Consider the following 72,089-nt stretch of genomic DNA (forward strand, 5'->3'; position numbering starts at 1 on the left):
GTAGGAAGGCTGAGAGTGAGACAGTAGGAGACACAGGAGAGAAGGTTCTTTATTGAGACAGTAGGAAGGCTGAGAGTGAGACAGAGTAGGGGAGACAGAGGAGAGAAGGTTCTTTCTTGAGACAGTAGGAAGGCTGAGAGTGAGACAGAGTAGGGGAGACACAGGAGAGAAGGTTCTTTATTGAGACAGTAGGAAGGCTGAGAGGGAGACAGAGTAGAGGAGACACATGAGAGAAGGTTCTTTATTGAGACAGTAGGAAGCCTGAGAGGGAGACAGAGTAGGGGAGACACAGGAGACAATGTTCTTTATTGAAACGGTAGGAAGGCTGAGAGGGAGACAGAGTAGGGGAGACACAGGAGAGAAGGTTCTTTATTGAAACAGTAGGAAGGCTGAGATGGAGACAGAGTAGGGGAGACACAGGGGAGAAGGTTCTTTATTGAGACAGTAGGAAGACTGAGAGGGAGACAGAGTAGGGGAGACACAGGGGAGAAGGTTCTTTATTGAGACAGTAGGAAGGCTGAGAGGGAGACAGAGTAGGGGAGACACAGGAGAGAAGGTTCTTTATTGAGACAGTAGGAAGGCTAAGAGGGAGACAGAGTAGGGGAGACACAGGAGAGAAGGTTCTTTATTGAGACAGTAGGAAGGCTGAGAGGGAGACAGAGTAGGGGAGACACAGGAGACAATGTTCTTTATTGAAACAGTAGGAAGGCTGAGAGGGAGACAGAGTAGGGGAGACACAGGAGAGAAGGTTCTTTATTGAGACAGTAGGAAGGCTGAGAGGGAGACAGAGTAGGGGAGACACAGGAGAGAATGTTCTTTATTGAGACGGTAGGAAGGCTGAGAGGGGGACAGAGTAGGAGAGACACAGGAGAGAAGGTTCTTAATTGAGACAGTAGGAAGGCTGAGAGGGAGACAGACGGTTCTCCTCACCATTGGTCTGCGATCACAGGACGCATTCAAATGTTTTTTCTTCCCCTGCCCCACACATCTCCATGAGAAGGGAAGGATTTTGATGTGTAACCTCTGTGAAGTGATCTTTTAATACACACGGCTGGTTTTTACATTTCAGTCCTTTAGATTAGAATAGACTGGTGGTTACAAACCATTGACAAACCAAGAAACTAACCCATGTTTCTCTCCTCCATACTTCTGCCCTCAGGTTGCCTGTAACAGACGCCTAGGAAGAACACTGGGGAGTCCGTAAGAGGTTTTGACCAACACAGTACATGACGATGACAACTTGCCTTATTCCATTGACTCTCGTCCGATTAAATCAAGTTTAAATGGATTAAATCAACTCCTGTCTCGTTGGAAAAAACTAAACCTAAACATCTTCATTGAATCGAGTGAAGATGCAACAGGACGAAGAGATGGCGAGAGGCGATCCATCCACACAGTTGCCCCCAGAACCTCTAATGGTGATAGTATCCCCACCGCCACCTTTCCTACCTGTCCCTGGCGAACCAGTCATGCCGTGGGATAGATGGCGAAAGTCTTTCGAGCGGTACGTGGAGGAGGCCCTCAGCGAAACCAACCTGGCCGAGTGTAGCAAGTGTGCGCTCTTACGGAGCTGTCTCGGCCAGGAAGGACGGCGCGTGTACGAGACACTGATCCAAAGTGAAACGACCTACGCGTCGGCTATTTCCGCCCTCGCCATTCACTTCAGCGCCGTTCACAACCCCCAGATGTACCGCTTTAAGCTCCGACAGAGATCTCAGAGGCCCGGCGAGTCTGTGGAGCAGTTCGTCTCCGCGTTGGAGGAGCTGGTGAAACCCTGCAACTTCGGCGACTTACAAGATGAACTCGTTCTCGATCAGCTCATCGAGAAAACCAACTGCAAGCAACTCAGAGAGAGGCTTTTGTTGGAACAGAACACGTTGACTTTGGCCAACGCTATGGTTATCGCCAAACAGGTGGAAGTAGACGCTTTAGGTAAATCCACGACGTCCTCCGCTCCGAATGGGACTCTGGAGCCGGGGGAGGCCACTTACGCGGACGACGACGACCGTCCCGTTCAGAGAGCCGTCGGAGGGGGGAGGACTAGATGCTCCGAGAGACTAAAGGAACTGAAGCCCCGCGGAACTAAAGCGGCGTCAAACATGTATGTACATAACAAAGATAATGATTACTGTAGTAACGATGATGAACAACAGCATGTTGAGGACGAAGATCGGACTGATGATAGCAGTGATGATGATGAGGAGGATGATGATGATGGTGTTGATGATGACACAGAGGAGGAGGACTTTGATTACGACGACGCCAAGGATAAAGATTACGAGGTTGGAGACGAGACGGATGAAGACCGCAATGACAACGGCGCTACTGATAAAGAGTTGGAAGTTAACGGCGATAAAGACGTTACCGGCTCAAAGACTAATTTCTGTCCCGTCTGTATCGACAGGAGCTTCACACACGCCAGCCAGTTAGCCAGACACATGCGGGCGCACACCAAAGATAAACCATTCAGGTGCCCGGTCTGTTCTATGGCCTTTTCCCAGTCCTACCACATGTACAGGCATTTGAGGAACCAGCACGACGAATACAATGACACCAATGACAAAGATTACGCGGTTGGAGATGAGGATTGTGATGACGATAACGACTCCGATGATGCTAAGAATAAGGTCAATGACATTGGTGGCGATGAGAAGAGCGACGAGGATGAGGCCAGTGCCGGCGGTGATGAAGATGTTACCCACTCCAAGACTAAAAAGCGGGGTCATTTCTGTCCCGTCTGTATCAACAGGAGCTTCAGGGGAGCCAACAAGCTGGCCAGACACATGAGGACGCACACAAAAGAGAAACCGTTCACCTGCACAATCTGCGCCAAGACCTTCAGCCAGTCCTACCACAAGAACAGACACCTAAAGATTCAGCACGGCATGAGCCAGTACGTCTGTTCTAAGTGTGGACAGTCTTTGGGGAGCTGGGGAGAGCTGAAAGCCCACAAGCGGACACACGTCAAGGAGGAGTTCTCGTGCCCCCATTGTGACGAGAAGTTCCCCGGGAAGAGTGAGCTATTGCACCACATCAAGACGCAGCGTGCGGCGGGGCAGTCCGACGAGCCCAACGCTCACCGCCTCGTCTGCGCAGAGTGCGGCAAGACGTTCGATAAGATGTTCTGTTTCAAAAGGCACATGGTGACCCACGACAAGTCGCTGGCGAGGAAACGCCACCAGTGTCCCGACTGTGACAAGAGCTACGTCTTCCCGAAGGAGCTCAACAAGCACCTGGAGAGCCACCGGAAGGAGAAGGACGGCGGCGCCTGCCTGAAGTGCGACCGGACCTTCGCTTGTCCGGAGGAGCTGGAGAAACACGCCACGCTTCACGACACCACCTATCTCTGCACCATCTGCGGGAGGAAGTTTAAGGTGGAGTATGCCTTGAAGAAGCACGAGCTGTTGCACAGGGAGAGGAGGTTCTACTGTTCACTGTGCGACAAGCAGTTCCCCAAACTGTCCCACTTCACCCGACACCAGAGGGTCCACGCCCGGCTGGAGACCACCAAGTGTCCACACTGCGAGAGAATCTTTCTAAAGCTGAGACCTTTCAAAAACCACCTACGGGCTCATATCAAAGAACGACCACACCAGTGCTCTTACTGCGTGGAAAGCTTCACCCAGAAGGAAGATCTAGAGCTGCATAGTCAGAAACACAGGGCGTTTAAAAAGGAGAACCCCTACTCGTGCACCCGGTGCGACTACGCCTTCTCCTCGCTGGAGGAGCTGACGGTGCACATGACTCTGCACCAGGGGGAGCAGGCGATGAGCTGCCCCGACTGTGGCATGACGTTCCTGAACAAGAGCAAGCTGGAGAAGCACCTGACCATCCACACGGGGGAGAGGCCGCACCTCTGCACCACCTGCGGCCACGGGTTCCCCAGCATGGCCAGCCTCAAGATGCACATGTGGAGTCACACCGGGGAGAAGCCCTTCAAGTGCTCCCACTGCAGCAAGAGCTACACGTCGTCCAGCGGCCTGCGGCTGCACAGCCGCCAGCACATGGCGGTGCGGCCCAGCTTCTCGTGCGACGACTGCGGGAGGACGTACGGCCGCCTGACGGAGCTGCGGATGCACCAGCGCTACCACACGGGGGACAAGCCGTACGCCTGCAGCGTCTGCAGCAAGCGATTCGTCAAGAGGGACAAGCTGTCGGTGCACATGAGGATCCACACGGGGGAGAGACCCTACAGCTGCTCCCGGTGCGAGCAGACCTTCACACAGGCTGGAGACAGGAATAGACACATGAGTAAATACCACTTGTAAAAATAAATATATATATATATATTGTTTCTAGTACCGTAGACTTGACAGCACATAAGGGAGAGCAGCCCATAAACTACCCTGATACCCTATATACACACGTATATAATATGGATATTTCTGAAAACGACAAAAAATAAAAAGAATCCTGTCCACACAGGTGGTTTATAAAATGTATCCGACCACACAAGAACACAAACACTCTCGTAAGCGTGCCAGGCAGGTAGGTAGCGAGAGTTTATGAGTTTGAATAAGTTCACCAGTGAAGTCGTCAGAAGACACTGAATCATCGCGTTGTGTTAATTACAGCTCAATGACATGATGTAGTGTTTCCCATTAATTACCTAGACTGTGGCGGCCCGCCATAGTTGTATAATGAACCAATTTTTTTTTTAAATATAAAGTTTGCCAATAGGGATGTATCAGTAGTATTGGCAGTGGTAGTAGTCGTAATAGTAATCCAGTATATATTTTTTTATTTTCTAAAAAATAAACCAGTTCAACACAGGTAACCACTTTTGCTTCATTTCTTTGATGGCTCAAATGTCTGCTCTAGTCCAGTGGTTCCCAAACCTCCTCGAGACACCCCAGCCGTTCCATGTATTTGTTAAATTCCACCACCAGCACACCTGATTCAACTAATAAAGGGCTAGTTAAGTTGAATCAGGTGTGCTGGTGGTGGAATTTAACAAATACATTGAATGGCTGGGGTGCTTCGAGGAGAGGATTGGGAAGCACTAGTCTAGTCGATTTTGTGTTTTGAGCACAAAGTTCATCATAGATCTAGCCTCTTTAGATTGATGCATTTAACTTTAAAATGTAAAAAAAAACAATCCGGGGGGGGGGGGGGGGCGCGAGGTTCACCCACCACAGTCTCACAAAATCCAGTGGGAAACACTATTAAATCCCTATTGCCTCCTTATATCCTTATCTCTTGTTTTTTCATCTACATCATTCAATTGAGCTGTAATTAACAACACAAGGATTCAGTGTCCTCCGATGACATAACTGGTGGACATATTCAAATTCATTAACTCTTAACTAACTAACTAAATGAATGTGCAAAACAGTTTAGAGCCTTGGGATGTGTGTGAGATTATGTGCTGTTGTTTTTTTCTGTGAATTGCCTCTTTAATGAAGAAATAGTCTTCAGTTTCCTAGTTCTGGTGCAGGTGGTGTGGTGCCCATGTTGCTGTAGATATACATGTGTTCGCTACATCTTTTTTCTTTTTTTCCTTCTATCTATACATTCTGCATAGCCATCTAGTGGTCATACTTTGCATTTATCCCCTGTGAGTTCATTTGCCGTATTCACTTCATCGCTGGTTAGGGATGGGTACCGAATCGGGTACTTTTTTATATATATTTTTTAATTAGGTTTTTGGTGCCCCCGGGTACTTTTTTATATATATATTTTTAATTAGGTTTTTGGTGCCCCCGAATCAGGTACTTTTAAGGGTACCCGACCGAATCATGTCGGTACTACCGAGTACCGATTCACGTGAGATCCGCCGGTGCCACATTTCGGTACAAGTACAAGTCCGGTGTGACGACATCAACGTTTCGTTTACCGCGAAACGAAACCTATGAAGTGTGCCACACGTTCACGTCAACGTTCACACGCACAATACACGCTTACCTAGGATTTTACTTGATTCAACAACAAAGCAGTCGGGGGAATGGCAAGCTGAAAACGGTCGCAAGTACACTTTACAAAGCTAGATGCAGACAATGCTCGCTGCAATATTATTATTATATATTAACAAATTGTTCTAAATAAATAATAATGATAATAAATTATTTGAAGTTTGGATTTTTATTTTTATTTTTTTACAACTGAGGTAGGTAGATAAAATGTTTAGAGACTAAAGTACAGAAAAAAGGTACCGTTGGGTACTTGGGTACCGGTATCGGTTCAAATGTGAAAGGTACCCAACCCTAGTGTTGGTTTAGTTTGAATGCAATCAGGGGTAGAGAATGCGTAGGTGCTCGCTCACTTCAATGTTAAACCTTTGCTGTAAAAAATGTAGCCAAATAACCAAAATAACAGGCAGAATACGGAAATTGGAATTACAAAGTCAAACTGACTTTTTTCTCACCGCTGTCGTTTTTTGTGTTTTGAAACTCAAAGAAAGTTAATTAGTCATCAGCTCATTGAAATGTGTTAAAGGTGCTGTAAATGGTATTCTTTTGTTAAAATAAGTGTTAAATAGCTCTATAACCATCACTGATATATAGAGTGTTTGGTCAGTAACATGGGTCTCCCAGTCCTTCTGCTCTGCAGTAAACGGAACTTCCCACGTTATCCAATCAGGAGAGAGATCCCTATATATATATATTTTTTTTTTATTTATTTCAAGAAATCTTGCCATGCCTGTCAATTAGCTTACTGCACTGGTAGATTATTTTACTTGTTTCAAGGACATATTTGCTTAAAACTAGTTTTTATTTCTTATTTTTGTCAAGACCATTTTTGCAGTATGGAGTTCTCTCTCTTTATTGGATAAAGTGGGAAGGGATACCAGAAACTGTATTTTGTCTTTACTGCACAGTGGAGGGACTGGGAGACCCATGTTACTGACCAAACACTTCATATCAGTGATGGCTGTCGGAGTGTAGAGTCAGTGTTTCCCATTAATTACCTAGACTGGTCCCGCCACAATTTTATATTGAACCAAAAAAAGATTAATAAAAAAATCTTTTTTTATTTAAATTTTTTTTATATCTTTTTGTATCAGTAGTATTGTCAGTGGTAGTAGTCGTAATAGTAATCCAGTATGTTTTTTTATTTTCTAAAAAATAAACCAGTTCAACACAGCTAACCACTTTTGCTTCATTTCTTTGATGGCTCAAATGTATGCTCTAGTCGTTTTTGTGTTTTGAGCACAAAGTTCATCATAGATCTAGCCTCTTTATTTTGCTCTCAAAGTGCACCAGATTGATGCATTTAACTTTAAAACTGAAACAAATTTAAAGTTGCGGGGGGGGCATGCCCCCGGACCCCCCTAGAGGGGCCGAGGTTCACCCACCACAGTCTCACAAAATCCTGTGGGAAACACTGGTAGACACTTATTTTAACAAAATACCACTTACAGCTCCTTAAAAGCTATCTACGAAAATAAAGATGGCGGCGAAGTGAATAAGGCTAAATGGCTTCGTGTTTAGGTGTTTGCATTGTATGTATGTACTAAAGGGGAAACGGCCGGGGGAGGCAGCTGGTGCTGTATCTCCGTTCTGTTTCAACATGCACATATATTGTCTGTATTTTTAACCTGTATAATGATGTTAATTCATTGAAAGGAAGATCAGTGCCATGGGCGGGACTAACGTTGTCAAGTGGCGTGATTTTTTTTCGTAGCCGCCGTTTGCGAAGACGCTCTCTGAATGGCTAGCCCGCGTACAGCGAAGACCCTCTCTGATTGGTTTAGCTCCGAAGGGCTCTGGGATAGAAATGTCCGCCTTGTACATATATATTCTCTGCTTCGAAGTGGTTATGCTTTGGCCCTCTTTCGAAGTGGGTTATGCTTAGAGTTTGGAATCGGGGCTGGTGGTCCATCGCCCTGCTCTAAAGATAAACTATAAGCATAACCCACTTCGAAAGAGGGCCTAAGCATAACCACTTCGAAGCGGAGAATATATATGTACAAGGCGGAAGAGCCCTTCGGAGCTAAACCAATCAGAGAGGGTCTTCGCTGTACGCAGGCTAGCCAATCAGAGAGCTTATTCGCAAACTACGGCTATGAAAAAAAATCACGCTGTCAAGTGTGGGGAGCGGGGAAAACATGGCGGCTTGCTCGTGAATGTCTTTTTCCACCTAAACGGTTAACTAAAATATTTTTTTAGGCAAGAAATAGGATATGAAATTGCTGGATCTTAATTCATATTTGGTCTGCAGCGCTTAGTTTGACAGCTTGATCTGAATTGAGTGAGCCAGAGTGCTGCGTGGGGAGGATACAGTGGTCTCTAGTGATTGGTTAGTGCTGTGTGGGGATTATACGTTGGTCTCTAGTGATTGGTTAGAGAAGATCGAATCCCCCTCCCCCACGGAAATCAAGTGGAAGCAATGTTGGACTGAATTCTGTCTGATATATCAGGCAAGGACTAGCTAGCCGATATCCTTTACAACTACTGACTGATGGGCCAATCAGGGTAAACCCGAGTTGATTATGCAATCTGTTGTTATGGACACCTGAATCTCCCTATGGGGAAAAGAAATAAAGGTTTTCATTCAATCAATCTCTTCAGGGAAGCAAATTGGATATCTGAAATGGTTTGGTTGTTAATATCCAGGGGGATAGAGATAAAGGGGCTTTTATTTTCACAGTTCTAACATGTGAAACGTTTGAAAATGTCCTGAGATTGAAAAACACGGTTTTCATTGTACTGAATGTTTAAGAAGTGCCTTTTTTCAGAGCTTTTGTATTACCTACCAAAGAGCACCTTCATCACACTTATTTGAACTTCAGCACTCCAGACCTATTCTGTAAATATGCTAAATTAAACCTACCTGTATAGAACGCACGTAAAACAAACCTGTGTAGGTGCCTGGCACATGCTCAATACATACAAAACAATCGCCAATGCGCAAGTTGAGGTCATGATGTCAAGCATTCCTCAAAAGCTGTGTTTCACCTGTCCATACGTATGCACGGAAAACCGATTTTGATTCCTGTGACCTGATATTTGTGTAGACGGACGGGAGGCCAAAACGCAGAGGAAACTCTACATTTTCAAAAATATCCATATGCGTGTGAACGGGGGCCTGAATGTGGCGGGACATTCCTAACAAGAGAAAGCTGGAAAAGCACATGAGCAAGGAAGGAAGGAAGGAAGTCTCCTCGCCTTCATTCCTTCATTCCACCCTGAACGCCCCTGTGCTCTCAGCCATACCGGTGAGACACCAAATAAGTGCTCTCTTTGCAGCAAAGCTTTTACAGCAACAGCTAGTGTGACACAGACACTACTCGTGGCCCCGGCTGTGGAAGGACTTCTGGTCGCCTGACGGCGCGGAGGACGCATCACTGCACTGTGTGCGGCAGACACTTTGTGCACACAAAGACACGCGCATCATAGCTGCTCCCGGTGTGGACAGACCTTCACACGGCTGGGAGACGGAAATAGACACGCGAGTAAATGCCACAAATGATCTTGTTTGCTGGTATGATTTATTTTTGGTCCGGCCTACAGGAGGGAAGGTGCCTGACTTGACTGGTGTGACTGAAGTAGCGTTTTGCATGGGGACTAATGTAGACTCAATCTCGGCAAGAACACTGTGCATAATGTACATTCCATATGTACATATGTGTGTGTGTATGTGTATATGGGGGTAACCCTTTCACCAACACACTACAGGACATTAACCCTTTCACCAACAGACAACAGAACATGAACCCTTTCACCAACACACTACAGGACATTAACCCTTTCACCAACACTACAGAACAGTAACCCTCTCACCAACACACTACAGAACAGTAACCCTTTCACCAACACACTACAAATGGTTAACCCTTTCATTACCACACTAAAACCCTTTCACCAACACACTACAAATGGTTACCCCTTTCACTACCACACTACAGACGGTTAACTCTTTCATTACCACGCTACAGAAGGTTAACTTTCATTACCACGCTACAGAAGGTTAACGCTTTCACTACCACACTACAGAAGGTTAACCCTTTCACTACAATGCTACAGAAGGTTAACACTGGCACATGGGTCACTGACTCTGTGTGAATGAAGGACCATGTAGACTCAATCACACCAAGAAAGCACTGTGGGTTTGGGGTTTCCAGCTATACTATGGAACCTAATCTTGATATTTGTATGAAATACTGGTGGCAGAATTATTTTCCCTTGGATTATTAAAACCTTAATGCTTTAATTGAATTTGGTATTTTTGTTATTGACAAAAATGTTTTGAACAATGTTTCAACGTTATTTTACATTATTAGACATAGGGAATATAGTTCTTAAAGGGATATTTCACTTAAGTAGAACATGTCAAGTTTCAGCAGTCTTGCCCCTATGTAAGTGCATCTACAAGTAAGCTAGCGACCACTGCCGTCCCTGTCGTCTGACGATATTTAGACTCTGCCCCCAAAATGAATGGAAGTGAATGATAAGCCTGTGGTCGCTAGCTTACTTTATAGATTACTTTAGATATTTGAAGTTCTACATTCATATTTCTCAGCTGATGCTCATTGCAAGTTGTAGTAGCCCAAGGATTGCTTGTGTACCCAGTTACATACGTTCACAGCTTACTCTATGTCCTGTAATAATGGGGCCATTATCATTCCATTATAACAGGTGTAAAATGCAGCATTATGACTATTCGTGTTTTACTGTACTCTCATTTGAGAAGGGAATCGGTTCTAGCAGTTCTTTCAGGCTTCACTTCTTAAAAGATATGCCATGCATTTAAACTTCTAGCTGTGCCCCAGGACACTTCAGTCAGTATTTGTCATCACTCCCCTAAAGCTAGAAATCAGAGAGAGAACTTTAATCAGCTATGTCACTGGGATGTTAAAGCTGGGGGCTGCTCCATAGAGAATGAATGGGACTCGGACTTTATGAGGTTTATATAATTCGACCATTCTGAAAATGTCTGAACCAGAATTAAAACCTCCGCTGGGTCTAAGAGTGAACTCGTGTGACTCTGATGTTCAACCAATTTCAGACCAGCTAAGAGGGTTTTAACTGATCAGCAACCTTGGGTCAGCCCTATGTCCCCCCATTTCTAAGACACTTTCCTCCCTCAGGCCTACATCCCCACAGCACAGGTAGGGCCGTTCCCTAATACACAACGTGTTGTTGTCCCCCCTTAACCCTTTCACTACCACACTACGGAAGGTTAACCTTTCACTACCACACACCGTCTGTAGTGTGGTAGTGAGATGGTTAACCTGTAGTGTGGTTGTGAGAGTGTTAACCCTTTGCCGTGTGGCAGTGAAAGGGTTAACCTTCTGTAGTGTGGTAGTGAAAGTGTTAACCCATGCCCCCCCCCCCCCCCTCACGCCAGCAACACCAATTCATCTTGTCATGGAAAGGAATTATCCCAAGACTAAACATGACATAAGAGGAACATTTTATAGTCACAGGCAATATTTCTAGACAAATTTTAAGTCCTGTATAACAAAAACTGTCCACTGAAACAGTGTAGCAATAAGAACAAGTTTGCAGAAAATCCATGGATGTCAAAAGGTATACAAAATGCATGCAAAGAAAAGAATACTTTATATGGGATATTTATTAAAGACAAAACAAAAGAAGCTGAGTTAAAATATAAAAAATACAAAAACAAACGAATTAGTATTATGAGGAAATGCAAGAAGGATTATTATACCAAATTATTAGATACAAATAAAAATAATGTTAAAGGAATATGGGACATATTAAATAGTATTATTACAAATAAACAAACCAACCTAGCTTACACTGATTCTTTTACAGAAAAGGAGAGAAAAGTTACTCTTATAAATGAGGTAGTCGATGGGTTTAACAACTTTTTTTGTGAATGTGGGACCAAAACTAGCCAATGGCTGCCAAACTAGCCAATAATGGGAAGAGATTGCCTTTGCTCTGGGAGATTGTGGAGAAAGAAACTCTGCTTCAATATCTTTGGGATCTGTAGAGAAAGAGGACATTATTGATATGGTAAACAAATGCATGAATAAAACCTCCACAGATGGCGATGCCATTGATATGTCTCTGGTAAAAAAAAAATTATTCAGGGAATTGTGGAGCCACTATCTCATATAATCAATTTGTCATTCAAAATGACACCTTCATTGAAAAACATAATCTCCTAATGGACAGCTATGTATGGTTTTAGAACACCTAGATCTACCTCCATGGCATTAATGGGGCTAGAGGAAATAACGGACTGCATATAGAGAGAAAAGAATATGTATTAGGAATATTCATTGACCTAAAAAAAAGCTTTTGATACAATAGATCATGAGATTTTACTGAAAAAGAGATGGACAGGTTTGGTGTCAGAGGGGTTGCTCTCGAGTGGTTATAAAAGCTATAGTAACCAATTTGTTCTGATGGGTCAGCATAAGTCACAACATTACCTGTGGTGTCCCACAGGGGTCAGTATTGGGACCCAAATTGTTCATTTTATACATAAATGATGTATCTGACATACTGAAACTTGTCGTCTTTGGGGATGAGGATGACACAAACATTTTATGTTCGGCAGTTCGGGGGGTGAACTGCAGCTTTTAGAAGTGGCAAAGAAAGAAATGGACAAATTAAAAGGTTGGTTTGATACAAATAAGTTATCACTCAATTTGAAAAAAAAAAAACGTCATGATATTTGGAAATTGTCAAATAAACACTGATCCTCAACTGGAAATTGATCATGTAAAAATTTTGAGAGTATATAAGTTTCTAGGGGTTTTAACAGACCACAAACTCTGCTGGAAACCCCATAAAATATTTCTGTTCAAAGTTAGCGAGAAGTATTGGTATAGGCCTAATGGGCAAGACTAGATATATTCTGAATCATAAAACGATATTATACATTGTATTGCACACTCATTGTACCATTACCATATCATATTGTGTTGAAACTTGGGGAAATAATTATAAAAGCAACTTCAAAAAGATATACACACTGCAAAAAAGAGCCATACGGATAGTACATCATGGTAGATATTTAGATCACACAAACAGTCTGTTTGTAAAGAGTCAAACATTGAAATGCATGGACTTAATCAAATTCAAAACTGCACAAATTATGTTTCTGGCAATAAAAAAACTAATTACCAAGCAACATTAAAAAATACATGGCTAGAGAGAGAGGGACATTAGCTAGAGGGACATTAGCTTTAAAACAACCTACTGTACGTATACATACAACTCTTAAAAGCATATGCATTGCAGTTTGTGGGACTCACTTGTCCTCATATCTGTGAACCTGTGACCCCCGTTATTTCTAAACCTAGCCGCATTTCTGGCAGACGCTCTCTGATTGGCACTGACTGACGCTCTCTGATTGGCACTGACTGACGCTCTCTGATTGGCCACTGACGCGTTTGCCCAATCCGTGACGAGCTGTGTCTTTGCCCATTTCCACGTCCAACAGCCTGTAAACTACCTGGCGTTCTATCGCCATGCTCTAAGACAAACTCTAACCGTAACCAACTTCGAAAGAGTGCCTAAGCTTAACCGTCGAAAGAACTTGCCGTCACGCTCTAAGACAAACTCTAATCTTAACCAACTTCGAACTCGAAGAGTGCCTAAGCTTAACCAGTGTAGAAACAGGCGTCGGCCAATCAGAGAGCGTCTCCGAGAAATGCGGCTAGGTTTAGAAATAACGCCACGCGCGCGCTACTACGTACACAGGCCGGAAATGACGCAGCTGTTTTGCCAACCAGGAGCTTCCAATTGGTCCTTTAGTCCGGAATAAGGAAGAAGAACTAAAAACAGTTTAGTTTATCCGTTTGCTTCGTATCATCATGCTTTGCCTTTGACATGAACGCAGGTAGTCAGCTACAGCCTCGGCACGTAAACAATAATGTAATGATGAAAGCATCATACACATAATGCCGTGTTAGTTACATTGATGGAAATATGGAATGTATTTGATGCAGTGTACGGCGGATAACTTCGGTAGGAATGACCCGTTCTCTCCATCATCACAAAGAAATGGCCGTTGGTGGTATTTGATGTACAACTGAAATAAAAAACACCACTCTGGAGAAATGATAGAAGTCCTCTCTCTCTCTCCAGCCCAAACTCGCTGAAGAACCAGTGGATTGAAGAACAGTTGGGGGTAAGGTTGCTATTGAGATGAGGGAAAACTCGATGAGGCCAATGTTATTTATTTAAACGTGACGTTTGCTTTGTGTGTGTGTGTGTGTGTAGGCGATGGGCGTGGCCGTGGGAGTGACCTATAATAATATTAACATAACATGGCCAAACTTTATGGAAAGCTTGATCATGGGGGCATCATGGACACACGCACACACAAGGGGACATGGCTATGTGTGTGTGTTTGTGTATGAATGACTGATAAATAAATAAAAATTCCCTTTCACGACATTTTTTTATTTTTTGGGTACAAACCGTCATAGAGATTACCATTGAGCCGATAGACCCCGCTCCCGCGGCGGGTGCAGAGTCAGCTTTGCGCAGTGGCAGTATCGTAGCCGATGAGGTTTATCCGAGGCGCGATTATTGCTAGTTGAAAACTTTACCCAATACCCCGCCAAAGACGACTTGCAATATAGTCGGCGATGGCAATTTTTGACGGTTTCTAAGGAGACTGATACACTTGTGAAATATAAAATGAATGTAGTAATTGCAGCCGGTAACATAGACTAGGAATCTTTTAGCACTACTCTTTACAGAAAATAGTCCACAAGATCCTCTGTGTTCAACAACGGCCATTATTAACCCTTTTATTACTACCATTATATAATTCCGCCTGGGTTTTTTTTGTATTCTTGGCTGTAAAATGGTCAAATAATGTCCTAGGACTCTGGAGTAAGTGCTTTTGCAACTTTTCCCTTTATTCATCTTTCAATATCTGGCAGCTATTTAACGTTACTGTATGATATAATTGTGTACCATTAACAGTGACATATCAAGAGAAAACAGAATAGAATTTAGTTCTCTGTAGAAATGAGTACAGACTCATCCTGGATGAGTCTGTACTAACAAGTGAATGCCAGCTGACCATCCTGGATGAGTCTACTAACAAGTGAATGCCAGCTGACCCTCCTGGATGAGTCTGTACTAACAAGTGAATGACAGCTGACCATCCTGGATGAGTGTAGTACTAACAAGTGAATAACAGCAGATCTTAAATAGAATGCTGTGATTCACATCTCAGGCATTATTAACGTTAGTAATAGTAACAGTATTCCTGAATCAATGATCTATTCGTCTTATCCGGATTGTTCCTTTTGGTTTATTTATTTTCTTGTCCCCTTTTCCCTGTTACCCTTCATGAGGTCCTTTTGTCCTCTCAACAGGCCGTCATTGTAAATAAGAATTTGTTCTCAACTCATTCTGCGCCAATCACGAAAAAAGATTCCACAGGTTCAATAGCATAGCAGCGTTTTAACTTTCTTTCTTGTAAAAAGGAAGCTATGCAATAAACTGACCAGGGGAACAGCTAGGCTGTCTTATATCTATTGTATCTATTGCCGTATGCATTTTCTTAGATGTTGTGATTGTGATGATGAGACGGGCAAGCAAATTATTAAGCAAATATAATATATCCTGCTCCATTTTAATTTTACACCAAGTCTACTAGTCTATAGGGAGGTGTAGTGGTTACGTCATTGTTGTTTCCGGCCGGTCCACCTCACTTGAAATTGCAATGTATTTCCAATGGACACATTTCTAAATCGTCTTGTTTAAAACAAATAAAGCATGAACATTGGCATGGTGTACCTTTCTGTGTGTATTCATCCACAATCTACAGTTCAACATGAAACAATTAATCGTAAAATAATTACGTATAATTTAATTTCAACCAAAAATGACAATGTTAATGATAGAAGGGAACTCATTTTGTTCAAAAATGGAAAGCTTGCCAATGTTCATGAGGCAGAATTATTACAATAGCCAATAATACATTTTCCCAATGATAAATCCCTATACGGGTGGACCGTGCAGGGAAACTAAAGTGACATCAGACTACACCTCCCTATATTCCGGATATTGCTACGCAAAACACAGTTCTGTCCTCATTGTATGAGTCGACCCCTTCTGCCCTTGAGATCACTTGACACGATTGAACAATTCAAATAAACGTTGGAAAAATACAAGCATTTGATCACAACTGACTTCAAAATGTTGCTGTTCAATCTTTTAAAGTTATTTCTTTTCTCCGAGTTGCTTGATAGCCTTGGTCTCAGGTTCGCTATTTCCATATTGTTTCATGTTAAATATTGACCTGGGATTTTGCTACAAAATACTTGGATTGCATCTGAGCTATGGATGATATTGATGAATGGATTACAAAATATTTGAATTGCCGCTATATTGGTCAAGATGCAAGTTGTGAAGGTCTATTGAGGACCCCAGGAAGACTGGCGGCCATTACTTTAGCAGCTAATGGGGATCCTAATAAAACAATAAGCAATATTATTAGCCAATAGCCATAGGTGTTTTCTACGATGTAGGCTCCAATACCTTGCAGCCTAAGCAGACTTTCAGTCTGGCTGAAATCAACATTTCCAGTCATTAATCCTCCATATAATAAAATAATAATAATAAATGGGATTCATATTGTTCTTTTGTAGAACTCAAAGTCCCTTAATAAAGTATGTCACCAGTGACATAATCTATAATCTGTCACTAGTGTTGGAGTGGTGAACCAGTGGTGAAATTCCAGTTGGATGATCACATATAATAATAATAATAATAATAATCAGAATCAGAATCAGAATCACGTTAATTCACAAAAGCAGCCTATATAGATCCAGAGAGTTATCTTTCTACCTACAGTGTACTATTTCAAGGTGCCTCCTGGCTCTAGTCGTTAAACCTAAATGTCCCTGTGGGGAAATTATGTTGTCGGCACAGTACAGTACAAGAACACAGCAAGAGATAAAATAACACATTAAGATTGAAATATAGCAATATTAGGTAAATACAATTTTTTTTATATAAACATGAACCCTCGGCAAGTACGGTGTATTGATCTATATAGGTATGTGTGCACAGTATGTACAGGGTTATAGTCGCAGTTATGCACATTCTATATGTGCATCTTGTATATTATATACACAGTGTGCAAAGATGTGCATTCAGGTTTGTGGGGAAAGTTAAATGTACAACATAGCAGATGTGCAAGGCTACAGATGGAATATACATACACAGGAACTATAAAAACTATAATATTGAATAAATAAATTAATATCCTAAATGATATATCGCTACTACCGGCATCCATACAACAAAAAAGAATCATTTTGGCGGCCGTTACTGCAGCCAAGAAGCTGATAGCCATGAGGTGGAAAGAACCTGAGAAACTCACAAAGACTAATTGGTCTCTGACACTGCTGGATATCATTTATATGCAGGGGTGATTGTGGTTGGACAGGCCAGCATTGAACTTTGGGTCTCAGCGGCCGAGAGAGTTTTTTATGTTATGTTCTGTGTTTATTATTTTTGTTATGGCTAATGTCATTGTTATTATTATTGTGAGGTCTTGTTATTGTTACTGTGTTGTGTTTGTCTTGTTTTGTGTATAAAAAGGAAAAAAGAAATTTGATAAAAAAATGTATATATATATAAATTTATATATATATATATATATATATATATATATATATATATATATATATATATATTGAATAAATTAGAGGAAAGTCTTACTCCAGAACCAGGAACTAACCCACGTCTCTCTCTCTCTTTCACATGCTCTCTTCCTGCAGATAGGTTGTCCGTGACAGACTCTGGAAGCTGAGGATGAACCCAGGAGAGGCCCTGGTCAACCGCCGTCAGAACAGCACAGTCCTACGATGACTACTGCATTGATCCAATGACCATTTCCTAATCTAAAGAAGGAAAAAAACTAAAATCTGTGACAATGGAAGATGATCCATCCACACATTTCCTCCCAGAACCTCTAATAGTAATAATATCCCCACCGCCACATTTCCTACCGGTCCCTGGTGAACCAGTCATTCCGTGGGATAGATGGCAGAAGTCTTTTGAGCGGTACGTGGAGGCCCTCAGTGAAACCAACTTGGCTGATTCTAGCAAGTGTGCATTCTTACAGAACTGTCTCGGCCAGGAAGGACAGCGTGTGTACGAGACACTGATCCAAGATGAAACCTCTTACGCGGCGGCTATTTCCACCCTCACCATTCACTTCAGCTCCATTCACAACCCCCAGATGTACCGCTTTAGATTCAAACAGAGAGCCCAGAGGTCCGGCGAGTCTATAGAGCAGTTTGTTTCTGCATTAGAGGAGCTGGTGAAACCCTGCAACTACGGAGACTTTGAAGACGAATTCATTCTCGATCAGCTGATTGAGAAGACGAGCTCCATACACCTCCGGGAGAGGCTGCTGTTGGAACAGAACACGCTGACGCTGTCCAGAGCCGTGATCGTTGGCAAACAAGTGGAGTACGCTTCGGGTAAATCACCGCCGGAGCCGGAGGAGGACGCTGCTCGCGTGGACAAGGAAGGCCGTCCGGTTCAGAGAGCACTCAGAGGGGGGAGGACGAGACTCTTTGAGAGACTGAGACAAGTGAAGCCCCGAGGAGCTAAAACGGCATCAAACATATCTGGACCTAAGAAAGATGATGATTACCGTAGTAATAATGATGAACAACATCACGTTGAGGACGGCGGTCGGACTGATGATAGCAGTGATGACGGTGGTGTCGATGACACCGGGGATGAGGACTTTGATTACGACGACGCCAAGGATAAAGATTATGAAGTTGGTGATGAGACGGATGAAGACCGTAATAACAATGAGGCCAATGATGGAGATGATAAAGTCGGCGGCGATGAGGTAAATGATGAGGACCATAATGGTGCTACTGATAAAGATTTAGAAGTTGATGGCGATGGAGAAGTTACCGGCTCAAAGACTAAAAAGAAATCACATACCTGTCCCATCTGTATCGACAGAAGCTTCATACACGCCAGCAAGCTAGACAGACACATGCGGATACACAACAAAGACAGACCGTTCAAGTGCCCAGTCTGTCCTATGGCTTTCTCCCAGTCCTACCACATGAAGAGCCATTTGAGAAACTGCCACGATTACAACGATTACAACCACGCCAAAGATAACGAAGTCGGCGGTGATGAGACGGCCGAAGACCGTGATAACAATGAGGCCAATGATGAAGATGATAAAGTCGGCGGCGATGAGGTAAATGATGAGGACCATAACGGTGCTACTGATAAAGCTTTAGAAGTTGATGGCGCTGGAGAAGTTACTGGCTCAAAGACTAAAAAGAAATCACATACCTGTCCCATCTGTAGCGACAGAAGCTTCATACACGCCAGCAAGCTAGACAGACACATGCGGATACACAACAAAGACAGACCGTTCAAGTGCCCAGTCTGTCCTATGGCTTTCACCCAGTCCTACCACATGAACAGCCATTTGAGAAACTGCCACGATTACAACGATTACAACCACGCCAAAGATAACGAAGTCGGCGGTGACGAGACGACGGCCGATATCGACTACGGCGGCGACGAAGGCTTCCCGGACACACAGAAAACGCAGTACTCGTGTTCCATCTGTACCGGCAAGAGCTTCAGACATCAAAGCAAGCTAGCCAGACACATGCAGACCCACAATAAAACCTTCAGATGCCCGGTCTGTGACATGACCTTTGCGAATTCCTACCACATGACCAAACACATTAAGATCAAGCATAGAACTGACCAGTACATCTGCCCCAAATGTGGGAAAAGCTTGGGCAGCTGGGCAGAGATGAAGGCCCACCAGGGCACCCATGTGAGAAGATGCGGCACGCTGGAGGAGCTGGCTTGTCCCGTTTGTAATAATAAGTTCCGAGGCAAGACGGCCCTGGCCGGTCACATCAAGACACACAGCCGAGCCCGCGCCGAGACCCGTCGTCACATCTGCGCCGTTTGCGCCAAGCGGTTCAACACCATGTATCACCTGAGGAGGCACATGCTGACGATCCACGGCATAAAGCCGGAAAGTCACAAGTGCCCGGAGTCGGACTGCCAGAGGCGCTTCCCCCATTTGCAAGATCTGAAGAAACACCAGGAAGTACACAGCGCCGAAAGCGCCGGAAGCGGGGAGACCGACGAGAAGTCGTACCTTTGTGCCGTCTGTGGGAAAAAGTTTCATATTCAGTACGCTTTGAGAAACCACGAAAGGAAGCACAAAGAGGCGCCGTTCTACTGCGCCACGTGCGATAAACACTTCACGGATCTCCCCGGCTACGAGAGGCACCAGAGGGTCCACGCTCGGCGCGAGTCAAATTGTCCTCACTGCGAGTGCGTGTTTTTGAAAAACTTTAAAAACCACTTACGGACTCACGTCAAAGAGAGGCCACACCAGTGCACCTGCTGCGTGGAGAGCTTCACCCAGAAGGAAGATCTCGAACGGCACTGTCTGAAACACAAGCAGTTCAAAAAGGAGAAACCCTACCGGTGCACCCGGTGCGCCTACGCCTTCCCCTCGATGGAGGAGCTGACGGCGCACATGAGTTCACACAAGGGAGAGGAGCCCGCCACCTGCCCCGAGTGCGGCTGGACGTTCCTGAACAAGAGCAAGCTGGAGCAACACATGAGCATCCACACGGGGAAGGGTCCCCACCTGTGCTCCTACTGCGGCAACGTGTTCTCCTCCTCCACCACCCTGAAGTCCCACATACGCATACACACCGGCGAGAGGCCCTACAAGTGCACCGTCTGCGGCGAGGGCTTCACGTCGTCCAGCCGGCTGAGCGTCCACGGCCGCCAGCACCTGGCGGTGCGACCCAGCTTCCCGTGCCCGGACTGCGGGAGGACGTACGGCCGCATGACGGAGCTGAGGATGCACCAGCGCTACCACACGGGGGACAGGCCGTTCCTCTGCAACGTGTGCAGCAAAGGGTTCATCAGCAAACACAAGCTGTCGGTGCACATGAGGATCCACACGGGGGAGAGGCCCTACAGCTGCTCCCACTGTGAACAGTACTTCAGACAGATCGGAGACAGGAATAGACACGTGAATAAATGCCACTAGTGGAATTATGTCTGTGAAGTTTTTTATGATGTTTTAAAAAGAAATGTGTGTGTGTGTTTTTGTTTTTACATTTGTATTGCATGCAGATGGCAAAATAATGTCCAATTTGTCATTGACATGACGGCACTAAAAAAAAATCAACCCTTATGGACGTCATCATCATACATCATCCTGCCGCTGTAACAGTAGCTTGCTAGTGCGTTGTGTGGGCAGCAGAAAGTGTCATACAATTTCCCTGTGTACTGAAACCCGCGACATGCAATCAGACACCAAGCACACCTACTCGACTGCCGTCATGTTGTATATACAGTAGTCTGGGAAGAAAGACGGAACAAGAACACTCGCGACAACTTTGTAAAAATCCACCATTTTACGTTCGCTTGTTGACAAAAGGACTAAATTCAATTGCACTCTAAAGAACGTAATTGAATGGGTAAGTCTACATTATCTTTGTTTTTACATGGTCTTTGTTTCAGCTCTGGAACATGTGCACTCCTGAGAACTTATTTGATGAGCCTCAACTTTGCAATGTTTAGAGTCTTGGAAACATGTTTTTTAAACTCTGAATGTCATTCAGCTGATGTGATTTTTGTTGAGTACTTTCCTGGTCGCTGGGGTTGGGGGCGGGACTGGTAGAGAAAAACCTTGGCTTGGGTGGGAGCAAGGGGTGGGATGGGTAGATATAAGTAATGAGTGGCAGCCTGCAGGTACAGCAAAAACTGTTTACTTTCCATTTGTACTTTCCATTTGTTTTTGTAAAAAAAAAAGAATAAAAATATTGTCAAAAAATTTATTAGTTATATTTTTGGTGCATATTGATTATGTATTTCACCTTTTCTTGAGGACATGGACAACGAGGGTAAGCTAGGCCAGCGATTTGGCAAGTTTTTACAAAGTATTCTACAATATTGAAATTGTCTTTTGTACAATTGTAGGTGGGCACATAATCATGTTTGTCAATGACGTGAATGAAGTGGTAGGTTTTCAGTGGGGACATCGCCTCTCATTAATTTCCCCCGCTGATTCCCTGCTAACATTCGGTGTAATAATGACATTATTTAATACGAAGATTATTTCGATCCTTCAACTAAAACAAATGTCACATTTTGGTAATTGAATGGAGACGTCAGTTTAGCATGCAGAGACTCCTGTGCGCTAGGTGGCGCTGCAGTTCCAACTTCTCGGCAAAGGAAGAGAACGGTCGGTCACAGCCGGAAAAGACAACATTAAACAAACATGGCAGCTATCTCACCACCGTTGTTGTCCCATCTAGAGTAGAGTTTAAAAGACAGCATTTTGAAGAGAAACGTGGATAGCGACTACTTTATCCCAATACTAGGAGGCTAGCCAGCTAACTAAAGTACCGAACTTACCACGTAAATATGCTTTGAACAGTCTGGCGCTGCTACTTAACGTTGACTATTATGCTAGCTAACTGTTAGCCGTATTTTTGTTTTGTTTAGCTTTTTAAAGTTAACGTTAGCTTGACTCAAAGTACTCCCATGTCATCAGACATCATGAAGTAAAAGCTCACTTCGACCTAACGTTAGTAACGTTATCAACTAATTTGATGACATTTCACAAATCAACATAGACGGACGTAAACACTATGAATTGAAAATGGGGGACCCTGATGTAAACAAGACGAAAGTCTTTCTCTGGTCTGCATCGCCTTAACAATTGTGTGTATTGAGCCGTACTGTATTCTACCCATTCTGCAATCTGTTAAATAAAGTATTCATTCATTCATAGGTGTTGCAACTAACGAAACGTTATGTGAGACAACACATGGACAGACCGATGTTGTTTACTTACTTGTGTTGTTTAATTAAAGAACGTGATTAGTGTTAAATGATCCGCCCGAAGCCGTGGGAGAGTCTGGTGGGGTCTGTTCATAAGTGCTAACGTTACCACTCTGCCTCTAGTCTTATGGATGCATTCGGTTCATTCATTCCTGCCAAAGAGCAGGAGACTCGTTGGAACGGCAGGGGGGCCCTGTCCAACATCTGGACTGGCACCCCACTGGGAGGCCAGGAGGCGAAGCGATTCTACGAAAGTCTAACTGAAGTAAAGGACCGAGGCGATGCACGGAAGAAGCGTGGGACACGAGAGGAGAGAGACAACCACAGAGGAGAGGAACACAGAGCTCGTCATAGAGAAGAACCAGTCTCAGGGCGTTTGGGAGAGAGGGACAGAATTGGCGATGGAGGTGGACGCCAAGTACAGCAGACCCGGACCAGTGTGACAGCGGAAAGGCGGAGTACTAGAGGTGCAGAAGGAAGCGCCCAGAGGCACGGGGGGACAAGAGAGAGGAGTAGCGGAGAACGAGTGGCTCATGCCACCAGTAACAGCCGTGCTGCGCCTGCTACTCCCTCCAGGCCCACAGAGCTCCAGGGGCTCAGGCTGCTGCGCTGTGCCCAGGAGGGTGACCTCTCTGGGATAAAGGATCTGCTCTCCAAGGGAGTTAACATCAACTTCCAGGTAGAGCACCCTCTCTTTCTCTGTGTATGTGTGTGTGTGATGGGTGTCAAATTAAAATGGGAGAGACATACCATGTAATCAAATCGAATCAAATGTATTTGTAAGGCCCGACAACACACGTTAATGTTCCCATGGGCCGGACACGTCTTCTTTAAACGAGTCAAGAAGAAACAATAAATCAAGAACAAAACAAAAACATAAAGTCCAATTTTTTTTTTATATATTAATGCAACACTCCCAGACATACCCCACGCGAAGTTAAGGAAAAACTCACTGGAACCTAGCAATAGGAAAAAATGCACCACAGGCAATGTGGAGGAGAGAAACCTTAGAAGGGCCGTTCAAGGGGGGGCTCTCCCTTAGATGTCGATGATAGTAGTGTTGCAATAAAACAGGCGAACAGTTGGTAAGCATGTAATGAAACACAGATAAGTGCATGTTTTGAAATATTCTAAAATAGAGCTGATGGCGGATCTATTTGAGGAGTGGGGGCGGCGCAGAGAGGGTCACATCATCACGGGACGTCCGCTACTCCGGTCATCACCACGAGACAGCCACTCTCAGGGAGACGGGACAGGCGTTAGACAGTAATTCGGTGAACACTTTTATCCAAAGAGTCCTAGAGTACCTTGACTGCAGACACTTTCAGTCCTTAGTGGGACTCAAACCTTTACCATTCTCTATCAAACCATTGGTGCCATGCTCTACCCACAGTACTTTGAACATTCAATGCTATTTTGACTTTAGTTTGTACTGTCTTCTACTATTTTTTTTATCCACTTTTTCTCCCATTTTCTATATTTTTCTCCCATCCCAATTTCGTATCATCCAATTCAACCCTCCCCTGTCACGGACGGCGGACGCTGTTTCTTGCCTCCCACAAGCCGGCTGCAATGTGGACTAAGTCATACATAGCACAAGTCCCCTCCGGTACTTGAGGTAACAGCAGTCGCATCTTTTCACCTGCGCAGCTCGATCTCTCAGTGGCGAGGAGTAACGCGTGGGAGGCTCACGCTGCCCCCGACACTTCCTCATTCTACTGCGCAAGCGCACCAACCGACCTGTAGGAGTCGCTGTCCACAACGTCCGATCCCCACCCATCAGTTTCCCACCCCCTAATACGGCCAATGTGTATTAGTATGAACGACCAGCTAAACTGAAAGCAAATGTGGAGCGCTGGGCTCGAACTGACGAGCCCACCGTCTCCAGCATTTCGTGGCGAGCGCCTTACCCACTACGCCACGTAGCCGCCTACTGTCTTCTACTATTAAGCACTTTGCTACCAAGTAATCTACCTCGTCTATATTACTACCTACTATGCTAGTAGTATGTCTATACTACTATGCACTCAAGACTGTAGCACTCAAGTTCAACACTGTTTGACGAACAATGTTACTTACCCTTAGCTGCCAGAGCTGTGCCCTTCCTGCTGGCTTGTTGTACAGAACTTGTAAGTCGCTTATGTAGTAGTAGTAGTAGTAGTAGTAGTTTATTCAGTCATCATCTCACACAATACAATATACACCATCATTTAACAATATTTGATTTTACAGTGACTGAAAAGGTACAGACTGAAGCATAATGCTTATATATGCCTGTCCTATATTCTTAACAAAAATTACAAAAAGAAAATAGCAAAAAAAACAGTATTATTCACCCTTGTAGTTTTCAAAAATAGCTTTACAAACTATTTTCTTAAAAACCAAAAGCGAATTACCGGTACTCATTCTTAACTGTATATCAGCATTGTTCCACAAGTTAACCCCAAATATATATACACTTCCTTTTAATCCCTTTCTTAGCTTTTTGAACAGTAAATTTACAAATATCTCTCAAATCATATTTTCTTTCATGTATTGAAAAAAACCTTTGCACCCCATCTGGGAGTAACTTTGCTTTAGCTCGGTACATTATTTGCATAGTTTTATAATAAACCAAATCATAAAATTTCATAATATGAGACTTTATAAACAATGGATTTGTGTGTTCATAGTAACCAGCCTTGAAAAGGTTCCGAAGGTACCTTATGATAAAAGCGTCAGCTAAATGACTAAATGTAAATGATTTGTGTGTGTGCTATAGACAGGCATGTGTCAGGAGGGCAGTTGACTTAGATTTGTGCGTGTTTTCCGCCTCTAGGATCCTTTCTTCTGGACGCCTGTGATGTGCGCCAGCGCGTCGGGCCAGAGAGCTGCGGTGAGGCTGCTGTTACGGCGAGGAGCGGCCTGGGTCGGGGTGGTGGACCTGCAGGGCCGGGACTCCAGGGAGCTGGCGCTGACAGGTACTACTCGCTGGGGGCTGCATTAGCCCTGTGACACGACTGGACCCTTTGGCCCTCCCTCCTGTCCAGTTCTGCAGAGCATTCATCCTATTCATAGTATTCGATCGCAGACATCTTGGTCGCAAATAACGGGTGGTTGTGATCAAATAGCAGGTGATTATCATTCAATGATAACCGTGGCTAATGAGCAGTGGCACTGCTTGATATTGTATGGCAACAAAACGCCATTAAAATACTACGAATTAAAGTCTGTAATGGGGTGAAAAAAACGATGTTGAATTTCACATACCCAAAACAGAGGTCCGTATTAGGCGCCCATACCAGCAGGTGTTTAGGCAGGCTCCAAACTCAGAGGGGTGTGGATGATGATGCTGTTTCGGCGCCCATACACTACATGTAGAGAGATTTGTGTGGATATATGAATAAAAAATTGCCTGATTTAATATAATAAAGTTGTGAATTGAATGCGTGGTTGCCTGGCATCGCTGCATGGGCGGTAATGAGTATCGTTTTATAAAAAGAATATATATATTCCGGTGTCAAAACCGATTAATTTTCTTCTTCTTCTTTGACTAAATACCACCAGTTTAAACTTGGTGAATGTCATCTCGTGTTCCAGCCGTTGTTACGTCCGTAACTCTTGCTTCAGTATGTTCCCTCAGACCTGCCTCTGAGAAGCAGCATGTTCCCTCTCAGACCTGCCTCTGAGAAGCAGTATGTTCCCTCAGACCTGCCTCTGAGAAGCAGTATGTTCCCTCAGACCTGCCTCTGAGAAGCAGCATGTTCCCTCTCAGACCTGCCTCTGAGAAGCAGCATGTTCCCTCTCAGACCTGCCTCTATGTTCCCTCAGACCTGCCTCTGAGAAGCAGTATGTTCCCTCAGACCTGCCTCTGAGAAGCAGTATGTTCCCTCAGACCTGCCTCTGAGAAGCAGCATGTTCCCCCTCAGACCTGCCTCTGAGAAGCAGCATGTTCCCTCTCAGACCTGCCTCTGAGAAGCAGCATGTTCCCTCTCAGACCTGCCTCTGAGAAGCAGCATGTTCCCTCTCAGACCTGCCTCTGAGAAGCAGCATGTTCCCTCTCAGACCTGCCTCTGAGAAGCAGTATGTTCCCTCTCAGACCTGCCTCTGAGAAGCAGCATGTTCCCCCTCAGACCTGCCTCTGAGAAGCAGCATGTTCCCCCTCAGACCTGCCTCTGAGAAGCAGCATGTTCCCCCTCAGACCTGCCTCTGAGAAGCAGCATGTTCCCTCTCAGACCTGCCTCTGAGAAGCAGTATGTTCCCTCTCAGACCTGCCTCTGAGAAGCAGCATGTTCCCTCTCAGACCTGCCTCTGAGAAGCAGCATGTTCCCTCTCAGACCTGCCTCTGAGAAGCAGCATGTTCCCTCTCAGACCTGCCTCTGAGAAGCAGCATGTTCCCTCTCAGACCTGCCTCTGAGAAGCAGCATGTTCCCTCTCAGACCTGCCTCTGAGAAGCAGCATGTTCCCTCTCAGACCTGCCTCTGAGAAGCAGCATGTTCCCTCTCAGACCTGCCTCTGAGAAGCAGCATGTTCCCTCTCAGACCTGCCTCTGAGAAGCAGCATGTTCCCTCTCAGACCTGCCTCTGAGAAGCAGCATGTTCCCTCTCAGACCTGCCTCTGAGAAGCAGCATTGATTGATTGAAAATGTTATTAACAGATTGCAGAATGGGTACAATACATTACGGCTCAATACACACAATTGTTAAGGGGATGCAGACCAGAGAAAGACTTTCGTCTTGTTTACATCAGCGTCCCCCATTTTCAATTCATAATGAATTGTAAGTAAGGGTGCAATTAGCACCGTGCAATCCATTCTTTGTGGATCCCGCCCTGAGTTGTGGGGTCAAATCAAATGGTATTGCGGATTTGCGGCAAGCCTATTGTGCTCATGCATAATACCTTTGCTCACATACACACACACACACACACACACACACACACACACACACACACACACACACACACACACACACACACACACACACACACACACACACACGCACTGTATACAGTCACACATACTGTATGGTCACTGACATGTCTGTGTGTGTGCTTGTGCTATGTGCTTTAACTCACTAACTCTGGTATTCTTTTCCTTCCCCTCCTAGCCGGCCACCAGGGGGTGCTAGAGGAGTTGGACGGCTATGGAAGAGAGTCGCAGCCGGACACACATCACCACAGGTTTGCATTCACTTTAATACATGGCCCCAGGGACACCCAACGCCTAACTCTTCCTCGGGTGCTTGTGGCAGCCCACTGCTCCTAAGTGGTCAGGATAGGACAAACACACAAGGACAATTGATGGGAGCAACCAGTGTTAATTTAGTCAACGAAAAGGATGACTAAGTAAATATGGTCATCAAACGAAGCTTTTCCCCCCGACGAAAACGAGACGAGACGTTAATGGAGATCATGTGACTCTAACGTGACGAAATTATTCATGCAATGTCGTTGACTAAAAACGACGACACAAAATGTAGTTTGCAAAATAAAATCTTGCTAAAAGTTTATTCAACAACATCAACTTAGATTTTACTTGCTTATCCCCAACACATCGTTCCGTTGGTGTGTGTCGCTCTAGTTGTATAGTCTTAGGGGCACCACTGTTATGCTGGGGGTGTTGTTTCCCCCCGGGTGATATGGGAGGACGGACCGCATGCTACGCTGTTGTGAAGCTAGCGTATTAGGTAGGCAGCTGTGTTGTGTATGAGAAGGGAATTATCAACCTGTAAAACCCCATATTAAGCTGGAAATAAAGCACCATACAGAAAAGGAAACTCTCCTCTTTCTTCCCTGCATTACTGCATGATGGATCGCTATATTATTTGTATCCACCACAATAGAACACATTAAATAGCTTACATAAGTCTAACCACGTTAGCTTTTTGTGCTCACGCCAATTTATGAGGCTGTAACTGAGTGGCAAGACTAAATCGAGACTAAACGAAGACTAAAATGCTCAGACCTGTAGTTGACTAAAACTGACTAAACGAAGAATAAATGAAGGTGACTAAATATGATAAACGAAAAAGAGCATTTGACACATAACTTTTTTTTTATCCACTTTTTCTATATTTTCTCCCATCCCAATTTCGTATCATCCAATTCAACCCTCCCCTGTCACGAACGCTGTTTCTTGCCTCCCACAAGCCGGCTGCAATGTGGACTAAGTCATACATAGCACAAGTCCCCTCCGGTACTTGAGGTAACAGCAGTCGCATCTTTTCACCTGCGCAGCTCGATCTCTCAGTGGCGAGGAGTAACGCGTGGGAGGCTCACGCTGCCCCCGACACTTCCTGATTCTACTGCGCAGGCGCACCAACCGACCTCTAGGAGTCGCTGTCCACAACGCTCGATCCCCACCCATCAGTTTCCCACCCCCTAATACGGCCAATGTGTATTAGTATGGACGGCCAGCTAAACTGAAAGCAATGTGGAGCGCTGGGCTCGAACAGGCAAGCCCAGCGTCTCCGTCATTCGTGGCGAGCGCCTTGCCACTACGCCCGCATTTGACACATGACTGACTAAAACTAAAATAAAAAATTGCTTTGACCAAATAACACTGGGAGCAACAGTTGTGATTGGAGGATCAAGAAAAGAGGGCGGGGTTTGAGACAGGTCAATAAAGTACAACGTCGTTCTTTCTTTCTGCTCCTCCCAGTGCCCCTGAGCCCCAGTGGTGTGAGGTCTGCCGTAACCAGTACAGCACCAGCCTGGCGTCCCATCTCACCTCCACGCTGCACCAGTTCAGCCTGCGGCGGCCGCACCCCACGCCGCAGTACTGCCTCCCCTCGTCCAGCGCCAGCTACCGGATGATGGTCCGCAGCGGGTGGAACCCCAGGGACGGCCTGGGTCCGGAGGGGGCGGGGCCCAGGCGGCCGGTGCCGACCGTGCTGAAGAGGGACCAGCAGGGCCTGGGCTACGGGCCGAGCAAGCGGGCCAGAGTCACCCACTTCCAGGCCGAGGACACCCAGGCGGTCAAGGCGGCGGCCAGGGGACGGCAGGGGATCATGGGGGACAGGGGGAAGAGGAAGGAGGAGACCAGGATGCAGGAGGAGAGGGACAGGACCTGGGAGAGGGACTTCCGTGCTTCGTTTTACCATTAGCCTCTTGGACACAGTGTGTATTTAGAAACGCTGTATACGCTGCGCTCCAGACTCCGTCACGATGCCTTCAGGAAGCCAGCAGGGTTCTTCTGACATGTGCCCTTAACCCTTTCACTGCCACACTACCAAACGGTTAACCCTTTCACTGCCACACACGACGGCAGGTTAACCCTTTCACTACAACACTACAGAAGTTTAACCCTTTACTTAACCGTCTGTAAGTGTGATAGTAAAGGGTTAACCTTCTGTAGTGTGGTAGTGAAAGGGTTAATCAGTGGTTCTGCTTGAGGGGGGGGGGGGGTCTGAGAGAATGAAGGAATGACTATTCTGATCACAGGTTTCACTCTCACCACCTGCCATAAATAATAGACCGTTATGGAATTCTGGACTACATCTTAACAGCAAGTATCTTGTCAGATCATGTGGGTCCCTGACCTATTATGTGTCAACTTGGGGGTCCTCGACTGGAAGAAGTTTGATGACCAACGCCCTAAATGGCGTATTCATTGAAAATTTTATTGTATTCATTCATTCAGTGTGTAATGCATGAAGGAAGGAAGCTTTTTCTCAGGACCCGGAGGGCCACTGTGGCACAGTCTGGTAATCTGAAGGTTCCCGGTTCGATCCCGGCTCCTCCCTGCAGCGTGTCCAAGTGTCCTTGAGCAAGACACTTAACCGCCTAACTGCTCCCGATGAGCAGGTTGGCACCTTGCACGGTTGCCTCCGCCGTCGGTGTGTGAATGTGTGAGTGAATGTGAGGAACAAAATTGTAAAGCGCTTTGGATAAAAGCCGCTACATACATTTACCACCTTACCTCTCGCAGCACAACAAGCCGTCTCCAAGACTAGGTCAGTGGGCAGCTGGTCTCAGAAATACCAGTCTGACCCTTTAACACAGAACACAAAAAAGCCACCTTTTTCAACCTATGTGAAAGAGGGTTTTGACATCTTGCATAAAGGTGCTCGGAGTCTTGAGTACTGATCTAGGATTAATGGTTAGACCACATGGCTATAGAACTTGACAAATTAAACTGGTTTCAGATTAGTACTCCTACAGTATTTCAGGATAGTTTTGACATACAATCCCAGGTTCCAAATGGTTCCGTCACATTATCGATCTATTTGTGGAATACAGACGTTGCTGGCTAATTGACTGGCCCTTTTTCTCCACCCATATACTCTGTCATGGGTAACTATTTATTTTATAGTACGACCGTTGCCATAGTCATTTCTTGACTCAGATGAAAACTCAGTCAGTGCTGAAATCTCAGGTCAAATATGCACCAGAAATAAAGTGATATACTGTGGCTGGGTCCCATTCAAGCAGTTTATATCCCCACACCCTCCTAGGCCCTCAGAGAATCCCCATGTAAACCGGATGTCGTTTTTCACACATTATAAAGTGTCGGTCCAATTGATAACTGATGCCGGTTGAGTTCACTACAGGGCACCCTCTCTCAACCCTTAACCCTGCGAGGCAGTTAAAGTTGAGACCTGTTCGACCTGCAGCGCTCCCAAAACACAACAACACCAGGTGTGTCATATAAGATAAGATAAGATGATCCTTTATTAATCCCCTTGGGGAAATTCAGGTGTCAAAGCAGCATTGGGGGGGGGGGATACAGAGCTTCACAGTCTGATAATATACTAATATGACCTACTGCGACCAAACCGTTGAAAATAATTGAAATAAAAAAGTTACAAGATGATGTGTTCTCAGCATTAGATGGGTCCTTATTTCTTTGATCTCATAGCAGACACAGAGTGACCAGCAGGCAGCAGGTCTACTTGTGGACTTTTATGCACAACTAAGATTTTTGTCTATCCCGTCACTTTTATATTTGCTCAATGAGACAAGACGGCAACATTCTTTTTATTTAATTTAATTATTTTGTTACAATTTGTAATAAAATCTTTTAAAGATTTCTACCTCGGAACTGGCAAGGTTCTATTGTGTTTTATTGTGGTGGTGACGTGATAGCCGTGTGTACATATTATGTTAATGGCCCAATAAGGGAACATTGAGTGTATTTGCTCCCAGTGCTATCAGCCTAATGAGACTCCTATAAAGCCTTATCTAATAAAATTTATAAAGCCATTAAAAGAAACAATCACTCTTGCTGTTCAATCCTCTTAATTTATGGTGACCACTGTTTCCTCTGGGTATTTGTGTTTGTGTGGCACTTGTTTATCAGATAAAAAAAAAAAAAGGGATATATTATTGCAATGAATCCGTTTGGTTGAGGTATCTTACAGGGGAACGACGCCCTATTTAATAATTCATGTTATTCCTATGGGCCAACCGTATTAGTGACCACGAAAAACTCCCAAAAACAACACTAATATTTACATTTGTCATGTCACAGGGTACAACGTCTGAAGCTCTTCCATAGACGATGAAGATGTTAAAGATGACACGGCACCGAGGGGAGTGTTCAAAGTACATGGGCACATGCTCTGTTTCAGACCTGAGAACACTACTAAGATAGGTCTACAAAATCCTTCAAACTCAAGGTCTCAGCTGCAGACTATATATACCTGACATCACAAGTTTGATTCTTCTCTGTTTTCTAGCTTTGGAAGAGAGTCACTCATGTTCACAAATGTTGATTGAACCTTCCTGGACCATGGAAATTACTTAATTTAGGTGGTGGTGGCTATTGATCATAATCACTTTATTCGCCAATGTAAATATACACTGCAATTTGACTTATCAGAGCAAGAACAAACAACCATTTTTCATGTTCTAACAGGACGTCTCACGCAGGACACCGGACATTAGACTACAGCCAATGTAACAATACAACAATGGCCTGGATGAATACTCGATTCTGATTGGTTGGTAGGTGTTCTTTAAAAGTTGATAATGGACACTTAAGTAGTTCCAGACAAACTGCTTTTAGTTTTGCACTTAAAAGTAAAAATTGCAAATGATATGCTTATAACAGTTGACTGTGTTTGAGTGATACTGTACTGTTATGTAATCCAAGGACCCAACAGGACAGGTATTGTCAGAACTCAAAGTCACCTCTCACCTAATGTTGCCTTCACAAGAGCACAAATGTTTGACCCGTGCCCTGCCCTGGGCTGCCATAGCAACTGTGGAGGGGTGGGTGGTGGGGTCCCAATGGACATGATCATACACAGAGAAATACATTTAGAGATCCATGAATGTCCAACGGTTCATGAGCTTTGTATGAGGACAATTACTAGTAATTCTAGTACTTTAATTCTATTTAAAAAGTTGTTTTAGAAAAGTAATTTTCCCATTCACTTGTCTACTTATCAGGTTATTACCTTTTTTGAAGGGAAATCTATATTAAAGGAAGACCGTTCCTGTGACTAGCTTTTAAAGGTGCTGGGAAAAAAGGTTAACATAGTTTATATTTATTCATAGTTCCGACACCACGGAGTGCATAAACAATCTTTAAAGGTAGAATCTGTCAAACAGCAGCCCGTTTGGTATTCAAGATTGTTTATTGTCATGTGCACAGTTAAACAGACAGTTTGCTGTACAATGAAAATCTTACTTTGCTAGTCCGCCCTTCACACAAAATCACACAATACTTAACTTAAACATATTTAAATACAAGCGAGTGCAAAAAAATAAGGTAAAAATAGATAAATATAATATATACAAGGCACAGTATTGCACTTTGTTGAAATGATTTTGTTTTGGTTCGATGTGTGGGTTGGAGTTTAGTAACTTATACTGTGAATTTCTCCAGAATTCTCTTGGTAGGGCATGATATGTGGCCAGCAATAGCAACCCCTCCCCCCTATCCCCACTCAACTCCAACCCACACATCAGACCAAAACATGTAAAAGAGGAAATGTAAACAAAATTAGGCTCTTTTGCCTAGAAGCCACTGTTTGATGGATTCTACCTTTAAATAAAGCTAGTTATTCAAAGAAGGAAAAATTTACACAATCATAAAAACGTAATTGCAAATAATTAAAGTAACACCAGATGAGTGAATAAACTATAAGCTAAATGGGCTTGTTCTAATTTAATGAAAATAAAGATATTTATGTAAAGCTATTTTTGCTTTGGAAAAAGAACATTTCAACGTCACTGTCGAATAAGTAGAAAAACGTTGAATTCCTATTCCTTTTTACTTCACCCCACCTGCTAGAATTCATGTGTCAATGTCTGGAGAAATGCACTAACAATGACGGTAGCACTTTATAATAACACCCTGTTATAATACATTTATAAGGTATTTGTAGATAATGAACTAATCATGAACAAACCATTTATATACATTCATAAATGATTATTAAATCATTTATAACTATATTTGTATACCATTTACAAAGTATTTATAACACATTAGTGGATAATGAACTAACCATGAACAAACCATTTATATACATTCATAAATGATTATTAAATCATTTATAACTATATTTGTATAACATTTACAGATTAGTTCTACATTATTTATAACTCATTATCAATATTGTTTGTACTTGATTTGTTCATCATTAAATAATGTTGTTTAATGTGTAGTAACACATTTGTAGATGCTTTGAAAAATGGATATGAAAAAACGACTATAGTGTATCTCCATTTATTTTTCATGTTCAACAAATGATTTGTTAAGACATTCATAAAACATTTATAAATCATTTGCAGATGCTATCGTGGGGGCCAATCTGAAGTGAAGCCTATTCATCATTAACAAATGTCTAATACAGTTAATTATTTGTTTACCTTTTCATCACATGTTACAAATGTTGTAGGCAGCTTTCGGATACACCCTTCTTTGTGACATCAAACAGTGACAGAATTAGGACTAAAGATAAATGCAATTTTATTAACATATAAAATACATGTGCATGACAGTGTAACTGGGGGGGCACTAGGACCCAGGAGTACCCTGGCCAGGTAGAGTATCTAGAGAGGAAGTCTCACGCGAGCGAGACTTGACGTCATCATGTGTGTTGCCGTCTGTTTGAATATATTCTTTCCAAAAGCAAAGAGGCCTAGAAGCGTAGCTAATGCTAATGGGCTTTGGTTTTTGCGGGCGGCCACTCCCCAGTAGGTTAGTACTAGTTTGGTATAGAGTGGTCGGCGGCTGGGGGGGTGCACGGTCCTCATCCATTGCTTGGCTTCCTACTGGGTCTAGAGGCAGAAAAGAGAACCATTATGGGCTCAAGGGACCACTCCAGTTTCCAGATTTGTTTGTGCTGATGTTCACCCGTTCCCCTGAGGAGGTATGAGGGGTCACGTCGTAATCTAGTTTTTAACCTGATGTGCATCCATACCCCTGAGGAGGTAGAAGGGGGGCACATTTTAATCAAAGTTATTTATTTTGATTTTTAATATGATTTATTGATTTTCCAATAATTTTTTTAATAATTCATCACTTTGTAATATAAGTGTTGTACATGATGTGCTTTCATACCCCTGAGGAGGTAGAGAATCTAAGTCGTCACATGATGTGTCTTCATACCCCTGAGGAGGTAGAGAGTCTAAGTTTATTCATTTTTGATTTTTTTAATAATTTTTTTATTAATTTGTTTTAATAATTTTTTTAATAATTCATCTCTTTGTAATATAAGTGCTTCACATGATGTGCTTTCATACCCCTGAGGAGGTAGAGAATCTAAGTCGTCACATGATGTGCCTTCAAACCCCTGTGGAGGTAGAGAATTGTATTCATTTTTTGGTCCATTCTTTTGAAGCGGGATGGCGCCCTCTATAGGTCGTTTTTGGTATTCATTTTTTAATTTTCAATAATAAATTTTTTTGTACTATAGGTGTTTTCACATGATGTGCTTTCATACCCCTGAGGAGGTAGATAATCTAAGTCGTCACATGATGTGTCTTCATACCCCTGAGGAGGTAGAGAGTCTAAGTTTATTCATTTTTGATTTTTTTAATAATTTTTTTATTAATAATTTTTTTTTTTTTTTTTTTTTTTTTTTAATATTTTTTTTAATAATTCATCTCTTTGTAATATAAGTGCTTCACATGATGTGCTTTCATACCCCTGAGGAGGTAGAGAATCTAAGTCGTCACATGATGTGCCTTCAAACCCCTGTGGAGGTAGAGAATTTAAGTTATTCATTTTTTATTCATTTTAATCTAAGTTTTTTTTTTTTTTTTTTTTTTTTTTTTTATCTATTGTTTTTGGAAGGGATGGCGCCCTCTATTGGCCGTTTTTGGTACTGATTTTGATTTTTCTTTTTTTCTTTTTGATTTTTTTAATAATTTTTTTTATTAATAATTTTTTTAATAATTCATCACTTTGTAATATAAGTGTTGTACATGATGTGCTTTCATACCCCTGAGGAGGTAGGAGGGGGCACATTTTTTATCTAAGTTATTATTATTATTATTATTATTATTATTATTATTATTATTATTATTATTATTATTATTATTATTATTATTATTATTATTATTATTATTATTATTATTATTGTTATTGTTATTATTCTTGTTATTCTTTAAGGAAGGGAAGAGTGTCAATGTGGTATGGTCCTCATCCAGAGGATGTGGTGAGTCTGTGGTCCGCTTCTTCACCGGGCCGGCCCCCAAGTGGTTCAGGAGACACCCCGCCATTGTTGCTCTGGAGGGAGCCTGCATTGATGGTACAAGTTTGTGTTCTTAATGTATTGTTTTTTTTGGGATGATAGATGAATTCTTTGTAGCATGGTCGTGAAAGGTGTCTCCTCTGTAGTGTGATGGTGAGGGGTTAATCGTCTGTAGTGTTTGTAGTTATTTTTGAATTTCTTTCCTTTTTTTTCTTTTTGAATGGTAAAGGTTATAGTCTTTTAGTGTCAATTTACGAACAACTTCATCAGTAATGCACCCTGAGTCAACAGACGTTTCGGCCAGTAGTATACTTATATATATTTTTTGTATATATCCAAGTATACTGCATCATACGTCCTCTTCAGAGCAGGCCAATCCATTTAGGTTGATCAAACCTTGGATTGTTGTTCGTTTCATTTCAAATTAGTTGCTTTTATGGAGACGGGTTGTGATGTGGGGATGGATTTATTTATAGCTTTTTTGCATCTTCCTGTTAGAGGTCTATTAGTTAATCCTATCATTGATCCTAATTTAGTTAGTCCTGTGTAACCAAGTGGTCCTGTATGTAGTAATGTTGATCCATACAAGTATCAAAGGTCAATGTTAACCTATGTTTCAGGGTTGCCTGTTTTTGTCTGACTTAGAAGGTTTTGTAAGCCTTTCAAGTCAGAGAATTTTGAGGCAGCTTGGTCTATTTTATAAGTAATTTTGAGGATTGCACATTTAATTTCTTAGTTGGGAGGTGCTGATCCGTGTGAGTAAGCGAGATTTGTTCCTACAGATAGTATTTTTTTCTTTTTTTTGAAAGATTTAGGCCTAATGCAGGCTGATCTAAGTGGTTTCAATTGTAGGATATGATGTGTTTCTGGTTCTAATAGGATATAGTTTGGAAATACGTGTGGGTGCGGTTATGTACTGAGTATGTTTAGGCTGTGGAGTGCCCTTAAAAGATGGTTAGATATATTACCTGAGTATAGCGAGGTAGGGAGGCCTTCATATACGCCTTCCCTTGCTTGAAGAGCCCAACAGGGGCTTGAATCCTCTTCTCGTATCAGAAAGGCCTTGCAGTCAGGTTTTAGAAATTACAGTGTTCATTTTCTCTCATCATTCGAGTCGGGAGACTCAGGGTATTAACCGCTGTTTGTCCCGGCTGTAATGATAGAATTACCACTGTAAACCTGTCTGCATAAGACCAGTCTTCCACGCTGTGGGCCGCTGTGCATTTGTTCCCAAGCCAAGGTCAAGCCCTGTTACTGGGTTCAAGGTACAGTTCCCCCTCCCCCCATTTTTACTCAGAGTCTGGATGTGGTTGAGTGGAGATGTCGTCCATCTGAAGTTCCACCGCTTGTGGTTTAGGATATGCTGTCTGATCTTGCTTTAAATAGTCTTAGGTTCCGCCCCCAGGTGGCTTTTGCAGGGATGTGTAAAGCCCCAGTGAGTCAGTGTTCTTATTGGTCTAGTTGGATTTGTGTCCATGTGTCTCCAGGCTTAGGTTTGGAGGTGTGTGGTCCCCTGTGGTGTTGTGTGTGTGAGGGGACCTGTCTCGGTTCCTGGCTGTCTGAGGGGGCTCCGTGGGGTGTCTGGGGGGGGGGTTTGTATGCAATTTTTGTCCCAAGCTGGTGGGAGGGGACCTCGGGTGTCACCCCAGGTTCTAGGTGTTGTGTGCTCAGGGGGGGGGGGGGGGGGGGGTTAGGATTTAGTTATGCCTTACAGTTTAAGCTTCAGACGTCCCGACGCCTCCTAACGTCAGCCGTCTACAACTTAGTTGTGTGTTGTGCTGAGGTCCAGGGTCAAGGTCATAGCCAAGCCCAGTTGCTGTCTGTAGTGTGGTAGTGAAAAGTTAACCTTCTATTAGTGTGATAGTGAGAGGGTTTAACTGTTTATAGTGTGATAGTGAGAGGGTTAACCGTCTGTAGTGTGGTAGTGAGAGGTTAACCGTCTGCAGTGTGGTAGTGAAAGGTTAGCCTTCTATAGTGTGGAAGTGAAAGGGTTAACCGTCTGTAGTGTGATAGTGAAAAGGTTAACTGTCTATAGTGTGGTAGTGAAAGGTTAACTGTCTGTAGTATGATAGTGACAGATTAGCCTTCTGTAGTATGGTAGTGAAAGGTTAGCCTTCTATAGTGTGATAATGAAAGGGTTAACCGTCTGTAGTGTGATAGTGAAAAGGTTAACTGTCTGTAGTGTGGTAGTGAAAGGTTAACTATCTGTAGTATGATAGTGACAGATTAACCTTCTGTAGTGTGGTAGTGAAGGTTAACCTTCTATAGTGTGATAGTGAAAGGGTTAACCTTCTGTAGTGTGGTAGTGAAAGGGTTAACTGTTTATAGTGTGGTAGTGAAAGTTTAAATGTCTGTAGTATGATAGTGACAGATTAACCTTCTGTAGTGTGGTAGTGGAAGGGTTAACCTCCTATAGTGTGATAGTGGAAGGTTAACCTTCTGTAGTGTGGTAGTGAAGGTTTAGCCTTCTCTGGTGTTGAGGCAGATAACTTCATGATTCAAGATCCTGTGTTTACATTCTATCATGTAATGTCTCTTGTGTAGTGAAAGGTTAGCCTTCTATAGTGTGGTAGTGAGAGGGTTTAACTGTCTATAGTGTGATAGTGAGAGGGTTGACCGTCTGTAGTGTGGTAGTGAAAGGTTAACCTTCTATAGTGTGGAAGTGAAAGGGTTAACCGTCTGTAGTGTGATAGTGAAAAGGTTAACTGTCTATAGTGTGGTAGTGAAAGGTTAACTGTCTGTAGTATGATAGTGACAGATTAACCTTCTGTAGTGTGGTAGTGAAAGGTTATCCTTCTGTGGTGTGATAGTGAAAGGGTTAACCTTGATTATTTAGCTTTGCCTTTAAGGTTAAGCTTTAGACGTCAAGTTGGTTAAGTTTAGTGCTCTGGTTAGGGTCTGGTTAAGGTTAGGCATTGTTTCGGAGTTGGTTAAGGTTAGAGTTTGTCTTAGAGAATGGCAATATTCTTTCTATGGTTAAGGTTAAGGTTAGGCATGGTTAAGGTTAAGGTTAGGCATTGTTTCGGAGTTGGTTAAGGTTAGAGTTTGTCTTAGGGAGTGGCAATATTCTTTCTATGGTTAAGGTTAAGGTTAGGCATGGTTGAGGTTAAGGTTAAGGTTAGGCATGGTTAAGGTTAAGGTTAGGGTTAGGCATCATTCATCACTTTGTAATATAAGTGTTGTACATGATGTGCTTTCATACCCCTGAGGAGGTAGAGAATTAAAGTCGTCACATGGTGTGTCTTCCTATCCCTGAGGAGATAGATAATTTAAGTTATTAATTTTTGATTTTTTTAATAATTTTTTTATTAATAATTTTTTTTAAATAATTCATCACTTTGTAATATAAGTGTTGTACATGATGTGCTTTCATACCCCTGAGGAGGTAGAGAATCTAAGTCGTCACATGATGTGTCTTCATACCCCTGAGGAGGTAGAGAGTCTAGGTTATTTATACTTAGATAGATAGGTAAATAGTTAGTTAAGGTCGGTTGTTTGTAGTTACATTGTTTTTGAATGGTTTCTGCTTTTCTACTCCTGTAGACCAGTTACGAGGAAGTTACACTCTAGACCAGGCTTAGGCTTAGGTTAGGGCTTTGGTTTTTGCGGGCGGCCACTCCCCAGTAGGTTAGTACTAGTTTGGTATAGAGTGGTCGGCGGCTGGGGGGGTGCACGGTCCTCATCCATTGCTTGGCTTCCTACTGGGTCTAGAGGCAGAAAAGAGAACCATTATGGGCTCAAGGGACCACTCCAGTTTCCAGATTTGTTTGTGCTGATGTTCACCCGTTCCCCTGAGGAGGTATGAGGGGTCACGTCGTAATCTAGTTTTTAACCTGATGTGCATCCATACCCCTGAGGAGGTAGAAGCGGGGCACATTTTAATCAAAGTTATTTATTTTGATTTTTAATATGATTTATTGATTTTCCAATAATTTTTTTAATAATTCATCACTTTGTAATATAAGTGTTGTACATGATGTGCTTTCATACCCCTGAGGAGGTAGAGCATCTAAGTCGTCACATGATGTGTCTTCATACCCCTGAGGAGGTAGAGAGTCTAAGTTTATTCATTTTTGATTTTTTTAAATAATTTTTTTATTAATTTTTTTTAATAATTTTTTTAATAATTCATCTCTTTGTAATATAAGTGCTTCACATGATGTGCTTTCATACCCCTGAGGAGGTAGAGAATCTAAGTCGTCACATGATGTGCCTTCAAACCCCTGTGGAGGTAGAGAATTTTATTCATTTTTTGGTCCATTCTTTTGAAGCGGGATGGCGCCCTCTATAGGTCGTTTTTGGTATTCATGTTTTAATTTTTAATAATTCATTTTTTTGTAATATAGGTGTTTTCACATGATGTGCTTTCATACCCCTGAGGAGGTAGAGAATCTAAGTCGTCACATGATGTGTCTTCATACCCCTAAGGAGGTAGAGAGTCTAAGTTTATTCATTTTTGATTTTTTTAATAATTTTTTTATTCATTTTTTTTAATAATTATTTTAATAATTCATCTCTTTGTAATATAAGTGCTTCACATGATGTGCTTTCATACCCCTGAGGAGGTAGAGAATCTAAGTCGTCACATGATGTGCCTTCAAACCCCTGTGGAGGTAGAGAATTTTATTCATTTTTTGGTCCATTCTTTTGAAGCGGGATGGCGCCCTCTATAGGTCGTTTTTGGTATTCATTTTTTAATTTTTAATAATTCATTTTTTTGTAATATAGGTGTTTTCACATGATGTGCTTTCATACCCCTGAGGAGGTAGAGAATCTAAGTCGTCACATGATGTGTCTTCATACCCCTGAGGAGGTAGAGAGTCTAAGTTTATTCATTTTTGATTTTTTTAATAATTTTTTTATTAATTTTTTTTAATAATTTTTTTAATAATTCATCTCTTTGTAATATAAGTGCTTCACATGATGTGCTTTCATACCCCTGAGGAGGTAGAGAATCTAAGTCGTCACATGATGTGCCTTCAAACCCCTGTGGAGGTAGAGAATTTTATTCATTTTTTGGTCCATTCTTTTGAAGCGGGATGGCGCCCTCTATAGGTCGTTTTTGGTATTCATTTTTTAATTTTTAATAATTCATTTTTTTGTAATATAGGTGTTTTCACATGATGTGCTTTCATACCCCTGAGGAGGTAGAGAATCTAAGTCGTCACATGATGTGTCTTCATACCCCTAAGGAGGTAGAGAGTCTAAGTTTATTCATTTTTGATTTTTTTAATAATTTTTTTATTCATTTTTTTTAATAATTATTTTAATAATTCATCTCTTTGTAATATAAGTGCTTCACATGATGTGCTTTCATACCCCTGAGGAGGTAGAGAATCTAAGTTGTCACATGATGTGCCTTCAAACCCCTGTGGAGGTAGAGAATTTTATTCATTTTTTGGTCCATTCTTTTGAAGCAGGATGGCGCCCTCTATAGGTCGTTTTTGGTATTCATTTTTTAATTTTTAATAATTAATTTTTTTTGTAATATAGGTGTTTTCACATGATGTGCTTTCATACCCCTGAGGAGGTAGAGAATCTAAGTCGTCACATGATGTGTCTTCATACCCCTGAGGAGGTAGAGAGTCTAAGTTTATTCATTTTAGATTTTTTTAATAATTTTTTTATAAATTTTTTTTAATATTTTTTTTAATAATTCATCTCTTTGTAATATAAGTGCTTCACATGATGTGCTTTCATACCCCTGAGGAGGTAGAGAATCTAAGTCGTCACATGATGTGCCTTCAAACCCCTGTGGAGGTAGAGAATTTTATTCATTTTTTGGTCCATTCTTTTGAAGCGGGATGGCGCCCTCTATAGGTCGTTTTTGGTATTCATTTTTAAATTTTTAATAATTCATTTTTTTGTAATATAGGTGTTTTCACATGATGTGCTTTCATACCCCTGAGGAGGTAGAGAATCTAAGTCGTCACATGATGTGTCTTCATACCCCTGAGGAGGTAGAGAGTCTAGGTTTATTCATTTTAGATTTTTTTAATAATTTTTTTATTAATTTTTTTTAATAATTTTTTTAATAATTCATCTCTTTGTAATATAAGTGCTTCACATGATGTGCTTTCATACCCCTGAGGAGGTAGAGAATCTAAGTCGTCACATGATGTGCCTTCAAACCCCTGAGGAGGTAGAGAGTCTAGGTTATTTATACTTAGATAGATAGGTAAATAGTTAGTTAAGGTCGGTTGTTTGTAGTTACATTGTTTTTGAATGGTTTCTGCTTTTCTACTCCTGTAGACCAGTTACGAGGAAGTTACACTCTAGACCAGGCTTAGGCTTAGGTTAGGGCTTTGGTTTTTGCGGGCGGCCACTCCCCAGTAGGTTAGTACTAGTTTGGTATAGAGTGGTCGGCGGCTGGGGGGGTGCACGGTCCTCATCCATTGCTTGGCTTCCTACTGGGTCTAGAGGCAGAAAAGAGAACCATTATGGGCTCAAGGGACCACTCCAGTTTCCAGATTTGTTTGTGCTGATGTTCACCCGTTCCCCTGAGGAGGTATGAGGGGTCACGTCGTAATCTAGTTTTTAACCTGATGTGCATCCATACCCCTGAGGAGGTAGAAGCGGGGCACATTTTAATCAAAGTTATTTATTTTGATTTTTAATATGATTTATTGATTTTCCAATAATTTTTTTAATAATTCATCACTTTGTAATATAAGTGTTGTACATGATGTGCTTTCATACCCCTGAGGAGGTAGAGAATCTAAGTCGTCACATGATGTGTCTTCATACCCCTGAGGAGGTAGAGAGTCTAAGTTTATTCATTTTTGATTTTTTTAATAATTTTTTTATTAATTTGTTTTAATAATTTTTTTAATAATTCATCTCTTTGTAATATAAGTGCTTCACATGATGTGCTTTCATACCCCTGAGGAGGTAGAGAATCTAAGTCGTCACATGATGTGCCTTCAAACCCCTGTGGAGGTAGAGAATTGTATTCATTTTTTGGTCCATTCTTTTGAAGCGGGATGGCGCCCTCTATAGGTCGTTTTTGGTATTCATTTTTTAATTTTCAATAATAAATTTTTTTGTACTATAGGTGTTTTCACATGATGTGCTTTCATACCCCTGAGGAGGTAGATAATCTAAGTCGTCACATGATGTGTCTTCATACCCCTGAGGAGGTAGAGAGTCTAAGTTTATTCATTTTTGATTTTTTTAATAATTTTTTTATTAATAATTTTTTTTTTTTTTTTTTTTTTTTTTTTAATATTTTTTTTAATAATTCATCTCTTTGTAATATAAGTGCTTCACATGATGTGCTTTCATACCCCTGAGGAGGTAGAGAATCTAAGTCGTCACATGATGTGCCTTCAAACCCCTGTGGAGGTAGAGAATTTAAGTTATTCATTTTTTATTCATTTTAATCTAATTTTTTTTTTTTTTTTTTTTTGATCTATTGTTTTTGGAAGGGATGGCGCCCTCTATTGGCCGTTTTTGGTACTGATTTTGATTTTTCTTTTTTTCTTTTTGATTTTTTTAATAATTTTTTTTATTAATAATTTTTTTAATAATTCATCACTTTGTAATATAAGTGTTGTACATGATGTGCTTTCATACCCCTGAGGAGGTAGGAGGGGGCACATTTTTTATCTAAGTTATTATTATTATTATTATTATTATTATTATTATTATTATTATTATTATTATTATTATTATTATTATTATTATTATTATTATTATTATTATTATTGTTATTGTTATTATTCTTGTTATTCTTTAAGGAAGGGAAGAGTGTCAATGTGGTATGGTCCTCATCCAGAGGATGTGGTGAGTCTGTGGTCCGCTTCTTCACCGGGCCGGCCCCCAAGTGGTTCAGGAGACACCCCGCCATTGTTGCTCTGGAGGGAGCCTGCATTGATGGTACAAGTTTGTGTTCTTAATGTATTGTTTTTTTTGGGATGATAGATGAATTCTTTGTAGCATGGTCGTGAAAGGTGTCTCCTCTGTAGTGTGATGGTGAGGGGTTAATCGTCTGTAGTGTTTGTAGTTATTTTTGAATTTCTTTCCTTTTTTTTCTTTTTGAATGGTAAAGGTTATAGTCTTTTAGTGTCAATTTACGAACAACTTCATCAGTAATGCACCCTGAGTCAACAGACGTTTCGGCCAGTAGTATACTTATATATATTTTTTGTATATATCCAAGTATACTGCATCATACGTCCTCTTCAGAGCAGGCCAATCCATTTAGGTTGATCAAACCTTGGATTGTTGTTCGTTTCATTTCAAATTAGTTGCTTTTATGGAGACGGGTTGTGATGTGGGGATGGATTTATTTATAGCTTTTTTGCATCTTCCTGTTAGAGGTCTATTAGTTAATCCTATCATTGATCCTAATTTAGTTAGTCCTGTGTAACCAAGTGGTCCTGTATGTAGTAATGTTGATCCATACAAGTATCAAAGGTCAATGTTAACCTATGTTTCAGGGTTGCCTGTTTTTGTCTGACTTAGAAGGTTTTGTAAGCCTTTCAAGTCAGAGAATTTTGAGGCAGCTTGGTCTATTTTATAAGTAATTTTGAGGATTGCACATTTAATTTCTTAGTTGGGAGGTGCTGATCCGTGTGAGTAAGCGAGATTTGTTCCTACAGATAGTATTTTTTTCTTTTTTTTGAAAGATTTAGGCCTAATGCAGGCTGATCTAAGTGGTTTCAATTGTAGGATATGATGTGTTTCTGGTTCTAATAGGATATAGTTTGGAAATACGTGTGGGTGCGGTTATGTACTGAGTATGTTTAGGCTGTGGAGTGCCCTTAAAAGATGGTTAGATATATTACCTGAGTATAGCGAGGTAGGGAGGCCTTCATATACGCCTTCCCTTGCTTGAAGAGCCCAACAGGGGCTTGAATCCTCTTCTCGTATCAGAAAGGCCTTGCAGTCAGGTTTTAGAAATTACAGTGTTCATTTTCTCTCATCATTCGAGTCGGGAGACTCAGGGTATTAACCGCTGTTTGTCCCGGCTGTAATGATAGAATTACCACTGTAAACCTGTCTGCATAAGACCAGTCTTCCACGCTGTGGGCCGCTGTGCATTTGTTCCCAAGCCAAGGTCAAGCCCTGTTACTGGGTTCAAGGTACAGTTCCCCCTCCCCCCATTTTTACTCAGAGTCTGGATGTGGTTGAGTGGAGATGTCGTCCATCTGAAGTTCCACCGCTTGTGGTTTAGGATATGCTGTCTGATCTTGCTTTAAATAGTCTTAGGTTCCGCCCCCAGGTGGCTTTTGCAGGGATGTGTAAAGCCCCAGTGAGTCAGTGTTCTTATTGGTCTAGTTGGATTTGTGTCCGTGTGTCTCCAGGCTTAGGTTTGGAGGTGTGTGGTCCCCTGTGGTGTTGTGTGTGTGAGGGGACCTGTCTCGGTTCCTGGCTGTCTGAGGGGGCTCCGTGGGGTGTCTGGGGGGGGGGTTTGTATGCAATTTTTGTCCCAAGCTGGTGGGAGGGGACCTCGGGTGTCACCCCAGGTTCTAGGTGTTGTGTGCTCAGGGGGGGGGGGGGGGGGGGGTTTAGGATTTAGTTATGCCTTACAGTTTAAGCTTCAGACGTCCCGACGCCTCCTAACGTCAGCCGTCTACAACTTAGTTGTGTGTTGTGCTGAGGTCCAGGGTCAAGGTCATAGCCAAGCCCAGTTGCTGTCTGTAGTGTGGTAGTGAAAAGTTAACCTTCTATTAGTGTGATAGTGAGAGGGTTTAACTGTTTATAGTGTGATAGTGAGAGGGTTAACCGTCTGTAGTGTGGTAGTGAGAGGTTAACCGTCTGCAGTGTGGTAGTGAAAGGTTAGCCTTCTATAGTGTGGAAGTGAAAGGGTTAACCGTCTGTAGTGTGATAGTGAAAAGGTTAACTGTCTATAGTGTGGTAGTGAAAGGTTAACTGTCTGTAGTATGATAGTGACAGATTAGCCTTCTGTAGTATGGTAGTGAAAGGTTAGCCTTCTATAGTGTGATAATGAAAGGGTTAACCGTCTGTAGTGTGATAGTGAAAAGGTTAACTGTCTGTAGTGTGGTAGTGAAAGGTTAACTATCTGTAGTATGATAGTGACAGATTAACCTTCTGTAGTGTGGTAGTGAAGGTTAACCTTCTATAGTGTGATAGTGAAAGGGTTAACCTTCTGTAGTGTGGTAGTGAAAGGGTTAACTGTTTATAGTGTGGTAGTGAAAGTTTAAATGTCTGTAGTATGATAGTGACAGATTAACCTTCTGTAGTGTGGTAGTGGAAGGGTTAACCTCCTATAGTGTGATAGTGGAAGGTTAACCTTCTGTAGTGTGGTAGTGAAGGTTTAGCCTTCTCTGGTGTTGAGGCAGATAACTTCATGATTCAAGATCCTGTGTTTACATTCTATCATGTAATGTCTCTTGTGTAGTGAAAGGTTAGCCTTCTATAGTGTGGTAGTGAGAGGGTTTAACTGTCTATAGTGTGATAGTGAGAGGGTTGACCGTCTGTAGTGTGGTAGTGAAAGGTTAACCTTCTATAGTGTGGAAGTGAAAGGGTTAACCGTCTGTAGTGTGATAGTGAAAAGGTTAACTGTCTATAGTGTGGTAGTGAAAGGTTAACTGTCTGTAGTATGATAGTGACAGATTAACCTTCTGTAGTGTGGTAGTGAAAGGTTATCCTTCTGTGGTGTGATAGTGAAAGGGTTAACCTTGATTATTTAGCTTTGCCTTTAAGGTTAAGCTTTAGACGTCAAGTTGGTTAAGTTTAGTGCTCTGGTTAGGGTCTGGTTAAGGTTAGGCATTGTTTCGGAGTTGGTTAAGGTTAGAGTTTGTCTTAGAGAATGGCAATATTCTTTCTATGGTTAAGGTTAAGGTTAGGCATGGTTAAGGTTAAGGTTAGGCATTGTTTCGGAGTTGGTTAAGGTTAGAGTTTGTCTTAGGGAGTGGCAATATTCTTTCTATGGTTAAGGTTAAGGTTAGGCATGGTTGAGGTTAAGGTTAAGGTTAGGCATGGTTAAGGTTAAGGTTAGGGTTAGGCATCATTCATCACTTTGTAATATAAGTGTTGTACATGATGTGCTTTCATACCCCTGAGGAGGTAGAGAATTAAAGTCGTCACATGGTGTGTCTTCCTATCCCTGAGGAGATAGATAATTTAAGTTATTAATTTTTGATTTTTTTAATAATTTTTTTATTAATAATTTTTTTTAAATAATTCATCACTTTGTAATATAAGTGTTGTACATGATGTGCTTTCATACCCCTGAGGAGGTAGAGAATCTAAGTCGTCACATGATGTGTCTTCATACCCCTGAGGAGGTAGAGAGTCTAGGTTATTTATACTTAGATAGATAGGTAAATAGTTAGTTAAGGTCGGTTGTTTGTAGTTACATTGTTTTTGAATGGTTTCTGCTTTTCTACTCCTGTAGACCAGTTACGAGGAAGTTACACTCTAGACCAGGCTTAGGCTTAGGTTAGGGCTTTGGTTTTTGCGGGCGGCCACTCCCCAGTAGGTTAGTACTAGTTTGGTATAGAGTGGTCGGCGGCTGGGGGGGTGCACGGTCCTCATCCATTGCTTGGCTTCCTACTGGGTCTAGAGGCAGAAAAGAGAACCATTATGGGCTCAAGGGACCACTCCAGTTTCCAGATTTGTTTGTGCTGATGTTCACCCGTTCCCCTGAGGAGGTATGAGGGGTCACGTCGTAATCTAGTTTTTAACCTGATGTGCATCCATACCCCTGAGGAGGTAGAAGCGGGGCACATTTTAATCAAAGTTATTTATTTTGATTTTTAATATGATTTATTGATTTTCCAATAATTTTTTTAATAATTCATCACTTTGTAATATAAGTGTTGTACATGATGTGCTTTCATACCCCTGAGGAGGTAGAGCATCTAAGTCGTCACATGATGTGTCTTCATACCCCTGAGGAGGTAGAGAGTCTAAGTTTATTCATTTTTGATTTTTTTAAATAATTTTTTTATTAATTTTTTTTAATAATTTTTTTAATAATTCATCTCTTTGTAATATAAGTGCTTCACATGATGTGCTTTCATACCCCTGAGGAGGTAGAGAATCTAAGTCGTCACATGATGTGCCTTCAAACCCCTGTGGAGGTAGAGAATTTTATTCATTTTTTGGTCCATTCTTTTGAAGCGGGATGGCGCCCTCTATAGGTCGTTTTTGGTATTCATGTTTTAATTTTTAATAATTCATTTTTTTGTAATATAGGTGTTTTCACATGATGTGCTTTCATACCCCTGAGGAGGTAGAGAATCTAAGTCGTCACATGATGTGTCTTCATACCCCTAAGGAGGTAGAGAGTCTAAGTTTATTCATTTTTGATTTTTTTAATAATTTTTTTATTCATTTTTTTTAATAATTATTTTAATAATTCATCTCTTTGTAATATAAGTGCTTCACATGATGTGCTTTCATACCCCTGAGGAGGTAGAGAATCTAAGTCGTCACATGATGTGCCTTCAAACCCCTGTGGAGGTAGAGAATTTTATTCATTTTTTGGTCCATTCTTTTGAAGCGGGATGGCGCCCTCTATAGGTCGTTTTTGGTATTCATTTTTTAATTTTTAATAATTCATTTTTTTGTAATATAGGTGTTTTCACATGATGTGCTTTCATACCCCTGAGGAGGTAGAGAATCTAAGTCGTCACATGATGTGTCTTCATACCCCTGAGGAGGTAGAGAGTCTAAGTTTATTCATTTTTGATTTTTTTAATAATTTTTTTATTAATTTTTTTTAATAATTTTTTTAATAATTCATCTCTTTGTAATATAAGTGCTTCACATGATGTGCTTTCATACCCCTGAGGAGGTAGAGAATCTAAGTCGTCACATGATGTGCCTTCAAACCCCTGTGGAGGTAGAGAATTTTATTCATTTTTTGGTCCATTCTTTTGAAGCGGGATGGCGCCCTCTATAGGTCGTTTTTGGTATTCATTTTTTAATTTTTAATAATTCATTTTTTTGTAATATAGGTGTTTTCACATGATGTGCTTTCATACCCCTGAGGAGGTAGAGAATCTAAGTCGTCACATGATGTGTCTTCATACCCCTAAGGAGGTAGAGAGTCTAAGTTTATTCATTTTTGATTTTTTTAATAATTTTTTTATTCATTTTTTTTAATAATTATTTTAATAATTCATCTCTTTGTAATATAAGTGCTTCACATGATGTGCTTTCATACCCCTGAGGAGGTAGAGAATCTAAGTCGTCACATGATGTGCCTTCAAACCCCTGTGGAGGTAGAGAATTTTATTCATTTTTTGGTCCATTCTTTTGAAGCAGGATGGCGCCCTCTATAGGTCGTTTTTGGTATTCATTTTTTAATTTTTAATAATTAATTTTTTTTGTAATATAGGTGTTTTCACATGATGTGCTTTCATACCCCTGAGGAGGTAGAGAATCTAAGTCGTCACATGATGTGTCTTCATACCCCTGAGGAGGTAGAGAGTCTAAGTTTATTCATTTTAGATTTTTTTAATAATTTTTTTATAAATTTTTTTTAATATTTTTTTTAATAATTCATCTCTTTGTAATATAAGTGCTTCACATGATGTGCTTTCATACCCCTGAGGAGGTAGAGAATCTAAGTCGTCACATGATGTGCCTTCAAACCCCTGTGGAGGTAGAGAATTTTATTCATTTTTTGGTCCATTCTTTTGAAGCGGGATGGCGCCCTCTATAGGTCGTTTTTGGTATTCATTTTTAAATTTTTAATAATTCATTTTTTTGTAATATAGGTGTTTTCACATGATGTGCTTTCATACCCCTGAGGAGGTAGAGAATCTAAGTCGTCACATGATGTGTCTTCATACCCCTGAGGAGGTAGAGAGTCTAGGTTTATTCATTTTAGATTTTTTTAATAATTTTTTTATTAATTTTTTTTAATAATTTTTTTAATAATTCATCTCTTTGTAATATAAGTGCTTCACATGATGTGCTTTCATACCCCTGAGGAGGTAGAGAATCTAAGTCGTCACATGATGTGCCTTCAAACCCCTGAGGAGGTAGAGAGTCTAGGTTATTTATACTTAGATAGATAGGTAAATAGTTAGTTAAGGTCGGTTGTTTGTAGTTACATTGTTTTTGAATGGTTTCTGCTTTTCTACTCCTGTAGACCAGTTACGAGGAAGTTACACTCTAGACCAGGCTTAGGCTTAGGTTAGGGCTTTGGTTTTTGCGGGCGGCCACTCCCCAGTAGGTTAGTACTAGTTTGGTATAGAGTGGTCGGCGGCTGGGGGGGTGCACGGTCCTCATCCATTGCTTGGCTTCCTACTGGGTCTAGAGGCAGAAAAGAGAACCATTATGGGCTCAAGGGACCACTCCAGTTTCCAGATTTGTTTGTGCTGATGTTCACCCGTTCCCCTGAGGAGGTATGAGGGGTCACGTCGTAATCTAGTTTTTAACCTGATGTGCATCCATACCCCTGAGGAGGTAGAAGGGGGGCACATTTTAATCAAAGTTATTTATTTTGATTTTTAATATGATTTATTGATTTTCCAATAATTTTTTTAATAATTCATCACTTTGTAATATAAGTGTTGTACATGATGTGCTTTCATACCCCTGAGGAGGTAGAGAATCTAAGTCGTCACATGATGTGTCTTCATACCCCTGAGGAGGTAGAGAGTCTAAGTTTATTCATTTTTGATTTTTTTAATAATTTTTTTATTAATTTGTTTTAATAATTTTTTTAATAATTCATCTCTTTGTAATATAAGTGCTTCACATGATGTGCTTTCATACCCCTGAGGAGGTAGAGAATCTAAGTCGTCACATGATGTGCCTTCAAACCCCTGTGGAGGTAGAGAATTGTATTCATTTTTTGGTCCATTCTTTTGAAGCGGGATGGCGCCCTCTATAGGTCGTTTTTGGTATTCATTTTTTAATTTTCAATAATAAATTTTTTTGTACTATAGGTGTTTTCACATGATGTGCTTTCATACCCCTGAGGAGGTAGATAATCTAAGTCGTCACATGATGTGTCTTCATACCCCTGAGGAGGTAGAGAGTCTAAGTTTATTCATTTTTGATTTTTTTAATAATTTTTTTATTAATAATTTTTTTTTTTTTTTTTTTTTTAATATTTTTTTTAATAATTCATCTCTTTGTAATATAAGTGCTTCACATGATGTGCTTTCATACCCCTGAGGAGGTAGAGAATCTAAGTCGTCACATGATGTGCCTTCAAACCCCTGTGGAGGTAGAGAATTTAAGTTATTCATTTTTTATTCATTTTAATCTAAGTTTTTTTTTTTTTTTTTTTTTTTTTTTTGATCTATTGTTTTTGGAAGGGATGGCGCCCTCTATTGGCCGTTTTTGGTACTGATTTTGATTTTGATTTTTTTCTTTTTGATTTTTTTAATAATTTTTTTTATTAATAATTTTTTTTTTTTTAATAATTCATCACTTTGTAATATAAGTGTTGTACATGATGTGCTTTCATACCCCTGAGGAGGTAGGAGGGGGCACATTTTTTATCTAAGTTATTATTATTATTATTATTATTATTATTATTATTATTATTATTATTATTATTATTATTATTATTATTATTATTATTATTATTATTATTATTATTATTGTTATTGTTATTATTCTTGTTATTCTTTAAGGAAGGGAAGAGTGTCAATGTGGTATGGTCCTCATCCAGAGGATGTGGTGAGTCTGTGGTCCGCTTCTTCACCGGGCCGGCCCCCAAGTGGTTCAGGAGACACCCCGCCATTGTTGCTCTGGAGGGAGCCTGCATTGATGGTACAAGTTTGTGTTCTTAATGTATTGTTTTTTTTGGGATGATAGATGAATTCTTTGTAGCATGGTCGTGAAAGGTGTCTCCTCTGTAGTGTGATGGTGAGGGGTTAATCGTCTGTAGTGTTTGTAGTTATTTTTGAATTTCTTTCCTTTTTTTTCTTTTTGAATGGTAAAGGTTATAGTCTTTTAGTGTCAATTTACGAACAACTTCATCAGTAATGCACCCTGAGTCAACAGACGTTTCGGCCAGTAGTATACTTATATATATTTTTTGTATATATCCAAGTATACTGCATCATACGTCCTCTTCAGAGCAGGCCAATCCATTTAGGTTGATCAAACCTTGGATTGTTGTTCGTTTCATTTCAAATTAGTTGCTTTTATGGAGACGGGTTGTGATGTGGGGATGGATTTATTTATAGCTTTTTTGCATCTTCCTGTTAGAGGTCTATTAGTTAATCCTATCATTGATCCTAATTTAGTTAGTCCTGTGTAACCAAGTGGTCCTGTATGTAGTAATGTTGATCCATACAAGTATCAAAGGTCAATGTTAACCTATGTTTCAGGGTTGCCTGTTTTTGTCTGACTTAGAAGGTTTTGTAAGCCTTTCAAGTCAGAGAATTTTGAGGCAGCTTGGTCTATTTTATAAGTAATTTTGAGGATTGCACATTTAATTTCTTAGTTGGGAGGTGCTGATCCGTGTGAGTAAGCGAGATTTGTTCCTACAGATAGTATTTTTTTCTTTTTTTTGAAAGATTTAGGCCTAATGCAGGCTGATCTAAGTGGTTTCAATTGTAGGATATGATGTGTTTCTGGTTCTAATAGGATATAGTTTGGAAATACGTGTGGGTGCGGTTATGTACTGAGTATGTTTAGGCTGTGGAGTGCCCTTAAAAGATGGTTAGATATATTACCTGAGTATAGCGAGGTAGGGAGGCCTTCATATACGCCTTCCCTTGCTTGAAGAGCCCAACAGGGGCTTGAATCCTCTTCTCGTATCAGAAAGGCCTTGCAGTCAGGTTTTAGAAATTACAGTGTTCATTTTCTCTCATCATTCGAGTCGGGAGACTCAGGGTATTAACCGCTGTTTGTCCCGGCTGTAATGATAGAATTACCACTGTAAACCTGTCTGCATAAGACCAGTCTTCCACGCTGTGGGCCGCTGTGCATTTGTTCCCAAGCCAAGGTCAAGCCCTGTTACTGGGTTCAAGGTACAGTTCCCCCTCCCCCCATTTTTACTCAGAGTCTGGATGTGGTTGAGTGGAGATGTCGTCCATCTGAAGTTCCACCCCTGAGGAGGTAGAGAATCTAAGTCGTCACATGATGTGCCTTCAAACCCCTGTGGAGGTAGAGAATTTTATTCATTTTTTGGTCCATTCTTTTGAAGCAGGATGGCGCCCTCTATAGGTCGTTTTTGGTATTCATTTTTTAATTTTTAATAATTAATTTTTTTTGTAATATAGGTGTTTTCACATGATGTGCTTTCATACCCCTGAGGAGGTAGAGAATCTAAGTCGTCACATGATGTGTCTTCATACCCCTGAGGAGGTAGAGAGTCTAAGTTTATTCATTTTTGATTTTTTTAATAATTTTTTTATTAATTTTTTTTAATAATTTTTTTAATAATTCATCTCTTTGTAATATAAGTGCTTCACATGATGTGCTTTCATACCCCTGAGGAGGTAGAGAATCTAAGTCGTCACATGATGTGCCTTCAAACCCCTGTGGAGGTAGAGAATTTTATTCATTTTTTGGTCCATTCTTTTGAAGCGGGATGGCGCCCTCTATAGGTCGTTTTTGGTATTCATTTTTTAATTTTTAATAATTCATTTTTTTGTAATATAGGTGTTTTCACATGATGTGCTTTCATACCCCTGAGGAGGTAGAGAATCTAAGTCGTCACATGATGTGTCTTCATACCCCTAAGGAGGTAGAGAGTCTAAGTTTATTCATTTTTGATTTTTTTAATAATTTTTTTATTCATTTTTTTTAATAATTATTTTAATAATTCATCTCTTTGTAATATAAGTGCTTCACATGATGTGCTTTCATACCCCTGAGGAGGTAGAGAATCTAAGTCGTCACATGATGTGCCTTCAAACCCCTGTGGAGGTAGAGAATTTTATTCATTTTTTGGTCCATTCTTTTGAAGCAGGATGGCGCCCTCTATAGGTCGTTTTTGGTATTCATTTTTTAATTTTTAATAATTAATTTTTTTTGTAATATAGGTGTTTTCACATGATGTGCTTTCATACCCCTGAGGAGGTAGAGAATCTAAGTCGTCACATGATGTGTCTTCATACCCCTGAGGAGGTAGAGAGTCTAAGTTTATTCATTTTAGATTTTTTTAATAATTTTTTTATAAATTTTTTTTAATATTTTTTTTAATAATTCATCTCTTTGTAATATAAGTGCTTCACATGATGTGCTTTCATACCCCTGAGGAGGTAGAGAATCTAAGTCGTCACATGATGTGCCTTCAAACCCCTGTGGAGGTAGAGAATTTTATTCATTTTTTGGTCCATTCTTTTGAAGCGGGATGGCGCCCTCTATAGGTCGTTTTTGGTATTCATTTTTAAATTTTTAATAATTCATTTTTTTGTAATATAGGTGTTTTCACATGATGTGCTTTCATACCCCTGAGGAGGTAGAGAATCTAAGTCGTCACATGATGTGTCTTCATACCCCTGAGGAGGTAGAGAGTCTAGGTTTATTCATTTTAGATTTTTTTAATAATTTTTTTATTAATTTTTTTTAATAATTTTTTTAATAATTCATCTCTTTGTAATATAAGTGCTTCACATGATGTGCTTTCATACCCCTGAGGAGGTAGAGAATCTAAGTCGTCACATGATGTGCCTTCAAACCCCTGAGGAGGTAGAGAGTCTAGGTTATTTATACTTAGATAGATAGGTAAATAGTTAGTTAAGGTCGGTTGTTTGTAGTTACATTGTTTTTGAATGGTTTCTGCTTTTCTACTCCTGTAGACCAGTTACGAGGAAGTTACACTCTAGACCAGGCTTAGGCTTAGGTTAGGGCTTTGGTTTTTGCGGGCGGCCACTCCCCAGTAGGTTAGTACTAGTTTGGTATAGAGTGGTCGGCGGCTGGGGGGGTGCACGGTCCTCATCCATTGCTTGGCTTCCTACTGGGTCTAGAGGCAGAAAAGAGAACCATTATGGGCTCAAGGGACCACTCCAGTTTCCAGATTTGTTTGTGCTGATGTTCACCCGTTCCCCTGAGGAGGTATGAGGGGTCACGTCGTAATCTAGTTTTTAACCTGATGTGCATCCATACCCCTGAGGAGGTAGAAGGGGGGCACATTTTAATCAAAGTTATTTATTTTGATTTTTAATATGATTTATTGATTTTCCAATAATTTTTTTAATAATTCATCACTTTGTAATATAAGTGTTGTACATGATGTGCTTTCATACCCCTGAGGAGGTAGAGAATCTAAGTCGTCACATGATGTGTCTTCATACCCCTGAGGAGGTAGAGAGTCTAAGTTTATTCATTTTTGATTTTTTTAATAATTTTTTTATTAATTTGTTTTAATAATTTTTTTAATAATTCATCTCTTTGTAATATAAGTGCTTCACATGATGTGCTTTCATACCCCTGAGGAGGTAGAGAATCTAAGTCGTCACATGATGTGCCTTCAAACCCCTGTGGAGGTAGAGAATTGTATTCATTTTTTGGTCCATTCTTTTGAAGCGGGATGGCGCCCTCTATAGGTCGTTTTTGGTATTCATTTTTTAATTTTCAATAATAAATTTTTTTGTACTATAGGTGTTTTCACATGATGTGCTTTCATACCCCTGAGGAGGTAGATAATCTAAGTCGTCACATGATGTGTCTTCATACCCCTGAGGAGGTAGAGAGTCTAAGTTTATTCATTTTTGATTTTTTTAATAATTTTTTTATTAATAATTTTTTTTTTTTTTTTTTTTTTAATATTTTTTTTAATAATTCATCTCTTTGTAATATAAGTGCTTCACATGATGTGCTTTCATACCCCTGAGGAGGTAGAGAATCTAAGTCGTCACATGATGTGCCTTCAAACCCCTGTGGAGGTAGAGAATTTAAGTTATTCATTTTTTATTCATTTTAATCTAAGTTTTTTTTTTTTTTTTTTTTTTTTGATCTATTGTTTTTGGAAGGGATGGCGCCCTCTATTGGCCGTTTTTGGTACTGATTTTGATTTTTCTTTTTTTCTTTTTGATTTTTTTAATAATTTTTTTTATTAATAATTTTTTTAATAATTCATCACTTTGTAATATAAGTGTTGTACATGATGTGCTTTCATACCCCTGAGGAGGTAGGAGGGGGCACATTTTTTATCTAAGTTATTATTATTATTATTATTATTATTATTATTATTATTATTATTATTATTATTATTATTATTATTATTATTGTTATTGTTATTATTCTTGTTATTCTTTAAGGAAGGGAAGAGTGTCAATGTGGTATGGTCCTCATCCAGAGGATGTGGTGAGTCTGTGGTCCGCTTCTTCACCGGGCCGGCCCCCAAGTGGTTCAGGAGACACCCCGCCATTGTTGCTCTGGAGGGAGCCTGCATTGATGGTACAAGTTTGTGTTCTTAATGTATTGTTTTTTTTGGGATGATAGATGAATTCTTTGTAGCATGGTCGTGAAAGGTGTCTCCTCTGTAGTGTGATGGTGAGGGGTTAATCGTCTGTAGTGTTTGTAGTTATTTTTGAATTTCTTTCCTTTTTTTTCTTTTTGAATGGTAAAGGTTATAGTCTTTTAGTGTCAATTTACGAACAACTTCATCAGTAATGCACCCTGAGTCAACAGACGTTTCGGCCAGTAGTATACTTATATATATTTTTTGTATATATCCAAGTATACTGCATCATACGTCCTCTTCAGAGCAGGCCAATCCATTTAGGTTGATCAAACCTTGGATTGTTGTTCGTTTCATTTCAAATTAGTTGCTTTTATGGAGACGGGTTGTGATGTGGGGATGGATTTATTTATAGCTTTTTTGCATCTTCCTGTTAGAGGTCTATTAGTTAATCCTATCATTGATCCTAATTTAGTTAGTCCTGTGTAACCAAGTGGTCCTGTATGTAGTAATGTTGATCCATACAAGTATCAAAGGTCAATGTTAACCTATGTTTCAGGGTTGCCTGTTTTTGTCTGACTTAGAAGGTTTTGTAAGCCTTTCAAGTCAGAGAATTTTGAGGCAGCTTGGTCTATTTTATAAGTAATTTTGAGGATTGCACATTTAATTTCTTAGTTGGGAGGTGCTGATCCGTGTGAGTAAGCGAGATTTGTTCCTACAGATAGTATTTTTTTCTTTTTTTTGAAAGATTTAGGCCTAATGCAGGCTGATCTAAGTGGTTTCAATTGTAGGATATGATGTGTTTCTGGTTCTAATAGGATATAGTTTGGAAATACGTGTGGGTGCGGTTATGTACTGAGTATGTTTAGGCTGTGGAGTGCCCTTAAAAGATGGTTAGATATATTACCTGAGTATAGCGAGGTAGGGAGGCCTTCATATACGCCTTCCCTTGCTTGAAGAGCCCAACAGGGGCTTGAATCCTCTTCTCGTATCAGAAAGGCCTTGCAGTCAGGTTTTAGAAATTACAGTGTTCATTTTCTCTCATCATTCGAGTCGGGAGACTCAGGGTATTAACCGCTGTTTGTCCCGGCTGTAATGATAGAATTACCACTGTAAACCTGTCTGCATAAGACCAGTCTTCCACGCTGTGGGCCGCTGTGCATTTGTTCCCAAGCCAAGGTCAAGCCCTGTTACTGGGTTCAAGGTACAGTTCCCCCTCCCCCCATTTTTACTCAGAGTCTGGATGTGGTTGAGTGGAGATGTCGTCCATCTGAAGTTCCACCGCTTGTGGTTTAGGATATGCTGTCTGATCTTGCTTTAAATAGTCTTAGGTTCCGCCCCCAGGTGGCTTTTGCAGGGATGTGTAAAGCCCCAGTGAGTCAGTGTTCTTATTGGTCTAGTTGGATTTGTGTCCGTGTGTCTCCAGGCTTAGGTTTGGAGGTGTGTGGTCCCCTGTGGTGTTGTGTGTGTGAGGGGACCTGTCTCGGTTCCTGGCTGTCTGAGGGGGCTCCGTGGGGTGTCTGGGGGGGGGGTTTGTATGCAATTTTTGTCCCAAGCTGGTGGGAGGGGACCTCGGGTGTCACCCCAGGTTCTAGGTGTTGTGTGCTCAGGGGGGGGGGGGGGGGGGTTTAGGATTTAGTTATGCCTTACAGTTTAAGCTTCAGACGTCCCGACGCCTCCTAACGTCAGCCGTCTACAACTTAGTTGTGTGTTGTGCTGAGGTCCAGGGTCAAGGTCATAGCCAAGCCCAGTTGCTGTCTGTAGTGTGGTAGTGAAAAGTTAACCTTCTATTAGTGTGATAGTGAGAGGGTTTAACTGTTTATAGTGTGATAGTGAGAGGGTTAACCGTCTGTAGTGTGGTAGTGAGAGGTTAACCGTCTGCAGTGTGGTAGTGAAAGGTTAGCCTTCTATAGTGTGGAAGTGAAAGGGTTAACCGTCTGTAGTGTGATAGTGAAAAGGTTAACTGTCTATAGTGTGGTAGTGAAAGGTTAACTGTCTGTAGTATGATAGTGACAGATTAGCCTTCTGTAGTATGGTAGTGAAAGGTTAGCCTTCTATAGTGTGATAATGAAAGGGTTAACCGTCTGTAGTGTGATAGTGAAAAGGTTAACTGTCTGTAGTGTGGTAGTGAAAGGTTAACTATCTGTAGTATGATAGTGACAGATTAACCTTCTGTAGTGTGGTAGTGAAGGTTAACCTTCTATAGTGTGATAGTGAAAGGGTTAACCTTCTGTAGTGTGGTAGTGAAAGGGTTAACTGTTTATAGTGTGGTAGTGAAAGTTTAAATGTCTGTAGTATGATAGTGACAGATTAACCTTCTGTAGTGTGGTAGTGGAAGGGTTAACCTCCTATAGTGTGATAGTGGAAGGTTAACCTTCTGTAGTGTGGTAGTGAAGGTTTAGCCTTCTCTGGTGTTGAGGCAGATAACTTCATGATTCAAGATCCTGTGTTTACATTCTATCATGTAATGTCTCTTGTGTAGTGAAAGGTTAGCCTTCTATAGTGTGGTAGTGAGAGGGTTTAACTGTCTATAGTGTGATAGTGAGAGGGTTGACCGTCTGTAGTGTGGTAGTGAAAGGTTAACCTTCTATAGTGTGGAAGTGAAAGGGTTAACCGTCTGTAGTGTGATAGTGAAAAGGTTAACTGTCTATAGTGTGGTAGTGAAAGGTTAACTGTCTGTAGTATGATAGTGACAGATTAACCTTCTGTAGTGTGGTAGTGAAAGGTTATCCTTCTGTGGTGTGATAGTGAAAGGGTTAACCTTGATTATTTAGCTTTGCCTTTAAGGTTAAGCTTTAGACGTCAAGTTGGTTAAGTTTAGTGCTCTGGTTAGGGTCTGGTTAAGGTTAGGCATTGTTTCGGAGTTGGTTAAGGTTAGAGTTTGTCTTAGAGAATGGCAATATTCTTTCTATGGTTAAGGTTAAGGTTAGGCATGGTTAAGGTTAAGGTTAGGCATTGTTTCGGAGTTGGTTAAGGTTAGAGTTTGTCTTAGGGAGTGGCAATATTCTTTCTATGGTTAAGGTTAAGGTTAGGCATGGTTGAGGTTAAGGTTAAGGTTAGGCATGGTTAAGGTTAAGGTTAGGGTTAGGCATCATTCATCACTTTGTAATATAAGTGTTGTACATGATGTGCTTTCATACCCCTGAGGAGGTAGAGAATTAAAGTCGTCACATGGTGTGTCTTCCTATCCCTGAGGAGATAGATAATTTAAGTTATTAATTTTTGATTTTTTTAATAATTTTTTTATTAATAATTTTTTTTAAATAATTCATCACTTTGTAATATAAGTGTTGTACATGATGTGCTTTCATACCCCTGAGGAGGTAGAGAATCTAAGTCGTCACATGATGTGTCTTCATACCCCTGAGGAGGTAGAGAGTCTAGGTTATTTATACTTAGATAGATAGGTAAATAGTTAGTTAAGGTCGGTTGTTTGTAGTTACATTGTTTTTGAATGGTTTCTGCTTTTCTACTCCTGTAGACCAGTTACGAGGAAGTTACACTCTAGACCAGGCTTAGGCTTAGGTTAGGGCTTTGGTTTTTGCGGGCGGCCACTCCCCAGTAGGTTAGTACTAGTTTGGTATAGAGTGGTCGGCGGCTGGGGGGGTGCACGGTCCTCATCCATTGCTTGGCTTCCTACTGGGTCTAGAGGCAGAAAAGAGAACCATTATGGGCTCAAGGGACCACTCCAGTTTCCAGATTTGTTTGTGCTGATGTTCACCCGTTCCCCTGAGGAGGTATGAGGGGTCACGTCGTAATCTAGTTTTTAACCTGATGTGCATCCATACCCCTGAGGAGGTAGAAGCGGGGCACATTTTAATCAAAGTTATTTATTTTGATTTTTAATATGATTTATTGATTTTCCAATAATTTTTTTAATAATTCATCACTTTGTAATATAAGTGTTGTACATGATGTGCTTTCATACCCCTGAGGAGGTAGAGCATCTAAGTCGTCACATGATGTGTCTTCATACCCCTGAGGAGGTAGAGAGTCTAAGTTTATTCATTTTTGATTTTTTTAAATAATTTTTTTATTAATTTTTTTTAATAATTTTTTTAATAATTCATCTCTTTGTAATATAAGTGCTTCACATGATGTGCTTTCATACCCCTGAGGAGGTAGAGAATCTAAGTCGTCACATGATGTGCCTTCAAACCCCTGTGGAGGTAGAGAATTTTATTCATTTTTTGGTCCATTCTTTTGAAGCGGGATGGCGCCCTCTATAGGTCGTTTTTGGTATTCATGTTTTAATTTTTAATAATTCATTTTTTTGTAATATAGGTGTTTTCACATGATGTGCTTTCATACCCCTGAGGAGGTAGAGAATCTAAGTCGTCACATGATGTGTCTTCATACCCCTAAGGAGGTAGAGAGTCTAAGTTTATTCATTTTTGATTTTTTTAATAATTTTTTTATTCATTTTTTTTAATAATTATTTTAATAATTCATCTCTTTGTAATATAAGTGCTTCACATGATGTGCTTTCATACCCCTGAGGAGGTAGAGAATCTAAGTCGTCACATGATGTGCCTTCAAACCCCTGTGGAGGTAGAGAATTTTATTCATTTTTTGGTCCATTCTTTTGAAGCGGGATGGCGCCCTCTATAGGTCGTTTTTGGTATTCATTTTTTAATTTTTAATAATTCATTTTTTTGTAATATAGGTGTTTTCACATGATGTGCTTTCATACCCCTGAGGAGGTAGAGAATCTAAGTCGTCACATGATGTGTCTTCATACCCCTGAGGAGGTAGAGAGTCTAAGTTTATTCATTTTTGATTTTTTTAATAATTTTTTTATTAATTTTTTTTAATAATTTTTTTAATAATTCATCTCTTTGTAATATAAGTGCTTCACATGATGTGCTTTCATACCCCTGAGGAGGTAGAGAATCTAAGTCGTCACATGATGTGCCTTCAAACCCCTGTGGAGGTAGAGAATTTTATTCATTTTTTGGTCCATTCTTTTGAAGCGGGATGGCGCCCTCTATAGGTCGTTTTTGGTATTCATTTTTTAATTTTTAATAATTCATTTTTTTGTAATATAGGTGTTTTCACATGATGTGCTTTCATACCCCTGAGGAGGTAGAGAATCTAAGTCGTCACATGATGTGTCTTCATACCCCTAAGGAGGTAGAGAGTCTAAGTTTATTCATTTTTGATTTTTTTAATAATTTTTTTATTCATTTTTTTTAATAATTATTTTAATAATTCATCTCTTTGTAATATAAGTGCTTCACATGATGTGCTTTCATACCCCTGAGGAGGTAGAGAATCTAAGTCGTCACATGATGTGCCTTCAAACCCCTGTGGAGGTAGAGAATTTTATTCATTTTTTGGTCCATTCTTTTGAAGCAGGATGGCGCCCTCTATAGGTCGTTTTTGGTATTCATTTTTTAATTTTTAATAATTAATTTTTTTTGTAATATAGGTGTTTTCACATGATGTGCTTTCATACCCCTGAGGAGGTAGAGAATCTAAGTCGTCACATGATGTGTCTTCATACCCCTGAGGAGGTAGAGTCTAAGTTTATTCATTTTAGATTTTTTTAATAATTTTTTTATAAATTTTTTTTAATAATTCATCTCTTTGTAATATAAGTGCTTCACATGATGTGCTTTCATACCCCTGAGGAGGTAGAGAATCTAAGTCGTCACATGATGTGCCTTCAAACCCCTGTGGAGGTAGAGAATTTTATTCATTTTTTGGTCCATTCTTTTGAAGCGGGATGGCGCCCTCTATAGGTCGTTTTTGGTATTCATTTTTAAATTTTTAATAATTCATTTTTTTGTAATATAGGTGTTTTCACATGATGTGCTTTCATACCCCTGAGGAGGTAGAGAATCTAAGTCGTCACATGATGTGTCTTCATACCCCTGAGGAGGTAGAGAGTCTAGGTTTATTCATTTTAGATTTTTTTAATAATTTTTTTATTAATTTTTTTTAATAATTTTTTTAATAATTCATCTCTTTGTAATATAAGTGCTTCACATGATGTGCTTTCATACCCCTGAGGAGGTAGAGAATCTAAGTCGTCACATGATGTGCCTTCAAACCCCTGAGGAGGTAGAGAGTCTAGGTTATTTATACTTAGATAGATAGGTAAATAGTTAGTTAAGGTCGGTTGTTTGTAGTTACATTGTTTTTGAATGGTTTCTGCTTTTCTACTCCTGTAGACCAGTTACGAGGAAGTTACACTCTAGACCAGGCTTAGGCTTAGGTTAGGGCTTTGGTTTTTGCGGGCGGCCACTCCCCAGTAGGTTAGTACTAGTTTGGTATAGAGTGGTCGGCGGCTGGGGGGGTGCACGGTCCTCATCCATTGCTTGGCTTCCTACTGGGTCTAGAGGCAGAAAAGAGAACCATTATGGGCTCAAGGGACCACTCCAGTTTCCAGATTTGTTTGTGCTGATGTTCACCCGTTCCCCTGAGGAGGTATGAGGGGTCACGTCGTAATCTAGTTTTTAACCTGATGTGCATCCATACCCCTGAGGAGGTAGAAGGGGGGCACATTTTAATCAAAGTTATTTATTTTGATTTTTAATATGATTTATTGATTTTCCAATAATTTTTTTAATAATTCATCACTTTGTAATATAAGTGTTGTACATGATGTGCTTTCATACCCCTGAGGAGGTAGAGAATCTAAGTCGTCACATGATGTGTCTTCATACCCCTGAGGAGGTAGAGAGTCTAAGTTTATTCATTTTTGATTTTTTTAATAATTTTTTTATTAATTTGTTTTAATAATTTTTTTAATAATTCATCTCTTTGTAATATAAGTGCTTCACATGATGTGCTTTCATACCCCTGAGGAGGTAGAGAATCTAAGTCGTCACATGATGTGCCTTCAAACCCCTGTGGAGGTAGAGAATTGTATTCATTTTTTGGTCCATTCTTTTGAAGCGGGATGGCGCCCTCTATAGGTCGTTTTTGGTATTCATTTTTTAATTTTCAATAATAAATTTTTTTGTACTATAGGTGTTTTCACATGATGTGCTTTCATACCCCTGAGGAGGTAGATAATCTAAGTCGTCACATGATGTGTCTTCATACCCCTGAGGAGGTAGAGAGTCTAAGTTTATTCATTTTTGATTTTTTTAATAATTTTTTTATTAATAATTTTTTTTTTTTTTTTTTTTTTTTTTTAATATTTTTTTTAATAATTCATCTCTTTGTAATATAAGTGCTTCACATGATGTGCTTTCATACCCCTGAGGAGGTAGAGAATCTAAGTCGTCACATGATGTGCCTTCAAACCCCTGTGGAGGTAGAGAATTTAAGTTATTCATTTTTTATTCATTTTAATCTAAGTTTTTTTTTTTTTTTTTTTTTTTTTTTTTTTTTTGATCTATTGTTTTTGGAAGGGATGGCGCCCTCTATTGGCCGTTTTTGGTACTGATTTTGATTTTTCTTTTTTTCTTTTTGATTTTTTTAATAATTTTTTTTATTAATAATTTTTTTAATAATTCATCACTTTGTAATATAAGTGTTGTACATGATGTGCTTTCATACCCCTGAGGAGGTAGGAGGGGGCACATTTTTTATCTAAGTTATTATTATTATTATTATTATTATTATTATTATTATTATTATTATTATTATTATTATTATTATTATTATTATTATTATTATTGTTATTGTTATTGTTATTATTCTTGTTATTCTTTAAGGAAGGGAAGAGTGTCAATGTGGTATGGTCCTCATCCAGAGGATGTGGTGAGTCTGTGGTCCGCTTCTTCACCGGGCCGGCCCCCAAGTGGTTCAGGAGACACCCCGCCATTGTTGCTCTGGAGGGAGCCTGCATTGATGGTACAAGTTTGTGTTCTTAATGTATTGTTTTTTTTGGGATGATAGATGAATTCTTTGTAGCATGGTCGTGAAAGGTGTCTCCTCTGTAGTGTGATGGTGAGGGGTTAATCGTCTGTAGTGTTTGTAGTTATTTTTGAATTTCTTTCCTTTTTTTTCTTTTTGAATGGTAAAGGTTATAGTCTTTTAGTGTCAATTTACGAACAACTTCATCAGTAATGCACCCTGAGTCAACAGACGTTTCGGCCAGTAGTATACTTATATATATTTTTTGTATATATCCAAGTATACTGCATCATACGTCCTCTTCAGAGCAGGCCAATCCATTTAGGTTGATCAAACCTTGGATTGTTGTTCGTTTCATTTCAAATTAGTTGCTTTTATGGAGACGGGTTGTGATGTGGGGATGGATTTATTTATAGCTTTTTTGCATCTTCCTGTTAGAGGTCTATTAGTTAATCCTATCATTGATCCTAATTTAGTTAGTCCTGTGTAACCAAGTGGTCCTGTATGTAGTAATGTTGATCCATACAAGTATCAAAGGTCAATGTTAACCTATGTTTCAGGGTTGCCTGTTTTTGTCTGACTTAGAAGGTTTTGTAAGCCTTTCAAGTCAGAGAATTTTGAGGCAGCTTGGTCTATTTTATAAGTAATTTTGAGGATTGCACATTTAATTTCTTAGTTGGGAGGTGCTGATCCGTGTGAGTAAGCGAGATTTGTTCCTACAGATAGTATTTTTTTCTTTTTTTTGAAAGATTTAGGCCTAATGCAGGCTGATCTAAGTGGTTTCAATTGTAGGATATGATGTGTTTCTGGTTCTAATAGGATATAGTTTGGAAATACGTGTGGGTGCGGTTATGTACTGAGTATGTTTAGGCTGTGGAGTGCCCTTAAAAGATGGTTAGATATATTACCTGAGTATAGCGAGGTAGGGAGGCCTTCATATACGCCTTCCCTTGCTTGAAGAGCCCAACAGGGGCTTGAATCCTCTTCTCGTATCAGAAAGGCCTTGCAGTCAGGTTTTAGAAATTACAGTGTTCATTTTCTCTCATCATTCGAGTCGGGAGACTCAGGGTATTAACCGCTGTTTGTCCCGGCTGTAATGATAGAATTACCACTGTAAACCTGTCTGCATAAGACCAGTCTTCCACGCTGTGGGCCGCTGTGCATTTGTTCCCAAGCCAAGGTCAAGCCCTGTTACTGGGTTCAAGGTACAGTTCCCCCTCCCCCCATTTTTACTCAGAGTCTGGATGTGGTTGAGTGGAGATGTCGTCCATCTGAAGTTCCACCGCTTGTGGTTTAGGATATGCTGTCTGATCTTGCTTTAAATAGTCTTAGGTTCCGCCCCCAGGTGGCTTTTGCAGGGATGTGTAAAGCCCCAGTGAGTCAGTGTTCTTATTGGTCTAGTTGGATTTGTGTCCGTGTGTCTCCAGGCTTAGGTTTGGAGGTGTGTGGTCCCCTGTGGTGTTGTGTGTGTGAGGGGACCTGTCTCGGTTCCTGGCTGTCTGAGGGGGCTCCGTGGGGTGTCTGGGGGGGGGGTTTGTATGCAATTTTTGTCCCAAGCTGGTGGGAGGGGACCTCGGGTGTCACCCCAGGTTCTAGGTGTTGTGTGCTCAGGGGGGGGGGGGGGGGGGTTTAGGATTTAGTTATGCCTTACAGTTTAAGCTTCAGACGTCCCGACGCCTCCTAACGTCAGCCGTCTACAACTTAGTTGTGTGTTGTGCTGAGGTCCAGGGTCAAGGTCATAGCCAAGCCCAGTTGCTGTCTGTAGTGTGGTAGTGAAAAGTTAACCTTCTATTAGTGTGATAGTGAGAGGGTTTAACTGTTTATAGTGTGATAGTGAGAGGGTTAACCGTCTGTAGTGTGGTAGTGAGAGGTTAACCGTCTGCAGTGTGGTAGTGAAAGGTTAGCCTTCTATAGTGTGGAAGTGAAAGGGTTAACCGTCTGTAGTGTGATAGTGAAAAGGTTAACTGTCTATAGTGTGGTAGTGAAAGGTTAACTGTCTGTAGTATGATAGTGACAGATTAGCCTTCTGTAGTATGGTAGTGAAAGGTTAGCCTTCTATAGTGTGATAATGAAAGGGTTAACCGTCTGTAGTGTGATAGTGAAAAGGTTAACTGTCTGTAGTGTGGTAGTGAAAGGTTAACTATCTGTAGTATGATAGTGACAGATTAACCTTCTGTAGTGTGGTAGTGAAGGTTAACCTTCTATAGTGTGATAGTGAAAGGGTTAACCTTCTGTAGTGTGGTAGTGAAAGGGTTAACTGTTTATAGTGTGGTAGTGAAAGTTTAAATGTCTGTAGTATGATAGTGACAGATTAACCTTCTGTAGTGTGGTAGTGGAAGGGTTAACCTCCTATAGTGTGATAGTGGAAGGTTAACCTTCTGTAGTGTGGTAGTGAAGGTTTAGCCTTCTCTGGTGTTGAGGCAGATAACTTCATGATTCAAGATCCTGTGTTTACATTCTATCATGTAATGTCTCTTGTGTAGTGAAAGGTTAGCCTTCTATAGTGTGGTAGTGAGAGGGTTTAACTGTCTATAGTGTGATAGTGAGAGGGTTGACCGTCTGTAGTGTGGTAGTGAAAGGTTAACCTTCTATAGTGTGGAAGTGAAAGGGTTAACCGTCTGTAGTGTGATAGTGAAAAGGTTAACTGTCTATAGTGTGGTAGTGAAAGGTTAACTGTCTGTAGTATGATAGTGACAGATTAACCTTCTGTAGTGTGGTAGTGAAAGGTTATCCTTCTGTGGTGTGATAGTGAAAGGGTTAACCTTGATTATTTAGCTTTGCCTTTAAGGTTAAGCTTTAGACGTCAAGTTGGTTAAGTTTAGTGCTCTGGTTAGGGTCTGGTTAAGGTTAGGCATTGTTTCGGAGTTGGTTAAGGTTAGAGTTTGTCTTAGAGAATGGCAATATTCTTTCTATGGTTAAGGTTAAGGTTAGGCATGGTTAAGGTTAAGGTTAGGCATTGTTTCGGAGTTGGTTAAGGTTAGAGTTTGTCTTAGGGAGTGGCAATATTCTTTCTATGGTTAAGGTTAAGGTTAGGCATGGTTGAGGTTAAGGTTAAGGTTAGGCATGGTTAAGGTTAAGGTTAGGGTTAGGCATCATTCATCACTTTGTAATATAAGTGTTGTACATGATGTGCTTTCATACCCCTGAGGAGGTAGAGAATTAAAGTCGTCACATGGTGTGTCTTCCTATCCCTGAGGAGATAGATAATTTAAGTTATTAATTTTTGATTTTTTTAATAATTTTTTTATTAATAATTTTTTTTAAATAATTCATCACTTTGTAATATAAGTGTTGTACATGATGTGCTTTCATACCCCTGAGGAGGTAGAGAATCTAAGTCGTCACATGATGTGTCTTCATACCCCTGAGGAGGTAGAGAGTCTAGGTTATTTATACTTAGATAGATAGGTAAATAGTTAGTTAAGGTCGGTTGTTTGTAGTTACATTGTTTTTGAATGGTTTCTGCTTTTCTACTCCTGTAGACCAGTTACGAGGAAGTTACACTCTAGACCAGGCTTAGGCTTAGGTTAGGGCTTTGGTTTTTGCGGGCGGCCACTCCCCAGTAGGTTAGTACTAGTTTGGTATAGAGTGGTCGGCGGCTGGGGGGGTGCACGGTCCTCATCCATTGCTTGGCTTCCTACTGGGTCTAGAGGCAGAAAAGAGAACCATTATGGGCTCAAGGGACCACTCCAGTTTCCAGATTTGTTTGTGCTGATGTTCACCCGTTCCCCTGAGGAGGTATGAGGGGTCACGTCGTAATCTAGTTTTTAACCTGATGTGCATCCATACCCCTGAGGAGGTAGAAGCGGGGCACATTTTAATCAAAGTTATTTATTTTGATTTTTAATATGATTTATTGATTTTCCAATAATTTTTTTAATAATTCATCACTTTGTAATATAAGTGTTGTACATGATGTGCTTTCATACCCCTGAGGAGGTAGAGCATCTAAGTCGTCACATGATGTGTCTTCATACCCCTGAGGAGGTAGAGAGTCTAAGTTTATTCATTTTTGATTTTTTTAAATAATTTTTTTATTAATTTTTTTTAATAATTTTTTTAATAATTCATCTCTTTGTAATATAAGTGCTTCACATGATGTGCTTTCATACCCCTGAGGAGGTAGAGAATCTAAGTCGTCACATGATGTGCCTTCAAACCCCTGTGGAGGTAGAGAATTTTATTCATTTTTTGGTCCATTCTTTTGAAGCGGGATGGCGCCCTCTATAGGTCGTTTTTGGTATTCATGTTTTAATTTTTAATAATTCATTTTTTTGTAATATAGGTGTTTTCACATGATGTGCTTTCATACCCCTGAGGAGGTAGAGAATCTAAGTCGTCACATGATGTGTCTTCATACCCCTAAGGAGGTAGAGAGTCTAAGTTTATTCATTTTTGATTTTTTTAATAATTTTTTTATTCATTTTTTTTAATAATTATTTTAATAATTCATCTCTTTGTAATATAAGTGCTTCACATGATGTGCTTTCATACCCCTGAGGAGGTAGAGAATCTAAGTCGTCACATGATGTGCCTTCAAACCCCTGTGGAGGTAGAGAATTTTATTCATTTTTTGGTCCATTCTTTTGAAGCGGGATGGCGCCCTCTATAGGTCGTTTTTGGTATTCATTTTTTAATTTTTAATAATTCATTTTTTTGTAATATAGGTGTTTTCACATGATGTGCTTTCATACCCCTGAGGAGGTAGAGAATCTAAGTCGTCACATGATGTGTCTTCATACCCCTGAGGAGGTAGAGAGTCTAAGTTTATTCATTTTTGATTTTTTTAATAATTTTTTTATTAATTTTTTTTAATAATTTTTTTAATAATTCATCTCTTTGTAATATAAGTGCTTCACATGATGTGCTTTCATACCCCTGAGGAGGTAGAGAATCTAAGTCGTCACATGATGTGCCTTCAAACCCCTGTGGAGGTAGAGAATTTTATTCATTTTTTGGTCCATTCTTTTGAAGCGGGATGGCGCCCTCTATAGGTCGTTTTTGGTATTCATTTTTTAATTTTTAATAATTCATTTTTTTGTAATATAGGTGTTTTCACATGATGTGCTTTCATACCCCTGAGGAGGTAGAGAATCTAAGTCGTCACATGATGTGTCTTCATACCCCTAAGGAGGTAGAGAGTCTAAGTTTATTCATTTTTGATTTTTTTAATAATTTTTTTATTCATTTTTTTTAATAATTATTTTAATAATTCATCTCTTTGTAATATAAGTGCTTCACATGATGTGCTTTCATACCCCTGAGGAGGTAGAGAATCTAAGTCGTCACATGATGTGCCTTCAAACCCCTGTGGAGGTAGAGAATTTTATTCATTTTTTGGTCCATTCTTTTGAAGCAGGATGGCGCCCTCTATAGGTCGTTTTTGGTATTCATTTTTTAATTTTTAATAATTAATTTTTTTTGTAATATAGGTGTTTTCACATGATGTGCTTTCATACCCCTGAGGAGGTAGAGAATCTAAGTCGTCACATGATGTGTCTTCATACCCCTGAGGAGGTAGAGAGTCTAAGTTTATTCATTTTAGATTTTTTTAATAATTTTTTTATAAATTTTTTTTAATATTTTTTTTAATAATTCATCTCTTTGTAATATAAGTGCTTCACATGATGTGCTTTCATACCCCTGAGGAGGTAGAGAATCTAAGTCGTCACATGATGTGCCTTCAAACCCCTGTGGAGGTAGAGAATTTTATTCATTTTTTGGTCCATTCTTTTGAAGCGGGATGGCGCCCTCTATAGGTCGTTTTTGGTATTCATTTTTAAATTTTTAATAATTCATTTTTTTGTAATATAGGTGTTTTCACATGATGTGCTTTCATACCCCTGAGGAGGTAGAGAATCTAAGTCGTCACATGATGTGTCTTCATACCCCTGAGGAGGTAGAGAGTCTAGGTTTATTCATTTTAGATTTTTTTAATAATTTTTTTATTAATTTTTTTTAATAATTTTTTTAATAATTCATCTCTTTGTAATATAAGTGCTTCACATGATGTGCTTTCATACCCCTGAGGAGGTAGAGAATCTAAGTCGTCACATGATGTGCCTTCAAACCCCTGAGGAGGTAGAGAGTCTAGGTTATTTATACTTAGATAGATAGGTAAATAGTTAGTTAAGGTCGGTTGTTTGTAGTTACATTGTTTTTGAATGGTTTCTGCTTTTCTACTCCTGTAGACCAGTTACGAGGAAGTTACACTCTAGACCAGGCTTAGGCTTAGGTTAGGGCTTTGGTTTTTGCGGGCGGCCACTCCCCAGTAGGTTAGTACTAGTTTGGTATAGAGTGGTCGGCGGCTGGGGGGGTGCACGGTCCTCATCCATTGCTTGGCTTCCTACTGGGTCTAGAGGCAGAAAAGAGAACCATTATGGGCTCAAGGGACCACTCCAGTTTCCAGATTTGTTTGTGCTGATGTTCACCCGTTCCCCTGAGGAGGTATGAGGGGTCACGTCGTAATCTAGTTTTTAACCTGATGTGCATCCATACCCCTGAGGAGGTAGAAGGGGGGCACATTTTAATCAAAGTTATTTATTTTGATTTTTAATATGATTTATTGATTTTCCAATAATTTTTTTAATAATTCATCACTTTGTAATATAAGTGTTGTACATGATGTGCTTTCATACCCCTGAGGAGGTAGAGAATCTAAGTCGTCACATGATGTGTCTTCATACCCCTGAGGAGGTAGAGAGTCTAAGTTTATTCATTTTTGATTTTTTTAATAATTTTTTTATTAATTTGTTTTAATAATTTTTTTAATAATTCATCTCTTTGTAATATAAGTGCTTCACATGATGTGCTTTCATACCCCTGAGGAGGTAGAGAATCTAAGTCGTCACATGATGTGCCTTCAAACCCCTGTGGAGGTAGAGAATTGTATTCATTTTTTGGTCCATTCTTTTGAAGCGGGATGGCGCCCTCTATAGGTCGTTTTTGGTATTCATTTTTTAATTTTCAATAATAAATTTTTTTGTACTATAGGTGTTTTCACATGATGTGCTTTCATACCCCTGAGGAGGTAGATAATCTAAGTCGTCACATGATGTGTCTTCATACCCCTGAGGAGGTAGAGAGTCTAAGTTTATTCATTTTTGATTTTTTTAATAATTTTTTTATTAATAATTTTTTTTTTTTTTTTTTTTTTTAATATTTTTTTTAATAATTCATCTCTTTGTAATATAAGTGCTTCACATGATGTGCTTTCATACCCCTGAGGAGGTAGAGAATCTAAGTCGTCACATGATGTGCCTTCAAACCCCTGTGGAGGTAGAGAATTTAAGTTATTCATTTTTTATTCATTTTAATCTAAGTTTTTTTTTTTTTTTTTTTTTTTTTTTGATCTATTGTTTTTGGAAGGGATGGCGCCCTCTATTGGCCGTTTTTGGTACTGATTTTGATTTTTCTTTTTTTCTTTTTGATTTTTTTAATAATTTTTTTTATTAATAATTTTTTTAATAATTCATCACTTTGTAATATAAGTGTTGTACATGATGTGCTTTCATACCCCTGAGGAGGTAGGAGGGGGCACATTTTTTATCTAAGTTATTATTATTATTATTATTA

General features: G+C 40.4%; 2 protein-coding genes across 2 annotated transcripts; both read left to right on the forward strand.

Annotated features, from left to right (window-relative positions):
- The first annotated feature begins 13,728 nt into the window (after positions 1–13,728).
- On the forward strand, positions 13,729–21,572 carry LOC311232680 (uncharacterized protein). The gene is made up of 2 exons (XM_084319548.1): positions 13,729–14,052; positions 17,672–21,572. Exon 2 carries the CDS (start codon positions 17,827–17,829, stop codon positions 20,968–20,970), a length of 3,144 nt encoding a protein of 1,047 aa, XP_084175674.1. The 5' UTR covers positions 13,729–14,052; positions 17,672–17,826; the 3' UTR covers positions 20,971–21,572.
- Positions 21,573–22,214: 642 nt separating this feature from the next.
- Positions 22,215–31,712, forward strand: gpank1 (G patch domain and ankyrin repeats 1). The gene is made up of 4 exons (XM_084318595.1): positions 22,215–23,451; positions 25,591–25,732; positions 27,860–27,932; positions 29,413–31,712. The coding sequence occupies exons 1-4, from the start codon at positions 22,900–22,902 to the stop codon at positions 29,855–29,857; spliced, it is 1,212 nt and encodes a 403-aa protein (XP_084174721.1). The 5' UTR covers positions 22,215–22,899; the 3' UTR covers positions 29,858–31,712.
- The last annotated feature ends 40,377 nt before the right edge of the window (positions 31,713–72,089 follow it).

The sequence above is a fragment of the Notolepis coatsorum genome, assembly GCF_963971535.1.
Source record: "Notolepis coatsorum genome assembly, chromosome: 7".
Taxonomy (NCBI): domain Eukaryota; kingdom Metazoa; phylum Chordata; class Actinopteri; order Aulopiformes; family Paralepididae; genus Notolepis; species Notolepis coatsorum.

What these genes read in the sequence shown, in the direction of transcription:
- LOC311232680 (XM_084319548.1), top strand. Translation starts at nt 17,827, where the DNA reads ATGGAAGATGATCCATCCACACATTTCCTCCCAGAACCTCTAATAGTA.
- gpank1 (XM_084318595.1), top strand. Translation starts at nt 22,900, where the DNA reads ATGGATGCATTCGGTTCATTCATTCCTGCCAAAGAGCAGGAGACTCGT. An exon ending in GAGTTAACATCAACTTCCAG is followed by an intron (nt 23,452 to 25,590) that starts GTAGAGCACCCT and finishes TTCCGCCTCTAG; the next exon opens with GATCCTTTCTTCTGGACGCC. An exon ending in CCGGACACACATCACCACAG is followed by an intron (nt 27,933 to 29,412) that starts GTTTGCATTCAC and finishes TGCTCCTCCCAG; the next exon opens with TGCCCCTGAGCCCCAGTGGT.